Source organism: Meles meles, chromosome 8 (assembly GCF_922984935.1).
Source record: "Meles meles chromosome 8, mMelMel3.1 paternal haplotype, whole genome shotgun sequence".
Classification (NCBI taxonomy): Eukaryota; Metazoa; Chordata; class Mammalia; order Carnivora; family Mustelidae; genus Meles; species Meles meles.
The window spans coordinates 8,555,127-8,614,095 of record NC_060073.1 but is presented as its reverse complement, the minus strand read 5'-3'; the positions used below and the strand labels follow the sequence as shown (position 1 = coordinate 8,614,095).

The 58,969-nt window shown below is 50.3% G+C and overlaps 1 protein-coding gene across 6 annotated transcripts; it reads right to left on the bottom strand.

Annotated features, from left to right (window-relative positions):
- Positions 1-4,553: 4,553 nt before the first annotated feature.
- On the bottom strand, positions 4,554-17,187 carry CHRM1 (cholinergic receptor muscarinic 1). 6 transcript variants are annotated; one of them, XM_046017903.1, is made up of 5 exons: positions 16,617-17,161; positions 16,069-16,161; positions 13,984-14,047; positions 7,565-7,777; positions 4,554-7,144 (listed from the first exon to the last, which is right to left on the bottom strand). In XM_046017903.1, the coding sequence occupies exon 5, from the start codon at positions 7,065-7,067 to the stop codon at positions 5,685-5,687; it is 1,383 nt and encodes a 460-aa protein (XP_045873859.1). In that variant the 5' UTR covers positions 7,068-7,144; positions 7,565-7,777; positions 13,984-14,047; positions 16,069-16,161; positions 16,617-17,161; the 3' UTR covers positions 4,554-5,684. The 6 variants fall into 6 exon arrangements, 5 of the variants coding, with proteins under 5 accessions (XP_045873859.1, XP_045873858.1, XP_045873860.1 ...); XM_046017902.1 differs by lacking the exon at positions 7,565-7,777; XM_046017904.1 differs by lacking the exon at positions 13,984-14,047.
- Positions 17,188-58,969: the final 41,782 nt, after the last annotated feature.

The window sequence follows — 58,969 nt, the reverse complement described above, 5'->3', positions numbered from 1 at the left end:
AGGGTCCCTCCACCCCAATAGTTGCATCATGGCCATCAACTCTGATCCTGGTTCCTGACACAGAGATCCCAAATCCCTTGGAATTTCCTGGGTGATAGGAGTGCCTTTTTTTCTAACAGGATGGCTCTCGTTATGTTCCTGGATAGCTTCAGCTTCCAGGAAGGAGAGAGGGGCTAGAGGTTGAGTTAATAACCCATCACACTTACATGAAGGCTCCATAAAATCCTGGCAGTATGGGGTTCGAGGTCTCCCCAGTCAGTGAACACATTCTTGCGCTGGGAAGGGGGTGCACCCCACCTCCACGGAAACAGAAGCTCCTGACTCGAGACCCTCCAGACTTCACTGTTCCTCTGTCCATTCTCTTTTATCGTCTCTATCATATAACCCGTAAATGTGTTTATCGGAGTTCCCTGAGCAAAGTATTGAACCGGAGGAGGGGGTTGTGGGAATTCCCAACTTGTAGCCAAATCAGACAGAAGTACGGGTCCCCTCATGACCCACTACTTGAGATTGGCGGGAATGAGGGGGAAGTCTCATGGTCCTGAGCCCTTAGCCCGTGGGATCTGATGTTAACTACAGGTAGATAGTGTCAGAATCAGTTGTTGGACACCTGGCTGATGTTGGAGAATTAGCTGATGTGGAAAAAAAAAAAAACCAAAACAAACCGCTATTTGGTGTCAGAAATTTTGTGAGTAGAGTGTAAAGGAAACAGAATTTTTAGTGGGGCAAGAAAATTCCAGGCAGAGGAACTGGAAGGAGTGAAAAGCAAGAATGAGTGGGTTTGGGGCCTGTGTGAGGACCAGGGGAATTTCTGGGGCTGTCTAGGGTCCATGGGATGAGGGGTCACAGAAGAGCCTGGATGGAAGGCTGTTGGAGGCTGAGGACCTTGCATTTTTATCTCAAGCTATTGGCCAGTTGTTAGCAAAAGATTGGCAGCATCGGATCTATGTTTTGGCAAAATCCCCTTGGCTGAAGCATGGAGAATGAACGGGAATGGGATCAATTAAGTCAGGGGTTGGCAAACTACGGCTGGTTGGCCTGGTTTTGTACCCATTGCAAGTTAAGAATGAGTTTTGCATTTTTAAATGGCCAGAAAAAAAAAATCAAAGGAAGAATAAGGTTTTGTGACACATGAATATTATATGCAATTCAAAGCTCAGTGGAATTTAAATAGTTTTATTGGAACACGTCCATGTTCATTCACTTAGGTATTGTTTATGGCTGCTTTTTCCTACAATGGCACAACTGAATAGTTGTAACAGCAACCATAATACGTAAGTAACTGCATAATATCCTCAATTTTGCCTCTTGGTCCACAGAACCTAAAATATTTACTATCTGGCCCTTTACAGAAAAGGTTTGTTAACCCCTGAATTAAGGGGTAGTTTAAGCATTTCAGGCACTCTTGCGCTAGGGTGGCGATGGGCAGACAGGGAGCGCTGGACGAATTTAGGAGCTGTTCAGGAGGTGGACTGACCAACTGGTACAGGGAGTTGAGAAGGAAAAGGAGTCCAAGGTGACTCACAGATTTCTGAATTGAGCGCTGCGTGGATGGTGGTGCTAGCCAGGCCAGGAACACCGGGAGGGGGAGTAGATCTGGGGGGCGTACAGGGACCTGTACGACCTGCGGGGAGAGTGACCGTAGTTTTCAGTCTTGTTTTGTGTGGTAGTCTAATTCCTGGAGTTACGCCGTTTGTGTGTGTTAAAGATGCAAAGAACAAAGACATCACCTGGTGTGGGACACCTGCCGTTCCAAAGGCTTTTGTGCTGTAAAGGTAGGCGGTGCCTGTCTAAATGTCCTGTTGGATCAGTGTCTGTTCTGTACAATCGGAGCCGGGCTCCAAGAAATGAAACTGATGATTCCAAAAGCCTGGGGGAGGCACTGGGAGAACATGGGGGGGCTGTCCCTCCATACCAAGTCCCCCCCGCCCCGCCCCCATCCATCTCTTACTTGTCTGGTGAAGCTGGCATACAGGAGAGAGGCCAGGCTTGCCCCAGCAGGTTTAGCCTTGTAGCCAAGTGAACTGGTCCTTCCGGGGCCTCGGGTTCCTGCCGAGATGTGGGGGCAGTTGCTGAGGTGGCCAACGACCTACTCTATCTTTTGCCTTGGGGTCCTGCTCTCTGCGAAGAACCCCTGGCAGGTTTTAAGCGCCGATTCTCGGCAGGGCAATTCCCTCGGTTGCCCGCAGATGGCGCTCAAGTGATACGGTGAGAACGGCTGGGTGGCGGGGAGGGGGCAGCCCGGAGGACAAAGTCCTACCGGCTGCCCCTCCTCTAGGCCTGCTCCAACTTCGTAGGGGCATTCACAAAGCCACCTCATTCTTTCCTCCCTTCCTGTTCACGTTGGAAACAGCCCTTGTTCCTAGGGCCAAGGAGGACAGCTTCAGGGCAGGGTGGCGGGGGTGGGGGGTAGGGGGGTGGTTTGGGATGTTTGGGGTGGACTGATGCCATATCCTACCACCTTCTCCTGTCAGCCTCAAGCCACTTCCTCCATCTTCTGGCAGCTGGCTTTGAAGGACTCCTGCTTCAGAGGCTTGCAGGGCGCAGGCCCCATGTTTGGGATGCTGCCTTTGTGGACTGCAAGTCCTTCTCCACCCAGGCTTGTCCCTGACAGTCCTTTCTGCAAGACCCGCTTCTCCCCCCACAACACCCCCTCCCAGGCGGGGGTGGGAGATGGGCCTCTGGACTCCGTAAAGCCACGGCTGGAGGTGTAGGGAAAAGTGTGGGTCTGGAACAGCCTTGAACTCTGGTAACACTGGCCACAGCTCTCAGAGCCTGGGAGGGGCTTTCTTCCTAATCTCTCAGGCCCTCTTCCCTCTTCTGCCAGGAGCTCATTCCCCTTGAGGAGACCGAAAATAAGAGACTTGCCTAGGGTTGCCTGGTGGGGGCCACGGGCAAGGTAGGACTCGCGCTTGTGACAAGGGACAAGTGTGAACCGCTAGCCCCATTCCAGATGCGAACACCAGCTCTGACCTCCCTCTCCTGGCTTCCGGATTCCAGAGCTCCTCTCCTCCTAAGGCTGCTGCTCAGCTTCCTCGCTCTCTCTGCCACCAAGACTGCTGTTCCAGCGCCTTTTCCACAGGGCCGGGCATTGAACCCTAAAGGAGGCTCAGGGCTACGAGGTAGCAGTGGTGAGGAAGGGGCGCTCCCAGCGTCTAGAGATGACATTGTGTGGGAAGCTTCCCTTTTGAAGGCTTCTGGGGACCTGACTGCTGTGGGGGGGGTGTGACCTTCAGCCCACCCAGGACCTCATTCCTTTAGCCTGCATCAGCACACGCAGAGGGTTTGTTGGAGCACAGGGCTGGGCTTGCTGGACCCCTAGAGTTTCTGGGTCAGTACCTCTGGGGTGACCCTTAGAACTTAGAGATCTAACAGGTTCCTGAGTGATACTAATGCCTCTGGTCAGGATGGCGGTGTCTTCAAGGATCAATTAGGAGGTCTGGGTGGTCCAAACCCGGCACATTCTGGAGAAAGGTTTGGGAGACCATCCCACCTGATAAGAGCATCTTTGTTTACCTGGGGACCATGGGCCTCGTGGTATCAGATTAGCCTCTGGAGGGGCTGGACACTGAGTAACTAGGGCCAGCCAAGTGGGTCAGCCAGGCTTACATGAGCAATTTCCAGTAGAAACATTGGACACCAAGGCTCAGGTAAGCTTTGTGGTTGGTAATCTTTCATGCATGTGGTCACACATGGAAGGCTTAAATGTTGTCCCCATGACTCCTGCTGGGAGAGGACAACTGGAAGCTTGCACCTGGTCTCTTTTGGACTCTGCCCTAAGTGTTATTAGCTTTTGCTGATTTTTTTTTTTCCCCTAAAAAGGGGGAGTCAGAGTGTACGGAGGGAGCAGAGGAAGGACAGAGAATCCTAAGCAGGCTTCACGCGCCCAGTGTGGAGCCCAACGCAGGGCTCCATCCCACAACCCAGAGATCATGACCAGAGGACAACTCAGGAGTGGGGTGCTTAACTGACTGACCCACCCGGGCACCCCTCCTTTGCTGATTTTAATTTATATCCTTTTACTGTAATAGATTTTAACCATGAGTGTAACAGCTCTGCTGAGTTCTGCGTGCCTTTCTAGCAAATCATTGAACCTAAGTGTGCTCCTGAGGAACCCCAATGAGAACCACTACTCTATGCTGTGGGGCTGACCTCTTGAAGATTCTTTTGCTTTAAGCTTTAGGGCCCCCTCACCAATGAGATGCCTAGAACCTGGCCTGAGGGTCACCTTTATTGGAGTGCTTTGGCCTGGACCCCATCTGTAAATGGGGCCTTGGAGCAGTTCTACTCTCTCTGGTTCCAGTAGGCCCCCTGAGCAGCCACATATGACAAAGCTGATAGAGAATATGCTGGGCTACGGGCAAGGGCAATTTTTTTTACATGAGCGCCCTACTCACCTGAGCCGGGGAGCTTGGAGGGCTGGGGCCCACAGGTTTCAGGAGATCCAGACACTCAGTGCTGCCCCTCCCGGGACCGCCCGTTCCACAGTACTGGGACCCTCTCTGTCCCATTCTGTCCTGGCCTAAGCCCAGGTCCACAACCCAACACAGGGAAGAAGGCCCCAGAGCATCCTCTGGGTATGTGGCTTTATTCACAGACTCAGCACTTGCTGAGAATAGAAGGAAAGAACAGGGAGGGAGGAGGGCAGGCTGGGTCCGGAGATAAGGGCGGCTGGGAGGCCATGCATGGGTTGGACTGGGAGCTCACAGGAGAAGACCCGTTGGCTGGGCCAGGCCTGTGTGGGGCAGGCTGAATGCAGGCAGCATGCGGGAGACCTGGCTAGGCCTGCGTGGAGCAGATCCATCCAGGTGGCGGCTGTGAGCCAGAGAGGGAGGGAGGGACCGGCAGAGGGTATGGGTGTGGGGCTGGACAGCAGGCACCCCTGCCCCTCATTCCCAGGGAAACGACAGAGTGGGACAGTCAGAACACCTGGAGCCTGGTCCTGCTCCTGCCTCCCTCGGGACTTGGTGTGTGACGGCAGCCAAGCTGGTCTCTTCTGGTGACATCGTCCTGCTGATGCTTGGACGTTTGCTGTGGGGACACTCTGGGGACATCTGTAGGGAGGCTAGACAACCCTGGAGAGTGTGCCTAGGACCCAGCAGGGGTGGGGTGGGGTGGGGAGAGGTGGTAGGAGGGGTTGGGGGGCTGCTCCCCAGGGAGGGAGGGGATACCCAGTATCCAGCCAGGGGGTGCTGCCTTGGAGCCAAGCTTTCCTCTCAGTGGTTGGCATCAGCTCCCTGCTGTTGGCCCGGGGTGGGGGGGGCCACCATCTCCCACCGCCATCCCCATAGGGGCCAGCCCCTGGCCTGGCCTGCTGGCTCCCCACAGATTTCCTGCCTGAAGGCAAACAAGGGATCTAAAAAGCTTGGATCCTCCTCTCCCCAGCCTTCTTCCTGGTGACAGCCCATTCCCACCCAGCAGGGAACAGAAAAACCAGTTCCCCCGGTTCAGGTTCGTTCCCTGCCTCCTGGGAATAGCAGCAGTTTGGAAAGCTGGCAGGGTCTGTCTGGGCCATCCAGGAAGGTGACCTATGGCTCCCCCCCCCCCCCCCCCCCCCCCCCCGCCGGAAGCCTGGTGAGGACAGAGCAGGGCCCTGGGTCTGAGGTCGCAGCCCCGGCCCGCTTCCTTCCTGCCCGGCTGTCCCAGGGCCTGGGGTGGCGGGCCTGGACGCCGGCTAGGGGCCCTCAGCACTGGCGGGAGGGGGTGCGGTGCACAGAGCCCGGGCGCTTGGGGATCTTGCGCCAGCGACGCTTGTCCCAGCGGCACAGCAGCAGCAGGCGGAAGGTGTCCCGGAAGGCTTTGTTGCAGAGCGCGTAGCACATGGGGTTGATGGTGCTGTTGACGTAGCACAGCCAGTAGCCCAGCTCCCACAGGGTCTCGGGAACACAGTTCTTGCAGAAGGTGGACACCAGCACCATGATGTTGTACGGCGTCCAGGTGACGATGAAGGCCAGCAGAATGGCGCTCAGGGTCCGAGCCGCCTTCTTCTCCTTGACCAGCGAGAAGGTCTTCCGCTTGGCCAGCTGCTCCTTCCCCCGGGGCTTCTGGCCCTTGCCGGCCCGCTCACGCCCCTTCCGGGTTGGCCTCTTGACCGTGTTGGGGGAGCTCCGGGGGGGCTGCTTGGCGGGGGCCTGGGCCTCGGGGTCCACCATGGGCATCTTGATCACCACCTCGGAGCCGGGCTCCTCCCCCTCGGAGGATGTGAGGGACTCCATGGAGCCTTCGTCCTCTTCCTCCTCTTCCTTCCAGCTGTAGGCCTGCAGCAGCCTGGGCGCCCGGCAGCAGCGGCAGCAGCGGCCCGGAGGGGTGTCCGGGGAGCCCTCCGTGCCCCGCTGGGACCGCTCAGAGCTGCTGCTGCTGCCGCCCCCCTTCCCGGGCGTCTCGGAGCCCTGCAGGGCCGCCAGCTCCCGGGCCCGGTTCTCCGTCTCCCGGTAGACGCGCCAGTAAAGCGTGCACATGACCGTGACCGGGAGGTAGAAGGCGGCCATGGCTGTGCCGAAGGTGATGATGGGCTGCGAGAGGAACTGGATGTAGCACTGCCCGGCCAGGACCGTCCGCTCCCCTACCAGGTACTGCCAGAAGAGGATGGCCGGAGCCCACAGGATGAAGGACACCAGCCAGGCCAGGCCGATCATCAGGGCCGCCCGGCGGGGTGTGCGCTTGGCTCGATAGCTCAGGGGCCGGGTCACGGAGAAGTAGCGGTCGAAGCTGATGAGCAGCAGGTTCATGACGGAGGCGTTGCTGGCCACGTAGTCCAGGGCCAGCCAGAGGTCGCAGGCCAGCGTGCCCAGAGCCCAGTGGCCCATGAGCAGGTACGTGGTATAGAGGTTCATGGAGAAGGTACCGATGATGAGGTCAGCACAGGCCAGGCTGAGCAGGAAGTAGTTGTTGACTGTCTTGAGCTCAGTATTGACCTTGAAGGAGATGAGGACCAGCAGGTTGCCCGTCACTGTGGCCAGGGACAGGAGGCCTGTGGTGATCCCAATGAAGGCCACTTGCCAGGGTCCTTTTCCCGGTGCCAGGACGGTGATGTTGGGGCTGACAGCGGGTGGGGCCGAGGTATTCATGGTGGTGGGTTGGGGTGGGGGGGGGCAGCCCCTTCCTCTAGTCGCAGTATAGGGCTTCCTCAGGGGGAGGTCATCACCTGGAACGAGAGGACACGAGATTTGGTTGTCTCTGACAGCTTGGGGTGGAAGGCGCTGGGGACACGGCCTCTGCCTTCTTGGGCCCTTAGGAGAGACGTCACCCCTTCTCACCCGTGGCCACACGCAGTCATTCATAAGGCACATTCCCAGCCCTCTGCAGCCCTGGGGGGTGGGGGTTTGCAATCCACAGATGGAGTCCTCCTTCCGGCTTCACCATTCAGACTCCCAGCCTCAATTTTCTCCTTGGGAAATTGCTACTAATTCCTGTCTTGCTTCACTCCTGTGGCAGGAGTCGGGAGACTCGTTTTGTATACAATACTGCCAAATTTTCAAAGCACTTCACTCAATTTTATTAAAGCTCTCATTTACTAGGTAGTTACTACATGCCAGACACAGCACTAAGCACTTAACCGAATTACCTAATTTAACTGTCGTACATCTCTAGGAGGAAGGTCTCTTAGGCTCCCCATTTCCCTGAGGCAGCCGTGGCTCCAAGCGGCCTCTAGAGCAGGCCACAGCGACAGCGGAGGTGAGTATGGCTAGAACCCACGTCTCTCTTCTACTCTGAGCATGTGGAGCTCCAGCATGATCTTCCATCAAATAAGGCGAGATGGGAAGGCCGGGGCAAGGCTCTAGAGAAGATGAGGGGGAGGTTATGTTGCCGTGTCTGCATGTTTCCCTGGGTGTACGTGTGAGTGCGCGCGCATGCGTGTCTGTGTGTGACACAGGGAGAAATAGAAAGAGAGAGAGAATGAGAGAGGAGGGAGGCAGAGTTTGGAGCTGGATCAGCCCCTCTAGGCGGGCAGTAGGGTAAGTTGCTCTGGGCCTAAATGCTTGTCTGGTGGTAGAAAGTCTGGAGGGAGAGGCTTCTGGATGGCTCCGTCGGTTAAGCATCTGTCTTTGGCTCAGGTTATGATCCCAGGGTCCTGGGATCGAGTCCCAAGTCGGGCTCCCTGCTCAGTGGGAACGTGCTTCTCCCTCTGCCTCTGCTGCTCTGCCTGCTTATGCTCTCTCTGTCTCTGACAAATAAACAAAATCTTTAAAAAAAAAAAAAAGAGTCTGGAGTGAATGCAGGCAGTGGTAGTGGGGCGCTGTTGGCGGGGAAACTGAGGGCCTCAGCTCCCAGCAGGGGTCTGGCCCCTGATGAGGTGTGGGAGCCCCCTTCTGTCTCCCCACTTTCTTCCTGGGTCCAAGCTGAGTGAGGGGTAGCAAGGGGAAAGGGAAGATTCCCCCACATTTTTCTTGAAACCGGAGTCCAGCCCAGGCACTAAAGGGCTAGAGGTGGGGAAAGGGAAAAGCCGGGTCTCTTAGCAACCTTAGCAGGAGAACCCCACCGCTCAGCCACCATTTTGCTCTTCTTTGTTTTGGCAGGTCCCTTCCTGTCCTGGGCCTCAGGCATCCGTCTGTCCTTGGAAGACTGGGGTTTCCTCCCACATGCCGCTATGTTTTTAGGGGTTGTATCATTGGAAAAATTCCAAAGCAGAGACATCGGGCAAGGGCCCCCTGGGCTCTGGTGTTCCTCAGGAACTGGTCTGTGACAGAGAGATGAGCGTGCTGTGTGCCTGTGAGGAGGTCGAGGCATGACAGGCGGCTGTGACATCCTGTGACCGAGGATGTGTGGCTGAGGTCATCTCCACCGGTCACGGGGTCGGGGCGTGAGAGGGACTCTCAGGATGGCAGTCGGGAGTGTGACAGAAGGAGCGAGAAGGACCGTAGCTGTCAGCATGTGCTTGTGTGTCTTGGGCAGTTTGCACGTCAGGAGGACACGGCACGTCATGGTGGAAGGGCCTGGACAGCCTGAGCCAGACTGGCTTCTTTGGGACCCAGGTTGTACCATCTCCAGGGTATGGGATCGCTGCTGGCGGCGTCACTGCCGGTGCCTCAGTTTCCTCGGCTGGAAAACAGGAATGACACTAGTCCCTGGAGAATCAATCAAGGAATTGTTGTGAGGCCGAAATGGGTCTATAGATGAAGAGAGCCTGGGACAGGCCTGGTGCCACAGGCCTGAGCTTGGTTCCCGTTGATTCTTAGCATGTGTGGCAGTGAGGGCTTCCTCCTACGAGGGTCTGCTCCTTTTCCTTTTTTGAGAAAAGATTTATGTATTTGAGGGGTGCCTGGGTGGCTCAGTGGGTTAAAGCCTCTGCCTTCCACTCAGGTCATGATCCCGGGGTCCTGGGGTCCAGCCCCGCATCAGGCTCTCTGCTCAGCAGGGAGCCTGCTTCCCCCTCTCTCTCTGCCTGCCTCTCTGCCTAATTGTGATGTCTGTCTGTCAAATAAATAAATAAAATCTTAAAAAAAAAGATTTACGTATTTGAGACAGAGATAGAGAGAGGGAAGGAGGGGATGGGCAGCGGGAGAGGAAGAAGCAGACTCCGCCATGAGCAGGGAGCCCGACACAGGGCTCCATCCCAGGACTCTGGGATTGTGACCTGAGCTGAAATCAAGAGTCGGATGCTTCACTGACTGAGCCACCCAGGCACCCCAAGTGTCTGCTCCTTTGATTAAAATTTCTTGGGGTGCCTGTCTGGCTCAGTCAGTGTAGCATGTGACTCTTGATCTTGGGGTCATGAGTTCAAGCCCCACGTTGGGTGTAGAGATTACTTAAATGAACTTAAAAGAAATTTCGAATACTATGACAATAGCAACTGCCACGATAATGATCATTGTTACTATTCAGTGTTCCCTGAGTGGCAGTCGCTGCTGAAAGCACTTATGTGCATTACTGCAATCTTAACGGGGAAACACGTGACCTAGGGGTCGCTCTTCTCTCCATTTCCCAGGTTGGGAAAAGCAAGATCAGGCAGGTAAGGTAGGAAGGAACCAAGATCTGAACCCAAGCACTTCGTTCCACTGAAACTGTATTTATAAAAACCGATGGCTGGCTTGGAGGCTATCATAGTTTGCCAATTGGAATTTTATCTGTCTTTTCTTTTTTTTAAAAAAAGATGTTATTTATTTATTTGACACAGAGAGAGACAGCAAGAGAGGGGACACAAGCAGGGGGAGTGGGAGAGGGAGAAGCAGACTCCCCACAGAGCAGGGAGCCCGATGTAGGGCTGATCCCAGGACCCTGGGATCCCGACCTGAGCCAAAGGCAGACGCCTAATGACTGAGGCACCCAGGCGCCCCTGGAATTTTATCTCTTAAAATTGTATTTATTTATTTCTATTTATTTTTTTAGTAATCTCTACACCTAGTGTGGGGCTTGAACTCACGACCCTGAGATCAAGAGTTGTGTGCCCTTCTGACTCAGCCAGCCAGGTGCCCCGCCCATTTGAATTTTAAAAATATTATGCTGAAATATTGTTTGTCTTGCTTACTGAATTTTGTTGCATTCTCTTCCCGTAACCAAAGTCAGGTGCTGGGCCGGCGGCTGGCATGGGACTGTGCCCGCGGGGGTTTTCCCTGGGGAGGCACTGGTGGGTGCCAGCAGCCGCGACACGGTTGCCCTATACAACTCCTGTCCCTCTGATCTGAACTCAGGGCTGTTTAGTGCCCATAGCACGGATGGAGCAACTGAGGCCCAGAGAAAAGGGGGAAGAAGGCATGGTGTATTTCCCAAGTCTCCTGGCTCCTAACTCGGGTGCCGGCTCCCTTTCCCAACCCCTCAACCTCTGGTGTTTTGGGGCAGCTCTGGAGCCCCCCGTGGCTCCCCGGGTCTAGATGGGAAAAGAGTAAGTCAGAGTCAGACAAGATGAGCTTGCTGACCTCAGAGGCCGCACCCCCAGCAGTTGCTGGGGCGTCCTGTCTGCCCGGGCGTCCTGTCTGCCGGGGTGTGGTGTGGCCGTCAGTGCTGCGTCAAGGCCTCCCATCTGTCTGATCTGGTCCCACACCACCGCCAGGCTAGGCTTGGGGCTGGGGGGTGAGGGAGACAGTTTTCCCTCAGGTGTAAAATCAGAGGTGCCCCCAAACTCAGTGTTCAAGCAAGTGGATATTTTAATGCAATATTTAAAAAGTTGATGGGGTGCCTGGCTGGCTTGGTGACTCTGGATCTCGGGGTCGTGGGTTCGAGCCCCACGTTGTGTGTAGAGAGTACCTTAAAAAAAAAAGAGAGGAAACTGATGCACAACCATCCATCATGAATAAAATTTTAAAGAAAGGCAGGGTCCAACCTTGCACTTGCACAAACCATCCTATCACCCGTGACTCACCCTGATCTTGGCCCTGGTTCCAATGAAACTTTATTTATAAAAACAGACGGCCCGCCTGTGGGCTGTCTAGTTGCTGTCTGATTTTTTTTTTTTTTTTGGCTAGTTGATTTTTTAAAACGTAACATTACAATATTATTTATCTCGATCAGTGAGTTTTTGTGTGTCCTCCCTCAAAACTGTCTCTTCCTAGCGGTGTGATCCTCGGCAACCGTTTAACCTGTCCTTCCCCGGCCACCCTGTATCTGCCGGCTGCTGGGGTTCACGGCATCCAAAGCACGTCTCTGGACTCATTTCTGGCTCCTCAGTCCCACCCACAGCCCAGTCCCCTCTTGCTGTCTAGACCCCTGGCACAGCCCCGCTCCAGGTCCTCATTTATTTATTTTCTTTCTTTTCTTTTTAAAAATGTGTTTTTCTTTATTATTATTACATATATATATTTAAAGATTATTTACTCACTTATTTGAGAGAGAGAGAGAGAGAGAGACTAAGCAGGGGGAGGGGCAGAGGGAGAAGGAGGCGCAGATTCCCTGCTGAGCAGAGAGCCCGATGCGGGGCTCCATCCCAGGACCCCCGAGATCATGATCTGAGCCGAAAGCAGACACTTAACTGGCTGAGCCACCCAGGTGCTCCAGCTTTGATGAGTTTTAAAAAGGCTTTCGGAATGGAGGACCTGTGAGAAGTGTTCCTTGGAGGCAGTCCCCCTCCTTAATGGCTAGAAATCCCTCCCACTCACTCGTTTTTTGTTTTTTTTTTAAGATTTTATTTATTTGTCAGATAGAAAGAGAGCACACACAAGTAGGCAGAGAGGCAGGCAGAGGCAGAGAGAGAAGCAGGCTCCCTGCCGATCAAGGAGCCCAATGCGGGACTCGATCCCAGGACGCTGGGATCGTGACCTAAGCCGAAGGCAGCGGCTTAACCAACTGAGCCACCCAGGCGTTCCCCACTCACTCATTTTAATAGCCACACTGATATCATTCAGTGTGAATGATTCAGCCATACTGAATCACGTCCTGCATGCCAGACACTTGATGTACGCTATCATTTCCTGTAATGCATTGGGCACCCCAGCGGGGTTCTTATCTCTATTTCACAGATGAGGACACTGAAGTTCAACTTTCTGATGTGAGTTCAACTCACAGTGGTGAGAAGTGGCAGAGCTGGGATTCGGCCCCGGGGCTGCGGCTCGGAGGCCTGCGTTCTTCCCGCTTGGCAGACTCCTCTATATCCCACCTAGGAGCTGGACGGGCTCTAAGGCCTCCCAGGAGGACTGGGGCAAAGAGGAAGGTAGTGGTTCTGGGGAACTGGACCCCGATTCTTCCACTCCCTGGATCTTCTGAGCTCTTGGGCTACTGCCCAAGAACTGAGTCGTCAATAACTCTGCCTTTCCTCCCCAGTCAGGAGCAGAGGCCCCCAAACCTCTTTTGGACAGTGATTTGCTCAGGAGAACATTCCCAGGGGCCTGCTCTGGTCCCTGCCATGTGACCTTGGGAAAGTCACTGTCCCAACCTGGTAATCCTTCTGTAGGCCGATGGTGTGTGAGGGTGTGTGCATTGCTGAGTGAGAATAAGAAATGGTGGTGGGGCGGTGGTGGGGCGCCTGGGTGGCTCAGTCATTGAGTGGCTGCCTTCAGCTCAGGTCATGATCCCAGGGTCCTGGGATCCAGTCCCACATCGGGCTCCCTGCTCAGTGGAAAGCCTGCTCCTCCCTCTCCCACTCCCCCTGCTTGTGTTCCCTCTCTTGCTGTGTCTCTCTCTGTCAAAAAAATCAATAACATCTTAAAAAAAAAATGGTGGGGGTGAGTCTCTCCTCCGTGGGTGTCCCGTCTGGGGTACCAGAAGGAGGCGAGGAAGCAGGAGGTGCTTTTCTGCTCAGGACTGTGGCCTCCTGATGAAGGCTGTTGGAGCTTTTAATAATATTATTAATATTATCATAACAACTGGCATTCACTGATTGTTTACCATACATCAGACCCAGCTCTAAGCTTTCTAGTTATGATTTAATTGACCTGCTCCAACTCCTTGTGAAACAGGTTTTATTGTCCTCAATTTGCAAAAGGCGCGACCAAGGTTTTGAGGCCTTAAGGACCTTAACTCCTTAATGCAACCAGGATGTAGACCTCTTGGACCCCTGCTTACTTTGAACGGCTCTTGTGGGAATGGTGGGCTCCCCAGCCTCCTCACCCACCTTGGCTCCCCAGCCTCCTCACCCACCTCAAACCCAGAGTTTGAGGTTTGAGTCAATGAAGAACCAGTCCGTCCTTTAGAATCTGGCCTGGGTTTGTGTGTGTGTGTGCGTGTGTGTGTGTGTGTGTGTGTGTGTGTGTGTGTGTGTGACAGTGTCTGTTGTCGATCTGCATGATGTGTGATGACAGCGCCGAGGAAGGGGGAGGTCTAGCCGTAGCTCTCTGAGAAGCAGGGTAGGGGCTGCGTCTGCCTCATATCCCAGTGCTTGGCACACGTAGTTTCTCCATAAATATTTTGTGGAACAAATAAGTGAATATGTACGTGGGGTCCTCCTGTTTCACGTCAGGTTCCGGAGCGTGCCCCCTGCTCCTTCTGGCTGTTGCTTACCCTCACCTGCTGGGTCCCTGTCTCCTGGGTGAGGCCCTGTCTGGCTTGAGAGCACAGGAGAGAAATGGCCAAGAACATCCTCACCTGTTCAACGGACCAAGCAACCTCCTGACTCACCTGCCGCCGGGAAGCCGAGCGCGGTGATAGGACAGGTGCGGACGTGGGAGGGGGCCCGTCAGTGCTGGGGGAGGAAAAAGTCAGCCTGGGCTTAAAGGGTTAAGGGATGAGGTCAGAGCCTCTAGAACAGCAGGCCAGACTACTGACCGCCAGAGCCTTGGATGGATCCCCAGGGGCTGGGGATCTGGCTGGCAAGAGGAAGGGGGAGGTCAGGAGCAATTGCTGGGGAGAGGGATTCCTGAACACTGGGGTTCCTGAATCTTACCACTGGTCGAGTGGTGGAGAAGGGGAGAGGGAGAGTGAGGGGTTGCTGGGGAAGAGATTCAGGAGGGAGGAGCGAAGCCATCTTGTGATTCTGGGCCTGGAAGCTGGCCGAGCCCTGACTGGAGAGAATGAGCAGTACTGGGGAGAGGGAGATACGAGGTAGGGTCTGTGCGGCTGGGCTTCTGGGGTTTCACATGTGCAGGGAGGAGGGCATTCTTTTGGCTCCGTCTTCTGACGGGTCCCTTCTGCTGGGCCCTTCATCCAGAAGCCAGCCTGTCACAGCGGCTTTCTTCCCCTGGGTTAACTTTTCTCTAAAAGTAGCTCTTGACCTATTAAAGGTGCACAAAACTCCTACCTCCAATGCCTGGCCTTGGGAAGGAGGGGGTAAACACATGCAATTTACCCCATTTTCAGGCTCAACAGTCACCACTGGGAATGCCAACTAGCCCTGGGGAGAGCAGAAGCCATCAGTTAAATGCTCATCAGAGTGCTGCCGAGCCGGAAGAGGAGCGTCAGCCCTAGAACTACTGCCAAACACACTCACGGCTGATGGACTTTAACCAGTTCCCCGACTTCAGCCAAACCATGCCAGAGCCAGGCAGTCAGCAGGCTGGGCCCTAGACCTCACTCCGCCAGGTGGCATCATCCCGTGCTCCGCCCCTCATCTACCTCTCCACTTGCCCCCTGTTCTTCCATCCTTGAGTTCTCCTCCCCATTTCCTTTCTTCTCTCTTCCTCCCTCCCCCATCCTTCTAGGCATCACCATGGCATCAGAAGCAGAAACCCAGCGAGATAGTCACCCACCTCTCCCCGCCCGCCCTCCCCTCCAGAGCCCAAGCTCCTGCCTCCGAAGGCTTGCTGCTCCCCTCACCCTGTCATCTTGCTCGGGGAGGTGGGAGCGCAGCGTTGCCCTGAGGGTGAGGGGAATGGGGTCCCAGCCCAGGGGGAGCCCTCGATGTCCCTTCTGGGACCATAAGCATGTCCCTTCTCCTTCCTCAGCCTCAGTCTCTTCATCTGTTCGATGGAGAGGTTCCTTTTTAGGGCTGATGTGACCTCTGCCTAATCCCTTCTTGACACTCTGGACGCCTCTTTGCCCTTGGGGATCGAGTTCTCAGACCTCCAGGCCCCAGCCCAGGAGACAAGAGTCACATCTTCCGCAGCCCCGTTTCACCATCCCCTCCCCTCCCTGCATTCTGTATCACAGCAGCGATCATGGCTTGCCCAGTGGCTAAGGTCAGGGGGCAGAGAACTAACTCTTATCTGACAGCTCAGTGAGCAGCTGATTACCCAGGGATAGGAGACTGTCCGGCTACAGGAGACAATCTGACTCCTTCCGGCCAGTTGGGAGAGGGGGGTGGGTGGCTGGTGGTGGTTGGGTCAGCCTGGGTGGAGCTGTAGGTCTGTTTTGTGGCAAGATGTGAGCCCCTCTTGCTAGCACCGAGAACCCCTAAGCAGCACTTGTCTGAATGACCCAATGGGAGCTGACCACCCCCTTCCCAGCGGCCGGCCCGGGAGCTGGCGAATCTGCAGAATCAGAGCTGGTGGCCTCCAGCCCCTCCCTACCTGCATCGTGGGGTCTGGGGGCTCCTGGGATGGGTCCCTGCATGGGTGCTCATTAGTACCGATGCACTAACAGGCTACAGGACCGAGACCTGCTCTGGGGGAGCCCAAGCTACTGTGGACATAGGGAGCGCTCTCTGGGCCCTTGCACACGTCAGGGCCACGTACCCTGACTGGTGTGGCCTTCCATGTGCCCATTTGTTCCTGGAGAGCCCTGGGGCTCTTGGCCTGGTCCCCTGCTGGCTTCTGGCCTAACACCCACCTTTGCATCCAGCTTGTCCGTCTGGCCAGCAACCTGGTTCAGTCCATCTTGGGGGGGTTGAAGGTGGATGGGGGTGGTGGGAGTCAGGGTTCCCTGAGGGAAAAGAGGAGGAGGTTCTGGGACGGGCACCCCGATGCTGGGGGGGAGGGCAACCTCCCACAGGATGCTGGTGGTAAAGGCTGCCCTCTGGCCCCCTGCTCTTTCCACTCTGTTTCTGGGATTTTGGTTCCTCTGCCTGCTAGGGGGCGGCTTAGTCCCTCTGGGCTCCAGGTCCAGTTTCCTAAGGGGAGGGGTCTCCATCTTCTCTGCCAGCTGAACCCCAGAAAAACATCGGGTGTATCTGTTCAAAGCCACGAGACCGAGTGTTTGGAACAGCCACTGTCTAGTGCTGCAGAGCCCCCTTGGTCTCCAGACCCCCTCCTTGGCCCCCTCCTCTCTTCAGAGTTCATCCCCATTTCCTAGCCCTCGTCTCTGCTCTGCTCCCAGGACCTGCTCTTCCCGCCCCCACCTCGGTGAAGCCCCTCCCGAACCCTTCCAAATGTACTCACCATGGGACTGGAGAAGGGTCTGTAGGGTCCTCAGCACCACTGCCTCCCCCGGGGGCCGGCGGCGTCTCCAGGGACCCAAACACCTGGCTCCCGGGGGGAGCTGCGCCCTGTGCTGGCAGCCGGAGAGGCACAGCCAGTGATTGGCATGTCCCACCCCCTGGCACGCCAGCCTTGGGGGGGAGGGAGGAGAGGAAAGAGAGGGAGGGAGGAAAGAGAGAAAAGGAAGGGAGGGGGAGCTGGAGGGAAGCCTCAGGCAGCGTCTGGGGTTGGACTAGGTCCTGGAGCATGCCCCCCTCCTCCACTAGGGCACCTAATTCGAGCCCAGAGAGGGAGGAGGTAGGACATGGGGAAAATGAGCCCAGGAAGGCTAAAAGTCCGGAATGGGAGAGAAGGCGGATACAGGGAGGCAAACACCCACACCCACTGCACACAGACTCAGCGGCACACATATGCACACACACACACACACACACACACCCTCACAAAGGCACACTGTTTCCCTGGGCTCCTTCCCCCACCCACCCTTAGAGCCCCCAGCCGGTGCACACCATGCCCCGACACACACAGCCTAGCGTTCACATGCTTGTTTCCCTCATACACGCCCTGCGCCCTGCACGAGCCCACGCGCCCACCCACCCACCCAGCCCCACACCCTACCCTTCTTCCCTGCTGCGAAGGAGCTAGCTAGATTCCTTCTGTTTGGAAATGACACATTGGGCCTCACGTGAGAGGCTCCAACTTGGAACAGACCCAGAGGGCTGGCGCACCCGCCCCAGGGGCTGGGCAGACGTGTCCGCGTGCTAGGCTGCGTGCTCTTGTGTCCGTCCCCGCTGCAGAGCCCGGGTGTGAGGCTATACGGGGGTCTGGTTGGAAGGGAGGAGGGGGGGGCGTGTGCTCACTACACGTGCTGCTGAGTGTCCCCCCCCACACGAATGTCCCCGAATACCGTGCAACCTGTGTAAATGCAGGTGTCGCCCCGTTGGTCTGGAACCAGGACGTGTGTGTACACGTGTATCTGTATTCGGTGTGTGTCTGAGTGTTGCCCAACTGTGGAACTTGCTAATTCTCCCTCCCTGCCTCCACCTCCCTGCCTGCTCCACCCCCACCTTCCACTTGGAAGACAGACAGACAGGCAGACAGACAGCTCTCCTCCCCCCTTGTCAAATTCTGTCTCCCCTGACTCCCACCCAGGGCTCACAGGTGTGTTCCTGGAAAATGACAACCTTGCCCTTATTCCCCACCTGCCTTAGCCCCACTGCTTGGTCAGTATCCACCCCCCTTAACCTTTTGGATTTCTGTGCTGAGTTTCCTCAGAGATAGAATCCTGGGGGCCCTTTGCATAGAGCCCAGGGTTCTGTGTGGCCCTCACTTGGCCCTAGAGACCTCCCCTGGGGAACTGACCTGGGGAGGGAAGCTGGGGAGCCCTCTGCTGGGCTGCTGTGTCCTCTGCCCCACTGGGCCATGCCCAAGCTCTGGGGTGGAAGATAGGAAGGACAAGGATCATCTATTAGTCCCATTATGCAGATGAGAAAACTGAAGATCAGAGGTGTGATTAATACGTGAATGGACTCAGGTCCCTTGGCTCTAAGTCAGGGGGGTGGGACCTGCCCCACCACTTTCCCCCTGCCCATTTCCCCACCAAACACTCCCTCTCAATCCGGAGGCCTGTGGATAACTCAGGGCTTCCTCAGGCTGCAGCCCAGTTGCCAATGAAGCCAGGTGGAACAGGCGCGGGAGTCCCCGGGGCTTGGCCAGCAGCCATGGGATGCCAGCGGTGGGCACACGTGGCAGGTACATGCGGGGGATCTCTGCGTCTCAAAGCCAGCTGCGGGTAGAGCAAGCATCCAGGCCACCTCCCTCCCGAAGCTGAGGAGACATGGCAGCTAGGGGACGAGTCCCAACAACCGCCTCCCAATCCCAGGGCCGACCAGCGGGTCAGGGGTGGGGTCAGAACGCCACAGGTCCCCGTCCGTGGGCGCGGACTCGGGCTGCCCCCTGCTGGGCGGTCCTCGGGTTGCGGCTGCGGCTGGCGCGCGCGGTGGGGCTGCGTGTACTTGTGCGCGTACACGTGGCTGAGTGTGGGGGTGTCAGGCCTCCACGCTCAACATCCATTTCCGAGTCTGAATCAGGCTCTCTCCTTGCCCCCTCCCCCCAGTCTCCTTGGTCTCCCTTTTCTCTTCTCCCACCGCCTCTGCACACGTCCCTTTAGAAATAAAAACACTTATTTTGTAGGCGGGGGTGGGGGTGGGGGGGAGGGTGTCCAGCTTTCCCTTGACTCTTCTTGAGTGCCCCTCTCTGTCCCAGGCGGTTTCCTCCTTAAGTCCGTGAAGCTGCGGAGGCAGGGGGATAATGTCCCCCCAACCCCCCCCCCCCCCCCGCCTGTATGACTCTTCTCCGCCCAGACTTGGCTCGGTCCCCTTACCAGATGGGGAAACTGAGGCAGCAAGGGAGGGAGGGCCAGGAGAAGCTCTCCCACCCGGCTCTCTCACCGCCCCCGCACCCGCGCCGGATTTAGCCGCAGGGAGGCTGGGAACATTGTCTTTATTTTAAGCCGCCGAGTGAGGCACGAACGCTGCTGCTCGCGACAAAGGGCTTGGCTAAGCAGCGGCAGGCGGCGCACGTGGGGGTCCAGCCCCACCCCCGCTCGACGCCCCCCAGCAACCCCGGAGCGGCCCGGCCTGACCTCAGCGCTTCTCGCTTCTGTCTGGCCGGCTGGGTCGCCGCCTGGCGCAGGACACCCGGGTCTCGGCTCCTGCGGGTTGCTATTTTTGGTCCCTTGGCTGAGGAGTCACTCCTCCGGGCCACCGAGGGAGCGCGGGGCTGTCGGCGCGCGGGGCCCGGCCCCTCTCTCAGCCTCCTTCCGGGGAGGAGGAGACAAGCGGCGCTGGGTGCGAATCCGACTCTGCCTTCTTCCCCGCTGAACCGCCCGGAGCAAGTTAGGGCCCCTGTCTAGGTCTGTTTCTTTATCCCGGTCCCGGGAGTCAGGCGTTTGACCCTCAGTTGCCGGTTAAACGGGGGCACTGTCGCTCGCCACCGGCGAAGGCCATGATCGTCGTTATTTATAACCCGCATTGAGCACTTACTACGTGCCCGGCGCTGCTAAACGCTCTACATTCATTAGCGGGTTTGCTTCTCCCCACAGCTCCCTGAGGGAGTTTCTATTATTATTCCCATTTTACAGATGAGTAGGTTTACCAGCGGCGCTTAACCCCGGGGCTCCGTGGCGGGTGCGGTCAGCGTGTCTCGGCCACGCTGGGACTGGGGTCGCGGTGGGGGCGCGCCGGCTGCAGCTCCGGGAATGACAGACACCTGCTGGGCGACCGCGTGGTTGAAAGGCGGGGGCTCCTGGCTGAGGGCTGCGAGGGGTTGGACAGGAAGTGAGCGCGCTCGGGGAGTGTGCTGGTGCTCCGCGCCCGAAGACCCTCCGTTTAAACCCTCCCCTCGGCTTGGACCCCCCCAGAAGCTCAAACCCAGATACATTCGCCACGTGTCAGTGTCCCTTTCTCTGTCTTGGGAAGAGGCCGGAATGGGCGATTCTTTTTGTTCCCACCGGACCACCGGACCTATGAAGTCGAACCGGTTGGGTCTCAGTGCCCCGAGGAATGGGCGTGGGTTGGAGGTCTCACCGGCCGTGGGGGGTGACCTCGGTTCTGAGCCGGGTGGGGTGCGGGGTCAGGGAAGGCAGCTGGTCGTCCTGCCGGCCTCCCTCCTTGCCTACCCCCACCGCTGCTCTAGGCCCTCAGCCTCTTTACACCCCTTCCCTCACCTCCCCAATGGTGGGGACTCCGGGAGAGACTAATTCCCAGATAAAAGAAGAAACTAATATCCAGGGTGGGGCTGAAGATAAATCGCGGCTAGTAACGCCCTCCTACCTCCCGCCCCTCCCCTCCCGCCCCGCGCCAGTCCCTGACAATTGGGGCCCGGGAGAAAGTGGTTACAACAAAAAGCATCATCTTGGGACAGGAGATCGAGGTTTTCCGATCCCGTTCCGCAGTTAAGGCCTCTGTCCGAGAAACAATCTCCCTCTGCGCCCCGGGCGCTTCACCTCCACCGCGGAGCTATTTGCAGGTACCTACGGGGCAGGGGCAGGGCCCCGGGCAGCCCAGCTCTACCCGCCTCAAAGCCTCGAGGTCGGCTTCCGGAGAATGGATGGGTTCCGGGAGACCCAGACCCTGGTTCCTTGAGCTGCCTGGACCTGGACTGATCGCCGCCTGGTCCTTCTGGCGGCTGGAGCGACAGGGGTCGCGCTGGGATGTTGAATGCTGGGAACAGAGGTGACGCATCTTGGACAAGTCTGTGAACCTCGGTTGCACGGGGCTCCGGGGAGGAGCAGCGTTCCTGTTGGGCGCCCCTAAGCGCTCTCTGTCCCGCCTATGAGTACAGGACCTCGGAGTCCAGGTTCCTTGCTGCCGCCTAGGAGTCGGACGCATAGTGGACGAGCGGCGCAGATGGAGGGAAAGGGCGCTTTCCCAGCGCTATGGAGGCCGTGCTTCCCACTCAAATCTCTCCGGTCAAAAACGGCTTGGAAAATCTGATTAACGGTGTCGATTTTGCTCCGCCTGGTCAGTGGACACCAGGTCCCCAAGTTTGCAGCAACCTGGTATATGCGCCCGAGCCCTGGACTTGACCCGATGTGAGACTGCTGGAGACAAGTGGTGCAGAGCTTTGGGAGGGCGCGTCGGGCCGGATCACCAGAGCTTCTCCCCAGCCCCCCATAGCTGAGTCCACGTGTCCGGCGAGTGAGCCGGGTGAGGCTGGAATGATGTCAGGGTCCCCTGTCCCCCGGCCGGGCTAGGTTGGCTTCCCTGCCTCCTAGCACCACCCACTCCCCCGACCCCCGTGAGCTTGTACGCCTTGTCCTCGAGTCCCCACCAGGACAGAGACCGGAGCTCAAAGCCCACAGTGGCGAGGAGTGGGACGGAGCAGGGCGAGAGGAGCCTAAGACCGCTCTCTCTCCTGCTCACCTCCCCCGCGAGACCCTCGCCCCGGGCACGGGCGCAGCAAGTACGTCGGCCGGCAGGGCGCTGCCCACCCTCCGGGCCTGCGGAGTGGTGACCCTGGCGCGGCGGCTTTCCGCAGTCCTCCGCCTGGGTGCCAGCTGCTCCCGACCTTCCGGAGGTACCCACCGCCCCTCGCACCTCCGCCGCGCCCTCTAGCGGCCGGGGTCCTGGTCCCGGAGGGGCGGGGCGAGAGGCCGGGCGGGGGCGGGGTTGTGCCTTCGCAGGGAGAGGAATAGTAGTACAACGGCCTCTTTCCTGACCTACAGCGCAGGCCCTTCGTGTGCAGGGGTGGGTAGGGATGGTGCAGACCCAACTCTCAGAAGTACCTTCATTGCAGCACTTACCCTTGGCTAACGCATACATGAGCGCTTTAGGTGCACTTGTCTATGTAAACCTCGTGATATCCCCATGGTGTGGGTGCTGTGATTTCCATTTTACAGACAGAAAACTGAGGCCCAGAGCAGTTAGGCTAACTTAGTCGGCTCTCTGGACTCCCTCACAGTTTGTGGATCTTGGCCCCAGCTTCTTACTAGTTGAGAACTCTTCTGGGCCAGTTATGAGAAGGAGAGGTATCCCGGGAATTCGCTAAGCCAGTGTCTTTCCCAGTTCTTCGTCCTGCTGCCCCGATTTATTTAACAAATGCATAGCTTTGTTCTCAACGTTTTACATTAAAAATAATAAACATTTCATTTATTTATTTGGGAGAGAGAGCGGGCGCGGGAGAGTGCATGAAGTGGGGGGGGGGAGATGGGGAGAGGCAGAGGGAAAGGGAGAGGCAGGCTCCCCGCTGAGCAGGAAGCTTTATGTAGGACTCCAACCCAGGACCCTGAGATCATGACCTGAACCAAAGCCAGACGCTTAACCCCTTAACCCACTGCCCCTCCCAGGCGCCCCTCAATGCTTTACATGTTTTAACCAATTTAATTTTTTGTAGTAACCCAACACAGTAGATAGAATTATTATACCTATTTCACAGATAAGGGAACTGAGGTACTGAGAGGTTCAGTAATCTGTTTAAGGTCGCTCGGCTAGTGGGTACCAGAGCTAGGCCAGTAGACTCCGATCATCGCCTTTGCCTCTATCCTAAAGGTCCCCCAAATGTCAGTAACAAGGCATCCACACCGCCTTCCCCTTCTCCAACCTTCCCCCCACCCCGCTCCAATCCCTGACTGTAGGCAATCAGTCTTTCTGCCAGGGTCTAGGTCCCCCTCCTTCCTCGCCCCCTTGGCGCCTCCGGCCAGCCTCAGCCACTGAAGGCCTGACCAGGGCAGGGATTGATGGCTTTGGGCGACCTCGGAGGCCGCCTGTTTACTCCGCCCGTCGGCACACGCTGTGATTAACAGTGCACAATCGAGTTAGGGCCGGAGCTCCGCGGCTGCGGCTTGGGGAGGGTGAGGGGCCTCCCAGCTAGAGCCGCCTCTCCCCGGGCCGCGTTAGGGGTTTGCATGAAGCCGGAGCCCCCCGGAAGACCGAGAGGGTGATGTGCCCGACCAGCGGGGTTAGGGCGCTTGTGTCCCTCAGGGGCTGGGGACAAATCTTCACTGCCTTTCTTGTCCTTGCGCTTTCTTTCCTCCGAGGGCGGGAGGCTCAGAAGGGGAGGGGCTGGGTGCCTATTAGAAGAAGGAAAGCCTTCTAGCAAAATGGCGGCAGGCCTGAGGGAGGAGTGGGAGGGAGCCAGGCTGTCTCTTCGTTGTGGAAGGTGGAAAGCAGCTCTGTCTGGGTCTCTAGTGGCTTAGTTCTTTGGTGGCTATGTTTTCCTTCTAGGCCTGTGGTCCTCTTCCTTGAGCATACGTCTAGCCTGCTTTCGCTTTCCGGCCATCACCAGCCAGCGGGGTGAGTGTGCAAGCCACCTGGGGTGAAGGAAGACAGGGACAAAAACCCAGGTGGGCAGCCCTTTATATGGGGATCCTTTGCTCCCTTCCCCTACATTCCAGGGATAGGCTTCCAGAGTTTTGTTTTGTTTTTAAGATTTTATTTATTTGTCAGAAAGAGAGAGAGAGCGCGCGCACAAGCAGGGGGAGAGGCAGGTGGAGAGAGAAGCAGGCTCCCTGCTCGGGGAACCAGATCTCGGACTCCATCCCAGGACCCTGGGATCATGACCTGAGCCGAAGGCAGATGCTTAACCCACTGAACCACCCAGGTGTCCCTGGCTTCCAGAGTTTTAAACCAGTAGTCACTGTTGGAAAATGACACAGTGCAGCCTGTAGTATGTCCTACTTCCTGCAGGTTGATAATGCAACCCCATCCTAAGGCAACAGTCTGGAGTCTTTGCCCAGCAGTGTGCTAAACACAAGGAAGGGAACAGGTAAAATCAAAGCCCAGAAGCTGTGGGTTTGCTGAGCTAGCTGAGGAGATAAGATGATCTTGGGGAAGGTACCAGGGCAGATCAGAGCCCACGAACTTCCTGGGAATAGGAAGAAAGGTGAAGAAAAGTATAGGGATGCTCTGTGGGAACTGGCTCCACTGGGGACGGTATAGGGCCGCCTGGGAAGGATGGTCTGGTTCTGGATTTCTGTAGGATGTCAGGGCACCGAACTGTTTGAGTCAAGCTGGGGACCCAGTCTAGAATCTTGTGGGAGGGAAGGAGTCATGGCCTTTCTCCCAGCTTAAGTTTACCCATCTATAAATGGGATGGGGATAGAAGTGAAGATGGACTAGATGGTCCCCAAGGACTCTCCCAGCTCTGATGTTCTTTGCAGAGGGAATACCTGGGGTTTGACTCAGTTCCGCCTCTCCTGGCCCTGAGCCTTGGCACATCACTCCCCTTCTCTGAGCTTTGGTTTCTCAGAAGTAAAACAGGAGGTTAGGTTAGCCTAGTGTTCTTCAAAGTGTATTTTGCAAGACTTTAGTAGGTGTAAATGGTGAGAAAAAAGGCCTCCATGTGAAAATGGGAAATTTATTAGGCTTTCTTTGCTGCGGGAACCTATCAGAACCTTCAAATGGTGAATACGAACAAAGAATCTCGGGGAGGCAGAGAAAACATGCAGATTCCTAACCCTATCTCACTGCAGATTTTTAAAAAAGATTTTATTTATTGGGCCACCTGGGTGGCTCAGTGGGTTAAAGCCTCTGCCTTCAGCTCAGGTCATGATCCCAGAGTCCTGGGATTAACCCCGCGTGCTCAGCGGGGAGCCTGTTTTCTCCTCTCTCTCTGCCTGCCTCTCTGCCTACTTGTGATGTCTGTCAAATAAACAAATAAAATCTTTAAAAAATATTTTATTTATTTATTTGAAAGAGAGACAGAGTGAGTGTACGAGTGGAGAGGGGCAAAGAGAAAGAATCCGGAGTGGACTCCGCGGCCGAGTGCAGAGCCGAATGTGGGGCTCTATCCCATGACCGCAAGATTGTGACCAGAGCCGAAACCAAAAGTCAGACGCTTAACTGACGGTGCCACCCAGTTGCCTGGACAGAATTTTTTTTTTTTTTCTCTTAGGACTGGCATCAGAAGAACGTACTTGAGTCACAGAGCACCAGCCTACGTAGAAACCCTCCAGTTACCACGTGCGAAAATTCTAGGCCTTCTCGCCACCCTTCAGACCTGGACCCTGTCCCCATAAAGGGCTCCTTTCCCTGGTTCCAACCTTTCCTGGACGCTTCTCACCCCGGAGCTCCTTGCTCTACTTTCCTTAGTGTGTCCTTCTTTGTGTCTGGCTTCCTGTGAATTTCCCTGACTCAGCCCTAGAGGGCTCAAACTCCGTCCATTGCTTGCCCCTTCCCAGATTCTTTCTGGTTGCCAGGTGATCTGAAGGGTACCATCCAGCCTCTCCTGGTGGGGGTCAGCGTGATGGCTACCCATAGGCCTGCATGTGGTTTCCTGGTTCCCAAGCCCAGGTCCCAGCCCCAAGCTTCCCCCCACCCAGCCTCCAGCCTTCCAGGCCTCAGTCAACAGACCTCATTCGCTAGCTTACGAGGAGGAGTCTGGCCCCAAATATCCTGGGTTCCAGCTCCAGACTCTGCACTTTGAACCTCATCTCCAGGCCCTGGTCCCACTTCCCACCCAGGACTCTCAGCCTTCCTCTCCAAAGCTCTCTGTGAGATTTGGGGTTCTACCTGGTTAATAGGTCACCCCTTCCCTGTCCCCAGCTGCGTCTGCAACCCACTTGGTCTTTGGGCCCAACCAGAGCCAAAGGAGAGCCAGGGTGGTGGGAGAGTGATTGCACATACTGGCATCGTGAGGGATGCCCTGCACCGTGTTTACATTAAAACTCCCCTCCCCCAACACAAGCCTGGTCCAAGGTGAGGGAACCCTTTGGAGGCAAAAGTATAGATTATGAACTAGAACATTCTAGTCAGGTAAGTGGTGGGAGATGGGAAGTAGAGGCAAGGGCGGAGGTCAGGAAACCATGCAGTGGAGAGTGGTGGTGGGATGGGAGGTGGGTAGAGGCATACGCCCGACTCAGCAGGTGGTCCTGGGATGAGGCTAGGGACTAGGGCCAGTCACGAGGGTCATGGGGCGAAAGGAACCATTTTACAGATGTAGAAGCTGAGGCTCTGTGGCTTGCTCAGGGCCACACGGACACCCAGATTGTCTCTTTGTATTATAATCTCAGTTTATAGTTTCCAAAGTGCTTTCTCTTCTTTACTTTCTCCTTCTAGAAATTCTCCCTTCCTTCCTCCTTCCTTCCTCTCTTTCTTTCTATTTATTTATTTTGGGGCACCCAGGTGGCTCAGATGGCTAGGTGTCTGCCTTCGGTTCAGGTCATGATCTCCAGGTCCTGGCATCGAGCCCTGCATCTGGCTCCCAGCTCAGCAGAGAGTCTGTTTCTCCCTCTGCCTCTCCCCCGCTTGTGCTGTCTCTCTCTTTCTCCCAACTGAATAAATAAAATCTTAAGGAAAAAAGACCTATTTATTTTTTTGAGAGAGAGAGTGAGATGGGGGAAGGGAGGGGCAGAGGGAGAGGGAGAAGCAGGCTCCCAGCTGAGAGGGGAGCCCAATGCGGGGCACGATCCCAGGACCCTGGAATCATGACGTGAGCTGAAGGCAGATGCTTAACTGACTCGAGCCACTCAGGCATCCCTAGAAATACTTTCTGTACTTGTCTCTGGGGACACCCCCTCTTGGTTCTCCTCCTCCCTCCCTGGCTGTTGTTCCTCAGTTCCCTTTGCCAACGTTCCTCAGCTTCCCACCCTCTAAACTTTGAAGGTCTGGGCTCAGTCTTTGGACCTTCACACCTACTCTCAGGTGACCTGATGCCACCCACACACTGATGAGACCCAGGTTTAAGTCTCCACCCCGGCCTCTCTTCTGAACACCCAGTATTTTCTTAACTGTAAAATGGGAGTGACGCTAGCTCGATCTCGTCGGGCTCTCATGCAGATTAAATGAGTTCAGCTTCGTGAACTGTTGGGAGGGCGCCGGGCTCAGCTTGCACATGATGGCTGCAGCCACGATTATTGTTGTCCCTGTCATTACTGCTGCCTGCCAGCTCCACTTAGAAATCTAGAATCATCTCAGACGTGACTCATCTCAGCCCCCAAACCTGATCTCTCTGGAGCTTTGCCCATCTCAGTTGATGGCAACTGTCTTTCCAGTAGTTCAGGTCCCAGATCTTGTAGTAACCTTTGATTCCATTATTTCTCTCCCATCCCAGGCCACATTGATTAGACAAGCCTGTTGTTTCTTCCTTACCTATATCCAGGGTGCAACCACTGTGGTCTTGGCCGGTGCTGTCTCTTTGCTGGATTGGTTTTTCCTCTTCTACCTGGACTTCTCCGCCGTCTGTTCTCAGCACAGCATTCAGAAAGTCCCCTTTGATGTGTAAGTGACCTCATGTTCGTCCTCTGTTCAAAATGCTCTAACAGCTTCTCGTCTTTCTCAGAGTAAAGCTCTGGGCCTTATAATGACCTGCAGGGTCCCGCCTGGTTAGCCTGGGCTCCCTGCTCTGCCTTACTTTCTAGCACTCTTTCCTGCTGCTTGGTTCTAGCTGCACTGGGTCTTGCTGTTTCCGGAACACGCCAGACACTCTCCCGTCTCAGGGACTTGGTACCACTGTCACCTTTGCCTAGGTAGTAATAAACGCACCATCAGGTTTCTACAGGATAAAGAGGAGGATGGTACGGAGGTCTGGGGCTCGGGGCAGTGGGCAAAGAGGGAGGAGTCCTGTGCTCTCTCTCTCTCAAATAAATATAATCTAAAAAATATGTAAATTTTTTTTTTTATTTTAAAGATTTTATTTATTTATTTGAGAGAGAGAGAGAGACAGAGACAGAGATAGGGAGAGACAGCAAGAGCATGGAGGAAAGGGAGAAGCAGGCTCCTGGCTGAGCCGGAGCCTAATGCCGTGGGGCTCGATCCCAGGACCCTGGGATCAATGACCTGAGCCAAACGCAGATGCTTAACCGTCTAAGCCACCCAGGTGCCCCTATTTTTTATTTTCTTTCTTTCTTTCTTTCTTTTTTCAGGATTTTATTTATTTATTTCTTTGACAGAGAGAGCAAGAGAGGGAACACATGCAGGGGGAGTGGGAGAGGGAGAAGCAGGCCTTCCCAGCAGAGCAGGGAGCCTGAAGCCGGGCTGGATCCCAGGACCCTGAGCTCATGACCTGAGCCAGAGGCAGAGGCTTAACCCGCTGAGCCACCCAGGCGCCCCTGAGTGCAGTATTTAAAACAATACGAAATAACACAAAGACAAACAAAGTGATTCCACAATGAGCAAAATATCAAGTAAAGACAGGATCAGACAGGGCTGGGATTAGGGTGAGGGAAGAGAGGCAAGTCCTTCACCCTAGTCCCAGCCCCAGACGCAGGTGGGCGACTTGAAATCTTTCGGGAGGGTGGGAGGGGGGGCGGGACAGACAGCACTTGATGGTTCAGGGAGAGCAACAGGTGCAGAGGCCACCCGAGGGCAGTAGCAGTGGACATTGCTGGCCTGTAAAATGGAGGTTGTGGGTCTTGTCTTTGAGGAACTCAGGAAGATCAGTGAGAAAATGGACAGAAACCCTGTCTTTGGTGGTGGTGCGGGCTGGGCTGGCAGGCGGGAAAGCTGGGAGAGGAACGAGGCCTGGGGCACGAGGCTGGGGGGCAGTACTGCCTGGGGGAAGCGGCACTCACAGGGCTCCCTCAGGTGTGGATGGTCTGGAACCAGCCATCCGACCGACGGGGGAGGGTGAAGCAAGTGGAGAATCTGAAGGAGATGGATGGGTGGGTAGCGGTGATCCCAGCAGAGGTCGGACCAGGTGATGGGGCCTTAGGATCAAAGCTGGGGACGGGGTCTCAGGGGCAGCACCAAGGCCGAGAGGCGGAGCCAAGGGCCGAGAGGCAGAACCAGGGTCGGGGAAGCCCTGGGCTCGGAAGGCTAGGCCGAGAGGATGGGGGGAGGGGTCAGAAGTCGGAGCGTGGGGCCAAAGCTAAGGGGCAAGTCCAGGCAGGCCCAGAATAGGGCCAGGATCTAGAAGCAGACATTTGGATCAATGGGATTAGGACCGGAATCAGTGTAAGAGTCCTGCAAGGGCGTATCTGCCCTGTCCCTGCAGAGCCTGGAGGGGATCATGAGCTCCTTCGCCCTCCTTTCTGGGGGCTGGGACAATGTGTGCTTGTTTTGGGGCGCATCTGGAGCTAGGCTCCTTGGGCCTTGATAAAGTCCCATTAGCCCAGGAAGGGGCCAGAGCAGGCCTTGGATTGACAGATGTGCTTCTAACCCTAACCTGACCGGGCAGCCACAGCTCGAATCCGCCTGCTCCCACCTCTCTGCAACCACTAACAGAGCTCCTCCTCGCCCCCACGCCCCCAGGCTCAGAACTGGTACCAGGACGGGAATCCTCAGTGCTGGTCTGGAAGGCAGTTCGGACCATCATCTTCCATCCCTCTTTCTCTGGGTCTCCCCAGTACCACCGGTGCTGGGGTTCTGGCCAGCCCAGGAGAGGCAGGCAGGGTGAGAGATGGGCCGCAGGGTCCGACGACGGAGACCAGATCTCAGTGACTCCTGGGGCTGTGTTTTTGCCTCGCCAGGCCTCATCCCTGGGGTGGGGGTGGGGCGCAGATCACAGAAGAACAGAGTCTGGGTGGGAAGCTTAGGTTAGTTGGACGTCCTGAACAAGAGCCCAGGTAGGTATAAAGCGGCTCTTCGCTGCTCCTGCAGCCGGGGCCTGGCGGGGGTGGGGGTGGGGGTGGGAGCAGAGGCTTGCTGCCTCGGCGTTCATTTCCCCCTTCGTTTCCAGATGTTTGCTCCCGTCTCAGAGGGAAAGAGTTTCAGAGCCTCCTGATTGGCTCCCCTCCCTGTTGTCCATTCTTCGCTGCCAGGGTAGACTGTTGGAGGGGTGCAAGTGTGTGGGTGTGTTGGGGGGTTGTGGCCCAGATGCATATGGTTTTTCACTGTAACTCTAAAGACAGCCTTGCAGGGAGCAGAGAGAAATGGAGAGGAAGGTGGGCGCATGGTGTGTGTGTGTGTGTGTGTGTGTGTACTCATGCATGAATTCTACGGACAAGCCAACTTCCAGGTTCAAGTATAGGCTCCATTACTTCTTAGCTGTGTCTTACCTTCCTCAAGGATAATAATAACCCTTCCTGAGGATAATAATAGTACTTACCTTATGGATTACGGAGCATTTTGATATGTGTAATGACATTAAAGTGTCATACAGAATAGATTTCCTGTCCTGCACATCCCCTGTGTTCTACCTGTTCAACCCTCCTTGCTTCTCCAGACCTCTGGAGATCACAAGTGGGCAGAGAGGCAGGCAGAGAGAGAGGAGGAAGCAGGCTCCCTGCTGAGCAGAGAGCCCGATGTGGGGCTCCATCCCAGGACCCTGGGATCATGATCTGAGCCGAAGGCAGAGGCTTTGACCCATTGAGCCACCCAGGCGCCCCATTTTCATGTTTTTTTGATGCCACTGTAAATGACACTGTTTTTTAAATTTTAATTTCCAGTTGTTAATTGGTAGTGCATAGAAGTGCAATTCTTTTTTTTTAATATTTTATCTATTTATTTATTATTATTATTTTTTAAAGATTTTATTTATTTAACAGACAGATCACAAGTAAGCAGAGAGGCAGAGGGGGAGGCAGGTTTGCTGCTGAGCAGAGAGCCCAATGCGGGGCTTGATCCCAGAACCCTGGGATCATGACCCGAGCTGAAGGCAGAGGCTTTAACCCACTGAGCCACCCAGGTGCCCCTATTTATTTATTTTAAAAAAGATTTTATTTATTTATTTGACAGACAGAAATCACAAGTAGGCAGAGAGGCAGGCAGAGAGAGGAGGAGGCAGGCTCCCTGCGGAGCAGAGAGCCAGATACGGGGCTCAATCCCAGGACCCTGGGATCATGACCTGAGCTGAAGGCAGAGGCTTTAACACACTGAGCCAGCCACCCAGGCACCCCTATTTATTTATTTGACAGAGAGAGGGAACACAAGCAGGGGGAGTGGGAGAGGGAGAAGCAGGCTTCCTACAGAGCAGGGAGCCTGATATGAGGCTTGATCCCAGGACCCCGGGATGATGACCTGAACCAAAGGCAGACGCTTAATTGACTGAGCCACCCAGGCGCCCCCTAGAAGTGCAATTCTTTAAAAATATTGAACTATACTCCACAACCTTGCAAAGCTCATGTTTTAGTTTTGGTCACATTTGTGTAGATTCTATTGGATTTCCCGCATAGATGGTCACTGCATGATTGACAGTTGGCTGATGTGGAGTGGCCACCATGAGTGGGCTGGAGAGGAGCAATGGGAGAAGTTGGACATAGTTGCTTTAAAAAAAAAAAAGATAGGGGCGCCTGGGTGGCTCAGTGGGTTAAAGCCTCTGCCTTCAGCTCAAGTCATGATCCCAGGGTCCTGGGATCGAGCCCCGTATCGGGCTCTCTGCTCAGCAGGGAGCCTGCTTCCTCCTCTCTCTCTCTCTGCCTGCCTCTCTGCCTACTTATGATCTGTGAAATAAATAAATAAATAAATCTTAAAAAAAAAGATAAAAAAAAGATTTACCTATTTATTTAATTGAGAGAGACAGAGAGAGAGAGAGAGTGCGTGTGGGCTTGTGTGTCCATGAGAGATGGGGGAGAGGCAGAGAGAGAGGGAGAAGGAGAGAAGCAGACTTCTTGTTGAGCATGGAGCCCATCGCAGGGCGGGATCCCACGTCCCTGAGATCATGACCTGAGCTGAAACCAAGAGCCGGCTGCTTAATGGACGGAGCCACTCAGGTGCCCCTGGGCATAGTTACTTTTTTAATGTAATGAAATGGGCTTAGGTGGGTCCGGCTAGGAGCAGGGATCCAGGGAGGTGTTTCTCTGGAACCACAAGTCCAGAAGAGGTCCCTTCGGTCCTCCCCTGGCTGTCATTTCTCCAGCCCTCCTCTTGGGGTCCATATCCAGGAGATTCAAGGGCTCCTTCTTCTACTTGCTGCCCCTTCTCAGTCCTTGGGAGGCCTGGAGTGAGACCATCTGCTGCTCCTGTGGCTTCTGCCCCAATTTCCATTCTTACCTGGGGAACAGGAGAAGCAGGGTTCAGGGGTAGCACCGGGGGATTCTTTTTAGGTGTCTGTGCTCAGCTGTTCCCTTTTATGTCCAAACTGCCTACTGTTTCCAAGAGCCAAGAGTCCCAGGAAGGAATCTAGGGGACTTGTCCTGTGAGAGCAGAACCCAGGAGGTTCAGCAGGCAAGAGGCCTGGATTCTGACCTTGGCTCCACCAGAGTCCCCTTGAACGACCCCAGGTGACCTCTCCCCGGAGCCTGGATTTTTTTGGTGAAACAGGGCTGGATCAAGGAGCTACGAGCCCCTTGTGGGTCTGGAGGCAGGGGAGGCTAGGGGAGGGTGCCGCCACCTTCTTCCCCGGTCCTGTACCGTGTTGGGCAGTGGCTGGCCCAGAGTCTCTGGCAAGAGGACAGTGATGGGTCAGGCAGCCACAGGGACTGCTCCACAAACAGAGAGGCAAGGAGAGGCAAGGAGGGGTAGAACTCAGCAGTCAGGCTCCCCATCAGGCTCGGGATTTTGCCTGTGTCCTGCTGAGACCGCTCTGCCTATGGGGAGCAGGAACACCTTGGTGAGGCCACTGGGGCTTTCGGGTGCCCTAACTCTGCCTGCTAGCCTGCTCCCTCTTTTTGCATTCCCTGCAGGGCCAAATGCCTGCACTGACCTTGGCTGAAAAGAAAGTGGGAAACAAATGGTTTGGGAACCAGGGAGCCTGGGATCTGGTCCCAATTTGCATCTGCTGTGTGACTGTAAACAACTTCCCAACCCTTCTTTCCCCCGTGCACCAGACTACACGTCCAACTTCCTACTCAAAGTCTTCATTTCTGTCTAAAAGACCCTTCCAATGTTAGACGGTCAAGGGACTCTTCGTTTCCATCTCCAAGTCTGCCCCTCTCCCAGGTCTCTCCAGCCTGGCACGTGGTGCTTGGAACCAGCCAGTTGCTCAGGTGCAAGTGTCTTGATGCCTCCTGGTCCCTTATTTCCCTACATCCAGAATATGAATCGGGATGCTCTTCAAAACACATTCGGAGTCAGGCTCTCTCTATATCTCCACAACCACTCCAGGCTCTTTCCACATTTGCCCTCACCACTGCAGTCGCTTCTGGTCCGGTCTTCCCATTTCTGCTCTTGTTCCTGGACCTCTGTCCTCCGCCTGTTCTCCACGAGGCAGCCAAAGTGATCTTTAATTTTTTAATTATTCTTTTAAATTTTTAATTCCAGTCAGTTAGCATACAGTGTTCTGTTAGTTTCGGGTGTAGGATATAGCGACTGAACACTTCCATATATCGCCTGGTGCTCATCACGACAAGTGCCCTCCTTCATCCCTCCTGGCTCCCCCATCCCCTTGCCCTGAAGTGATCTTTTACTTATTTATTTATTAAAAAAAAAGATTTCTTTACTTATTTAAGAGAAAGAGCGAGCGCAAGCACCAGGAGAGGGAGAAGCAAGCTCCCCTCCGAGCAGGGAGCCTGATGCAGGGCTTGATCCCAGAACCCTGGGATCATGACCTGAGCTGAAGGCAGAGGCTTAACCCACTGAGCCACCCAGGCACTGCCTCCCCCATCAAAGTGATCTTTTAAAGCCATAACTCAGATCATTTCACATTTTGCTTAAAACCACGCAGTGACATCTCACCATGCTAGAATAAAATCTGACCTCCTTGCAAATCCCTACATGATTGGTCTCTGCTTTCCTGCATTCTTACTGTGTGCCCCGTCCCTCATTCTCATTAGGGCCTTCGGACTTACTGTTTACCTTTAATCTTTCCTGGGGAGATTTACCTTATCACCCTGATCTTACCTAAAGCAGCTACCCAGTCATTCTCTTTTTCTCTACATTTTTTTGGGTCTCAAGGGCAAAGAGACTTCCATTCACGACTCTCTATTATCATTTATACTCGCAGCGTTCCCTTATTTCCTGCCCTTAGTTGTTCATTATTCCTCTTTATCACCATGACCCACTCCGAATGCCGTCCCTGCCAAAGTCAACTACTCTACTGTGTTTGATGTATACGCTTTCGTTTACATATGTTCTTGTAAAACATGTATGTTTTGCCCGCACATAGTTTAATGGACCTCAGCAGTACAGGAAGCGGCTCTCGTTCCATTTCTCATCTCATGCATCGCTCTGTCTTGAAGAGATATCCATGCTCTTAGGTGTTTGCCCGCCGGTATCAGTCTATGGTTTACCTAAAACCTAGCTTGTCGCTACCACCCGTGACCTCCAAAGACACTGCACTAATGTCCTTACTCATGAAGCCTTAGGGGCCCTCATGAGAAGTGCTCAGAGATACAGCCCCAGGAAGGGAACTGCTGGGTCACCGTATGTGTGCGTATGTTGCTCTCCAGAATGGTGGCATAGCCTTCACTCCCACCAGTGGTATGTGTGGGCCACGTGGGGACATAGGAGTCCTGTATTCCTTTGTGGCCACAGCACTTGGCACTTTCCAGCTTTTTAATGTTGCTAGTTTAACTGTGCAAAGTGGTGATCCCATTCTGCATGTGGTTAACGTTTTAGGCTTCATTGTCTTTAAAATGCCTAGTAACTCTTTTTTTTTTTTTTTTTTGGCCTGTGTTTCTACTAGGGTTCTCCTTTTTTTCTTGTTGACTTGTAGGAGTTTCATGTATATTCCTTTTTTTTTTTTACAATTTTAAAAAGATCTTTAAAAGAGATTTTATTTATTTATTCGAGGGAGAGAAAGCATGAGTGAGAGAAAGCATGAGCTGTGGGGAGGGACAGAGGGAGAAGCAGACTCCCCACTGAGCAAGGAGCCTGACCTGGGGCTTGATCCCGGGACCCCAATCCTAGGTCCCTGGGACCATGATCTGAGCCAAAGGCAGATGCTCAACTGACTGAGCCACCCAGGCACCCCCTTAATATTCTTAATATTAGAACTTTGTCAATGTTAAATGTTGCAAATATCTTCTCCCAATTTGTTGTTTATCTTTTAAATTTGTCGTGTTCTTCAACAAGCAGAAGTCCATTTCAATGTAATCAGTTTTCTGTCTTTCTCCTTCTCTGTCTCTGTCTCTAAGCCCTCTCTTCAATTCTGTTTCTTGCACCGTGAAGGCTGCACACAGACTACGGCTTTGTTGTAGTGAGTCTCTCCTTGATTTTCTATTTCAAAATTCACTTAGCAATTCGGTCTTTTTTACTCCATATTCATTTTATTTTATTTTTTTTAAAGATTTTATTTATTTATTAGAGAGAGAGAGCACAGGCAGACAGAGTTGCAGGCAGAGGCAGAGGGCGAAGCAGGCTCCCTGCTGAGCAAGGAGCCCGATGTGGGACTCAATCCCAGGACGCTGGGATCATGACCCCAGCTGAAGGCAGCCACTTAACCAACTGAGCCACCCAGGCGTCCCTCCATATACATTTTAGAGTATGTTTTTGGAGTTCCTAAAAAGTAATTGAACTGAAATTCTGATTAGATTCCATTGAATTTCTAGGAATGAACTTGGGGAGGATGGATATATATATATATATATTTTTTAGATTTTGTTTATTTAACAGAGAGACACAGGGAGAAAGGGAACACAGCAGGGGGAGTGGGAGAGGGAGAAGCAGGCTCCAGCAGGGAGCCCAATGTGGACCTTGATCCTAGGACTCTGGGATCATAACCTGAGCCTTAGGCAGATGCTTAACGACTGAACTACCCAGGTACTGGAAGATGGGCATCTTTATCACGCTATGTCATTTATTTTTTATTTCTATTTTTAAAGATTTATTTATATGTGAGAGAGAGAGAGGGAACAGGGGAAGGGCGAAGGAGAGGGAGAGAAGCAGACTCCATGCTGAACCTGGAGCCTGACGTGGGGCTCGATTTTATGACCCAGAGATCCATATCTGAGCTGAAACTAAGATTGGATGCTCAACCAACTGAGCCACTCAGGTGCCCCTGCATTATGTCATTTATTTATTTACTTATTTATTTATTTAAAAGGTTTTTATTTATTTATTTGACAGACAGAGATCACAAGTAGGCAGAGAGACAGGCAGAGAGAGAGAGGGGAAACAGGCTCTCTGCCAAGCAGAGAGCCTGATATGGGGCTCGATCCCAGGACCCTGAGACCATGACCTGAGCTGAAGACAGAGGCTTAACCCACTGAGCCACCCAGGCGCCCCCGCATTATGTCATTTAAAGAAGAGTGTGGGATCTCTCTCCTTTTACTAAGATAATCTTCCTGATTTTTTTAAAAGATTTTTTAAAATTTATTTATTTGTCAGAGAGAGAGAGAGGGAGTGAGCACAGGCAGACAAGAGAGGCAGGCAGAGGGAGAAGCAGCCTCCCTCCCAAGGAAGGAGCCCAATGCGGGACTCGATCCCAGTACGCTGGGATCATGACCTGAGCCGAAGGCAGCTACTTAACCAACTGAGCCACCCAGGTGCCCCTAATCTTCCTGATCTTAAAAGAGTTTAAAAAATTCTTGCCATGGAAGTCTTGGGTGTCAATTGCCTAGTGATATGTCAATTGCCTAGTGATACTTAGCTTTTGGCATTATTCAGAGTGGTATCTTAATTTTCCAAGATTTTCTAGATTATTTCTCTAGGTTATTGCTATTGATTCTCTGGTAATTTGATTTTGTATCCTGCATCCTTGCTGAACTCTCTTCTCAGTTTTAATTGTTTGTTGATTTATATTGGCTTATTTGGGTACGTGATCATATTCTTTCTAAATAACAACATTTTAAACACTTCTCTTTTAAATTCCTTATTTCTCTTTCTTTCCTAGTAGATCAGTGTTGGCCAGGACCCCAAGTACTATGGTACACAGTTGATTCAGAGGTCCAAGAGAATGCACATAACTTTTCCCATCATGTATATGTATAGTATTTGCTTGATGCTTACCTCTCTGGGTCCCTGATTTCCCTTAGATGGTTGGCCTAGTTTTCTTTTAATCTTATTCCAGATCTTTGGTGCTTTTAAGGACATTTTAAAATACTTTAAACTTTTTTGGGGCTTATTTTCAGTGTTATTTTGTTATTTTAATGGAAATAGAAATCCTTTTTCTAATTGATTTCAGAAGTTCGTTATAAATGCTGGATACATATCCTTGCAAATACCTTCTTTTACTCTCTTCACATTATTTATAGTGAAACAGATGGCCAGAATTGAAAAAAAAAACCTCAAAGCAGAAAAATTTAATCAATGTTCCTGTTTTGGTTAGTCCTTTTTATGTCTTAAGAAATTCTTTACTCTTCAGAAGGAATTAATTTTTGTTTAAGATTGAAATATGAATTGCACTTTATTTATTTTGCATATGGGTGAGTGGATGTCCTGATACTATTTATTGATTGGTCCATGTTTTATCCAGTCATCTGCAATGCTTCTCTACAGCTTTCTCCTGTGTGGGGGTCTGTTTCTAAGCTTGGTCTTCTTTCCCACTGGACAATTTGTTTTTTTTTCCTGCTCCATCATCCACTGTCTTAATTACTACATTTTTATAATAAGAGTTTATGATATGCCTTGATTTCTGGTAGGGCAAATCCTTCTACTTCATTCTTTAAAAAAAAAAATTACTGTGCGGTGCCTGGGGGGCTCAGTCCGTTAAGTGTCCAACTCTTGATCTCAGCTCAGGTCTTGATCTCAGGGTCATGAGTTCAGGCCCTGGGGGTACAGCCTACTTAAAAAAAAAAAAAAAAAAAAAAAAAAAGAATTGGAGCACCTGGATGGCTAAGTTAGTTGAGTGTCTGACTTTGGCTCTGGTCATGATCTTGGGGTCCTGGGACAGAGCCCTGTGTTGGGCTCCTTGCTAAGAGAGGAGTCTGCTTGTCATTCTCCCTCTCCCTCTGCCTCTCCCCTGGCTTGTGCTCTCTCTCTCTCTCTCTCTGAAATAAAGTCTTAAAAAAAAAAGAACTATCTTAGTTATATGTGGCCCATTGAACTTTTATATACATTTTACAATTTACTTTTTACAGGTTTTGGAAAATACCCATTGGAATTTTTTAGGAGATTTTATTTATTTATTTATTTGAGAGAGAGAGAGAGAAAGATAGCACGAGTTGGGGGGATGGACAGAGGGAGAGAGAGAAGCAGACTCCCCACTGATCAGGGAACCCAACAGGGATGGGGTGGGGTGGGTGGGGCTCAATCCCAGGACCCCAAGATCATGACCTGAGCGGAAAGCAGATGCTTAACCAACTGAGCCACTCAGGGGTCCCTGGAATTTTTTTTTATTTCTTTTATTTTTTTTTTAAAAGACTTTATTTATTTATTTGACAGAGAGACAGAGAGAGAGCAGAAGTAGGCAGAACAACAGGCAGAGAGAGAGGGAGAAACAGACTCCCCACTGAGCAGGGTGTCCGATACGGGGCTTGATCCCAGGACCCTGGCATCATGACCTGAGCCAAAGGCAGATGCTTAACCGACTAGCCACCCAGGCACCCCTAAGATTTTATTTTCTTTAAGTAATCTCCACACCCAATGTGGGCTTGAACTCACAACCCTGAGATCAAGAGTCACATGCTATAGCAGCTGAGCCAGCCAGATTCCCCTCCATTGGGATTTTGATCAGAACGGCACTGAATTTATAAATCAGTATTGGAATGACTGACATTTTTGTATTATCTTATGTCAATTATGAGTTGACCTCAGATTTCTTACCCATGTACATAATATATTTATTTAAGTTTTTGAAATACCTTTCAGTATAATTTAAAAATTTTATCAATATAGGAATTAAAAAATTAAAATTTCTAACTACTTTTTACCAGAGCAGAGAATGCAATTGATTTTTTATTTATTGACCTTGTATCCAGCCACCTTGCCAAACTTTACTGTTTCTAATAATTTCAGATTTTTGTATAGACAATTATATTCTCTGTAAATAGTACCAGTATTGATTTTTCCTTTCCAGTCCTAGTTCTGTTATTTGTTATTCTTATCCTGAGCACTGACCACACTTTCCAAGATTATACTGATTAGAGGAAGAGAAGCAGGCACACTGGCCTTTTCCCAAGTTTAAAGGAGATGCTTCTAATGTTTCATGACTAAGTATAATGTTTGCTGTGGATTTTTGGCAGATGTTCCACATCAAGTTAAGTTTCTTTCTATTATCTGCTTTATTAAGAATTTTTAATAAATGTTAATTTTTATTAAAGATTTTTCTACTTTTATTAGGGTTATAATCTATTAATATGATGATATTAATATATTTTCTCAGGTTAAACTACCCTTGATTTCCTGAGATTGACTCTCCATGGTCATAATGTATTATTATTATTTTTAAAGATTTTATTTATTTACTTGACAGAGATCACAAGTAGGCAGAGAGGCAGGCGGGGGGGTGGGGGGGTGGGGGGGGTGGGGGGGGGGAAGCAGGCTCCCCGCTGAGCAGAGAGCCCGATGCAGGGCTCTATCTCAGGACCCTGAGATCATGACCTGAGCTGAAGGCAGAGGCTTTAAGCCACTGAGCCACCCAGGTGCTCCAGTTTTATTTAGGATTTTGTATCTGTTTATGAGTGATATTGGTCATAATCTTTATTTCACAACAATATTCCTTCGGATTCAGTATCAAACTGTTTTCAGAGAAAAGAATCTGAAATAATTTCATCTTTTTCTCTTTTTGGGGGAAGCGTTGGTTTAGTATTGGAAGAATGGTTTTTTAAAAGTGTGGTGGGGGAGGGCGCCTGGGTGGCTCAGTGGATTAAGTCGTTGCCTTCCGCTCAGGTCATGATCTCAGGGTCCTGGGATCGAGCCCCGCATCGGGATCTCTGCTCCGTGGTGAGCCTGCTTTCTCTCTCTCTCTGCCTGCCTCTCTGCCTGCTTGTGATCTCTCTCTCTATCAAACAAATAAATAAAATCTTTAAAAAAAAGTGTGGTGGGGGGTGCCTAGGTGGCTCAGTAGGTTGAGCCTCTGCCTTCAGCTCAGGTCATGATCTCAGGGTCCTGGGATCGAGCCCCACATCGGGTTCTCTGCTCAGCAGGGAGCCGCTTCCCCCCACCCCCACCCCCGCCTGCCTCTCTGCCTACTTGTGATCTCTGTCTGTCAAGTAAATAAATAAAATCTTTAAAAAAAATGTGTGGTGGAACTCACCTGTGTTATTATTTGGGCCTAGTGTCTTCTTTGAGGCAAGATCTTAAGGTTTCCTATTTAAACTTTTGTAATTTATTTTAGAATTAGTTTTCCTATATTATCTCTTTTAAATTCATCAGCATAGACTTGTTTATGAATATTTTGTGTCTTTGTAAGTACTCTAGAGCTGTAGTTCAGTTTCTTTGTTTAGTGTTAATATTTGTTCATGTCTTCAGTCTGTTTATTTTATTTTTTGATTATTGTTACCAAAGATTTGTTCATTTCATTGAGCTTTTCAAAGATGAATTTTTTTGTTTTGTTGACTCTCTTTTATATCTTTGTTTTCTGTTTAATTTATTTCTGGTACTATTATTATTATGTGTGTTTTTACAGGTAAGATAACCAAACATTGGACCAGTTACTTTATATGCTGGAGCTGTATTTTTCTTTTAAGGTTTGTTTATTCATTTAAGTGGGAGATGGGAAGAGGGAGAGAGCAAATCCTGAAGCAGACTCCCCATGAGTCGAGCCCAGTGCAGGGCTTAACTGGGGGACCCTGAGAGCATGGCCTGAGATGAAATTAAGAGTATGATGCTTGGGGCACCTGGATGGCTCAGTGGGTTAAAGCCTCTGCCTTCGGCTCGGGTCATGATCTCAGGGTCCTGGGATCGAGCCCCACATCAGACTCTCTGCTCAGTGGGGAGCCTGCTTTCTCCCTTTTCTCTCTGCCTGCTTTTGCCTACTTGTGATCTCTGTCTGTCAAATAAGTAAATAAAATCTTAAAAAAAAAAGAGTATGACGCTTAACTGACTGAGTCACCTAGGTGCCTACAGAGACATATTCTTAGCCATTGTACTTTCTTTGGTCTTAAAGTGTATTTTGACTCCTATCAGCATAGCTACCTAACTTCTTCTGGTCAATATTAGCTTGGTTTATATTTTTACATTTCTTTCTTTTTTTTTTTAAGGGTTTATTTATTTATTTGATAGAAGACACAGCAAGAGAGGGAACACAAGCGGGGGAGTGGGAGAGGGAGAAGCAGGCTTCCCGCTGAGTTGGGACCCCGATGCGGGTCACCCAGGTGCCCCTATTTTTCCATTTCTTTATATTTAACATTTTCATGTGCTAACATTTTTAGATTGGTCCCTAAACTGCATAGAGTGGTAAAAAAATTAACTTGCAATATCTCTGCCTCTTAACTGGTAGGTTTAACCTATTTGCGTTTATTTTGGTGACTGATATAGTAGGAGTCCGTGACACATCTTACTTGTCTTAATTTTTTAAAAAAGATTTTATTTTATTTATTTGACAGAGATCACAAGTAGGTGGAGAGGCAGGAAGAGAGAGAGAGCCCGATGTGGGGCTTGATCCCAGGACCTTGGGATCATGACCTGAGCCGAAGGCAGAGGCTTTAACCTACTGAGCCACCCAGGCTCAGTGTCCTTTTTCACTTGCTGTGGGGACTCCCTTGGCCTCTCACCTTCTCAGCCTGTCCTGTCTTCTCAGTCTGTATCCATCCACCAGTTTTTCTATCTCTTACCTGAAAAGGAATGGACCTACCACAGTGGCAGAAGCAGAGGTGGTGAACAGCAAGGGAACACAATAGCTGCAAGATTGAGGGCTGATCTAGGCCCTTGGTTAGGTCCTTCCACAGACTCATCTGGGAAAGCTGCTTGGATAGATGAGGCTCAGGTCCTGGGGTCCCCTAGGGACCTATATCCCCACTCCCTACCCTGGGAAGCACCAGATGTCCTGGGTTCTAGGGTGATGGTAAGGGCAGGCAGAGTCCTTGTGGGTTGTCACAGAAAGTCCCAGGTTCTCTCCTCCATACTCAGCTTGGCGTCCTCTTCCATTTTCCCATTGATCTGGGCCACTCTCTGCACGGGACCACTGGGGTGAGGTTCAGCCTTCCTGAGAAGTAGCAGAGGGTGCACTCAATGAAGAACCTGTGGGTGGGGGGTAGGAGGGAGCACCATTTCAGGCTGGGTTGATGAGCTGTGGTTTCCCAAGAAGGGCATAGGACAGAGTAGGAAGACAACTTGGAGAGGTGGAAAGAACTCTGACCTGGGAGTTTGGAGCCCTGGGTTCTACTCTAAGGATTGCTACTGTCTTCTTGGGAGACATGACACAAGTCTTGCTCCGCTCTGGGCTGTGATCTTCCCCATATATCAAACTGGGCATTGATTATTTTTGCTTTCACCTACTTCGGTACTGGGGGGAAGAGAAGGAGTTCTAGGAAATGCTCTGCCCATCTTATTCACTTATTGTGAACCCTCTACCTTACCCTCAGGCCCCATGCACATGGAGTAGATGAACAAAAAAGGGCAGAGAAACCAACAGCTGCAGGTGACGCCAGTGGGGCACAGCTTAAGCCATGCCAGCCAAGAAGAACTGGCCAAGGCTGGGTATAAATCCAATTAGGAGGTTCAGACCTGGCCAGGCATGGATAGGGAGCCACTCCAGGCCTGGGGAGAAGAGCAGAACTCAGATCAAAGTCAGGGTTTGTGCAGGTGTGTGTACATCTGTGGTGTTGTAGTCACTTTCAGGTGGATATAAGGATCCTTACATTGGAGCAGAAGGACTACTTTTTTGAGCTCAGTCCTGCTTTGCACCTCCAGACCCCTCAGGGGATAAGGCAAGGGTGGTTTGATCAATGGTAAGCTTCTGCGTATGCATGGAGCAAGGGATGAGCTGGAAGGGTTTGAATTCCCAGGCGTACTCCAATTCAGCTTTTTCAACCCAAACATTCATGTTTTCAGGCTTCCCCCAAACATTGTTTTTGCGCACAGCCACTCTTTCTGTACTTGGTTCAACTCAGTTTAATTCAACAAACATTTAGGGTTGCCACACTATGCCATGCTCTTTGCTTGCCCTTGGAAATTGAGATGAATGAACCCTGCCCTCAGGGTATCCTACACTACTTTTATTTCCTCCAACTGGTCATACTTTCTGGCCTCATATATTCTGTTCTTTATGTCTAAAACTCTGTTCCAGAAACTTATTCCCTTTCATTTTCTGCCTCAATTTTTGGTCAATTCTGAGCTTAGATGTCACTTCTTTGGGAGAGATTTTTCCCAATTCTGAGCTCCCACATCACCCAAGATGGCTCGCATCACAGCTTTAAGCACACTAATTTGTAACTGCTTGGCAGTCTTCCCCAAGAGACTGTTAACTCTTTGAGGTCATTGATAGTGCCCTCTGGTTCATTTTGTATCCCCAGTACAGGGTCTGACACAAACCGCCATTTGAAATTGTGTTCAGTTGGGCACCTGGGTGGCTCAGTTAGTTAAGCATCTGCTTTCAGCTTAGGTCATGATCCCAGGTCCTGGGATCGAGTCTCACATCAGGCTCCCTGCTCAGTGGGGAGCCTGCTTCTCACTCTGCCTACTGCTCCCCCTGCTTGTGCTCTCTCTCTCTCTGTCAAATAAATAAATAAAATCTTAAAGAAAAAGAAATTATGTTCAGTAAATGAGTGTTGAATTAAAGGCTCACAGTTTGATTGGCCTCTTTAAGGAACACCACTTAATCTCTGTCAAGTCTTTAATCAGTTCATCCTTCAGGGATCCCTAAGTATCTGGGATAGATTCCAGCCGTAAATGATCAGAACCACCAAAGAGGCTGTAATCTTAGTTTCTTTCTGCCCTGGGTGTTGCCTACTCCAAGAGAGGCCCTGATAGACGGGGATGCTGGGAGAGGTGGGCTCTGTTTTCACTCAAGGAAGGAGCTAAGGTCTGAATTTGTCAGGTCTGTTGGTCCACTGAATCCCTGTGACTCAGGAGTCCATCCCCATGAGACTGGCCCTTCCCAGGCCCTTCTCACTCAACATCAGAGAGTTGCTCCTGATGCCAGTCATACCCATGCCCGAGAGAAAGAGGCAAGCACAATAGGCTGGGAAGTTGGGTGTAAAGGCAGAAGACACTGGTAACTGCAGATGGGTTCAGATCAATCCTTGAGGCAGCCCAGCCTGTGGCTGGGAGAGGAAACATGTACGGAGAGCACATTACTTCCTCCTCTGGCCCATTTCCCTGTCTGTCTTGCCCTTGGTGCCTTGGACAATCTAGCAGATGCATGTGAGGCTGCCCAGATGTGACATGAGGTGGATGCAGAGATGGAAAGTGGAATATGATAAGGTGAGGGCTGGCATCTTACGGCCCTGAGTACGGGGAAGCTTGGTGTGTTGCTGCTGTCCAGGGTCCTGACACATCCCCGCGCACCTTCGTGCAGGGGCCCACACCCTCTTATCAGAATCATAGCGGTGTGTTTATTTAAAAATTAAAAAAAAAAGATTTTATTTATTTATTTGACAGAGAGAGACACAGAGAGACAGGGAACACAAGCAGGGGAAGTGGAAGAGGGAGAAGAAGCCTTCCCGCTGAGCAGGAGCCGGATGCAAGCTTCTACCCAGGACCCTGGGATCATGACCTGAGCATGAGGCTTAATGACTGAGTCCCCAGGCACCCCAGCAGTGTGTTTAAAACAACTCGAATGATGAGTCCTGGTGTAGTCCTGTACGGTAAGCTAGAAACCTAATTTTTTAAAAAAGATTTTATTTATTTATTTTAGAGAGAGAGCATGAGAGGGGAGAAGGTCAGAGGGAGAAGCAAACTTCCCATGGAGCTGGGAACCTGATGTGGGACTCGATCCCCGGACTCCAGGATCATGACCTGAGCCAAAGGCTGTCGCTTAACCAACTGAGCCATTCAGGGGCCCCTAGAAACCAAAGTTTTAACAAGTTTCCAAGGCTTGGAAACTGATGCTCTGAGGTGTGCTTGGTACTGTGGCTATTGGTCTATAGTGACTCCTATTAGACCACTCCCAAAAGATAGTGATCTTTAATTTAAAAAAATTTGCAATGTTTATGATTTGGAAAATGGATATGGCTATGACTTATATTTTGTGAAGAATAAAGCTCATTTTGAGTACCTTTGATCTGCTATGACATTTCTAATATTTGAAAATTTTATTTTTTAGGCCAACACCTCCATTTTATAGAAGGAAGAACCAAGTCTAAGAGAGGTTGTGTAACTTCCTCATGGACTCACAGTTAGTTGTAGATCTGAGTCAGGAAACCTAGATTCCTGTCCTTCTTTGTCACTTTCTAGCTATGTGACTGTACCTTTTTCTTTTAAAAGAACAAACATTAAATATTTACTTGTTACAGTCATAAAATAACAAATTGTCACAAAAGATAAAAAACACATTAATGAAAATTGAAAACTTCTCTTCTTTCTGATTCCACTCCTTGGAATACAACTGACAGCTTTCTTGGGTTCCTTCTAGACAGTTTGGATATGTTATTTAATATCCTCGAACCTCAGTTTTCTCATTGGCAAAATGCAGATAATAGTACCACTTGTATTGGCTTCACAAAGGTATTGTGAGAGGTAAATGAAATGAAGTTACACATGGGAAATGCTGATGGAATGTTGTGTGATTCCTACAGACATTCCAGACATGGTTAGACTTGGATGGATCTGTCATGTGTCCCTCCCTAGATCCTCAGGGATGCCAGTCTCCCTTCCATGCTCCAGATCCAGCAAAAGCCTGTCTGCCAAGGTCGCAAACATCAAGCTTGCAATCAGCATTCCTGCCATGAAAATGGATTGGCTCAATGGAGGCAAGTTCATGTGTGTGTACACAAGGTCCCACTGTGAGGAAGGAAGAGCTGGGCAAGGAGAGCTGGAGTGGCCTCAGGGAAGCCCCACTCTTCATCTCCTCGTGGGGCTGAGGGTTCTGAATGGGGACCAGCACTTACAGAGTGCTTCCCTCTCCCTGCCACACAATCTTTCCCATCACCTTCTCCTGGCGAGACTGATTCAAATTATTTCAAAATATGTAAAAGTTGCCTTTTGGGATGCCAGCTCAGACTGCTCCCCCTTTCCTGGGCTCTAACCCTTTACCCTCCTTTAGGGCTACTGAACCTGACCTTCTCTGGGCATAGCTGAAGAAACCTGACCCAGGAGCTGGATTAAGCTAATCAGCATATGTTTATTACAGATTTGGAAATGTGACTCAGAGAAGCAAGATTTATAAAGATACCTAAAATAGGGTAGGAGGGACAAGTTTGGCACAATGTAGAAGTGGAGTTGAAATATGAGAGAGTGGGAGAGAGAGCAGGGAGAGGGGAGAATGAAGTACTCTAGTCAGAGAGAAGTGAGAGCTCAGTCAGTGCTGGAGAAATGGGGATGGAGAGCTCCCTTCAGCCACCTGATCCCAGTCTCTCACAAGGCTGGGCTCAAGTTCTTGACCTTGGGTTCTGTGAAATACTTTTTCATCTTTCTATTAACTTCCCATAAACAAATTTGAGAGGGCTGTGGTTATTTGCATTCCTGAAATAACAGCAATTGGATACTGTAACTGATAGTTTAAATTTTGTTGCTTTTTTAAATGAATATGAAGAAAAAAATTGTCATATTGAAAGTAGTTCCATTCTAGGTGGAGTAAAACAGCTCTGGAGCCTGCAGAAAAATCATATTGCTAACAGATGTGCCATTAAAATTAAGTCAAAATAATAAATAGATGTGTATTTCTTTTACAAGTAAGCCCTAATTTTTATACACTTTTGAGTGTATTTTAAATCTGTCATTTCTTTTGTTAACAGAAAAAAGAAAAGGGGGCTGGAATGACCAGGACAATTAGGGAATTCCCTCTAGATGTGTTAATATATATCCAAATGAATTCATCTTTCAAGTGTAATTACTTGATGATTTTGATTTGGTTGGAGAGAAATCCTTATTTGTGAATATAATTATTACTGTGGGCCTTTTACCATAGATACACACATTCACATGTTGTAGAATTCGGGATGTCAACATTTGAATTCTTTCTCCAAAGAGCAATGGACTTCATTGCTGTTTTATTAAAATAACTGTTATTTCATAGTTCTATGTGTTGTCTGATATATCTTTAATTTGAAAAAGATTATGGGGCTGTGCCAGGCTGGGAATTAATTTTAACAATACTTTAATGGAAATACGTGAATGGAATATGACCGTGGAGAGGCACGTGGGACACACCGTGGTGAGTAGGTTAAGCATATTATAGATAGGATGGAAGGATAAGAAGCAAGAAGATGTAGGAAAGAGGTAAGGAGTCAGAGGAGCGCAAAAAGAATAAGATCTGTATGCAGTTTAGTGATGAAATCTATATGTAGTCCAGATTAGAAACTGATCCATGAATACAGAATACCCAGAAAGAATTTCTCTGCCTCTGGTCCACTCTAAGATGATTGTCACCTACAGAAACAACAGTTATATGGGGCTTCTACCATCCTAGGGTTAGTACTGGCTTTTGCCGTCTGTGTTCTCTTCATGTGCACCTGAAACCCCAGATATCAGACATGGCTGTGTGCTCCTGGGCTTCGTGTATACTTTATCACTAACAGGAAACAATCTCTTGGAATAAATGATGTTGGGTTTAAGGGTGACTAAGAGAATTGCTGCCTCGGACAGCTCTGGACTGCTAACTTCAGAGAGATTATGATAAATGACAGCTGCTATGAGACTGATTCAGGAAAAAGAAAAGGAGAAAAAGAGAAAACAAAAAGGCAGTGGAACCAGGAAATAGAAAGGTAAAGTGGTGGCTGTTCACATCTGCAGAATAAGATTGAACAAGGAGGCTCAGGCTGGGTCATTCATAATAACTCATGCCCTCCCTGCCCTACAGTCCTTGGACCAAGGGTAGGCGCATGACTCAAGACAGCCAATAAATCTTTCCTAGAAGGTTTTAAAAGCTGGAGCTGAGAAACAGAAGCCCTTTTTCTCCCTGGTGAGGAAGTCATTAAGATTGAGCTCAGATGGGGCGCCTGGGTGGCTAAGTGGGTTAAAACCTCTGCCTTCAGCTCAGGTTATGATCTCAGGGTCCTGGGATAGAGCGCCACATCGGGCTCTCTGCTCAGCAGGGAGCCTGCTTTCCCCTCTCTCTCTGCCTGCCTCTCTGCCTACTTGTGATCTCTGTCAAATAAATGAATGAAATCTTAAAAAAAAAAAAAGATTGAGCCCAGAATCACCAGTGGCCACCTCGTGAAGGTTTCTGCGCACAGTGGACGTGCACAGCATGCAAAGAGAAGCACAGATGAGAGCTAGCAAGGGTCCTGATGACATCCGTGGTCTTGGTTACTATTGTCCCTAGAACAAGCTCCTCCTCCGCATAACTTGTGGTTTGGTTGTGGGAGACTTCATATGGTCTTTTACTGCTCAGATTAGCTTGGCTTAAATTATAGCCATTAGTAAAAAAGGATTCTGACCAATATAGTTCAGTTATATATATATATATATTATATATATACACATATATATAAATATTCTGACCAATATAGTTCAGTTAAGTTAATATAGTGCTAGTTATTGCTCGGGACATTTTAATTGAGAAGAAAACAAAGAAAAGAGCTCAGGCAGGATTTTATTATAACCCATACACCTATACCCAGGATCTTTTTCTTGTTATATTTATTTATCTTCTGCTTTGCATTCAGAGTGCTGAAGCATCCCTTTGGGTTATCGGGTCATTCCAAGGGGCAGCCTGGGTCTTGTTTCTCTCAGGTGACCTGTGCTGTTATGCCTACCAGATATAGCCATGTAGCCTGGGTAGGGTGTCCTCACTGAAATCAGGCTTCTTGCTTAAGCCTTGTTAATTTGTGAGCCATTTCATTTGCTTCACAACTCAGAAGGTCCAGCTTCACACTGGGTTATATATGTCAGCTTCCTATTGTCCTAATGAAATGTTCTCTGGTGCAGGCACAGGTTTTGACATTATTGGCTCAAGGAAGAGGTATCCTGGCTGTGCTAATGAAATAGGACTCATGCTTATGTGTGGTGGTGGATGATGATTCCATCCACCGGGACTGTTGGAAGAAGATTTGATTATCCTTGGCATCTCTATACATCTCAGGGAATGGGAGAACTATGTGCATCTGACTTTGTTGGTCATCGACACTGAACATGATGCATTACTACCAAGTCTCCATTTTGAAGGAGATCCAAGGTGCTTACCCAGATTCTTTGTCCTAGACAAAGAAATGGCAAGAAATAGGAAGATTGGATCAAACTGCCTGTTTTTGGGGCACCTGCATGGCTTAGTCCGTTAAGCGTCTACCTTCAGCTCAGGTCATGATCCCAGAGTCCTGGGATCTAGCCCTGTGTTGGGCTCCCTGCATAGCAGGAGAGTCTGCTTCTCCCCATCCCTCTGCCTCTTACCCCACTTGTGCTCTCTCTCTCACTCACTTTCTCTCACAAATAAATAAATAAAATCTTAAAAAAACCCCAAACAACTGCCTGTTCTTTTGAACAGGGAAGCAAGAGCTAGGTTGATAGATCCCGTTATATTGCCAACCTTGGAAAGCAGAATGTAGAGTTTTTTTTTTAATATTTTATTTATTTATTTGACAGACAGAGATCACAAGGAGGCAGAGAGGCAGGCAGAGAGAGAGAGAGAGAGAGAGAGAGAGGAGGCAGGCTCCCTGCCGAGGAGAGCGCCGGATGTGGGGCTTGATCCCAGGACCCTGAGATCATGACCTGAGCCGAAAGCAGAGGCTTTAACTCACTGAGCCACCCAGGTGCCCCCAGAACATAGAGTTTTAAGAAGGGAAATGGGGAAGCAGAATTGGAAGGATCGATGACATACAAATTAAGAAGGGTGGACAGGGATGTCTTAGAACTTGGGTTGAGGCTGGTAAGTAATGAAGAAAATCCCCCCAACTATGCATGGAGGGAGATGGCATATGATGTCTGCTTCCTTCAGAGAGGGGAGGACTAGCCATGCTTAGTTACCTTCTGCTTCTTTGTGTTGGGTCTTCTAGTGGGAGTATGGCTTAACTTTGATCCGTGCAGGCAGATGCTGTATTAGCAAGTTTGGGGACTAAGCTCTACCATAGCCTTTTCTTAGGACATCTCTGCAAATTCCTGACCAGTAAGCAGTGGGCTACATAATTCCACTACATTGTGCCTTGGCATGATGAGTAGATGAAGGGTGGACACCTGAGTCAGTTGCAGGGTAAGGGGAGGCGCATCAGTGTGCTTGCACCGAGCCAATCAGAGCCTTTTCTAAGAATTTGAATTAAGATACACAGAAACATTCTGATTGGTAGTGGGCCCTAAATCTGAGAGAATATGAAGCAGATTTGGGACTGGTGATCATCTTAGAAGGTGAACATGCAGACAAAACGGGCTGAGGAGGGACTTAACTGTATAGAGATGCCTCCGGGGCTCCAGTTCCCGGTTCCAGTTTCCACAAGGCCTGGACATAGTTTGTTTCCCATCACTGGATTCCCTAAAATCTCTGAATCCTTACAAGGATTCCCTCATTTCCCATAAGCTGATTCAAGAGATCTTCTCTTCCTTGCGACCAAAAGACCATTGACTAAAACAGTTGTTAAGAGCATGATCATTGTGACAGCTATGAAGTGTGGAAGTGTAGAATTCAGCTGGATGAACCACTTTGCCAGGTTGACTCTACAGGTGTGTGTGTGTGTGTGTGTGTGTGTGTGTGTGTGTGTGTGCATGCATGATGTGTTTGAGGGGCATTAGATCACTAGAGATGAAAGGACACTCTATAACTATTCTCTTTCTCATCTTAGTTCCTTGGCTGCACTCCATGTCCTGGTCTCAGCTGCTGAAAACTCTTTTTAGATGAAGTCAGAAAACTGTTTTTGTCTCTAGGACTCTGAGCCCCCATATTCCCTGCTCAGGAATATTCTCTTTGCCCTCTACCACCCGCGCACCTCCTTTCCTGTGAGGGCTTCCATAATCTATACCAGAAAGTTTGCAACTCCAACCACAGTTCTCTTACCACCCATTTTGGGCAAAGGTCTTCATATCTCCAGCACTTTCCCACATTTAGGCAAACTCGGATTAGGGTCACACAGTCTGTGTCTGTGTGTGGGGGTGGTAAGATGGAGACGCAGGGGTTGGAAGGGGGTCAGGGGGCCCAGATACCCTCACCTCAGTCAAAATGGTGGAAGGGAAGGTGCTGTTTTTGTAGATCTAGTCACTGATGCAGAGCTCTGTGGCCTTCATGCTGTTGGCCTCTGGGCTATTGGGAAAGGGTGGACCCTATTGGGGAATGGTGAAGGGGAGGCAGGACCTGGGCTGCCCCTGCCTGTCTTGCCTTGTTGAGGTTGGCATTGGCAGGAGGGCAACAGTGGTGGGTGGGGATGGTGGCAGTGAAATTCTGTATAAAATTGGGCAAATATGTTAAGAGCAGGGGGAGGACCACCATTGTGATCTGAATCTTCTGGAGGCAGCTGACACCCTCCATCTGTTGCAGGAGGTCGCTGAAGGCCATGGGCAGGACCTAGCAGAAGCAGCTGGGCTGAGGTCTCCTGCTCCTTCAATCTGTTTTCTGTCTCTCCATGCAGAGGGAGGAGGGGGATTGCACTTTGTCTCTTCAGCTCATCAGTTCCTGGGTCTGCTGTAGCCCCAGGCTTCCTGATGACCAGCAGTAGCTTTTATCACTTCTTTTAAGACTCCAGAGAAAGAGAGAGAGAGAGGGAGACAGAGCAGGGGGAGGAGCAGAGGGAGAGGGACAAGCAGACTGTACACTGAGTGTGGAGCCTGACACAGGGCTTGATCTCATGACCCTGAGCCAAAGTCAAAAGTCAGATACTTAACCAACTGAGCCACCCACGTGCCTCTATAACATTATCAAATTTAATCCAACAATATATAAAAAGGATAATGCATCTTGACAAAGTGGGGTTTATCCCAGGAATGCAAAATTGATTTAACTTTATTATTTAAATATTAAACATTAAATAAAAATTAAATTAATATTAAACATTAATATTTAATATTAAATAAATATTATTCATTATTTTTTATTTCAAGTTTCTATTTAAATTCCAGTTAGTTAGCTAACATATAGTGTAATATTAGTTTCAGGTGTAGAATTTAATGATTTATCACCTACATACAACACCTAGTGCTCATCACAGTGTCTTCCTTAATACCCATCACCCATTTAGCCCATACCCCAGCCTATCTCCCCTCCAGCAGCCCTCAGTTTGCTCTCTATAGTTAAGAGTGTGTTTTACGGTTTGCCTCTTTTCCCCCTTTTTGTTTCTTAAATTCCACATACGAGTGAAATCATATGGTATTTGTCTTTCTCTGACTGACTTATTTCACTTAGCATGATACACTCTAGCTCTATTCAGGTCATTGAAAATGGCAAGATTTCACTTTTTTGATGGCTGAGTAATATTCCATTGATGCTATCATATATATATATATGTATGTATACCACAACTTCTTTATCCATTCATTAGTCAACGGCCATTTGGGCTCTTTCCATAATTCGGCTATTGTTGATAATGCTGCTATAAACATGGGGGTGCACGTGCCCCTTCAAATCAGTATTTTTGTATTCTTTGGGTAAATTCCTGGTAGCGCAATTGCTGGATCATAGGATTTAACTTTAAATAATCAATGTAATTCATCATGTTAGTAGATAAAAAACACTGTATGATAATTTTGATAGATTCAGGAAGAGCATTTAACAAAATTCAATAGCCACAGCACCTATTAAAAATGTCTCAGCAAACCAGGTATAACAAGGGACTTCTTCAAACTGATAAGGGACATCCATGGAGAGACATCATACTTAATGGTAAAAGACAAAATGCTTTCCTTCCAAGTTCACTCTCACCACTTTGTTCAACATTGTATTGGAATGTAATAATGTAAGTAAAATAAACGAAAGAATTCCAGAAAGGAAAGAAGATGGAAATCTGCCTTTATTTGCAGACAGTATGATTGTTTGAACAGAAAATCCTAAGGAATCAGCAAAAGAAGTTACCAGAATTAATGAGTGATTTTAGCAAATTTTCAGGATGCAAGGTCAGTATACTAAAATCAAGTGTATTTCTATATAATAGCAATATACAATTGGCACTTGAAATAAAAATATCATTAATATTTGCATAAAAATATGAAATGTTTAGGGATAAATTTGATAGAATATCTGCAAGACATATAAATTGAAAATTATAAAACATTGCTGAGAAATATTAAAGAATATCTAAATAAATGGGGAAATGTATCATGGATTGGAGCACTTAATATTATTAAGATGTCAGTTATTTCCAATATGCTCTATAGATTTTTTTGTAATACAAACTTAAACTGTTCCAGTTTTTGGGGGTCAAGATTTACAAGTTCTTTTAAAATGATTTATTTATTTATTTGTGTATGTATTTATGCATGTATTTATTTTTTAGAGAGAGAGCAAGCGTGAAGGGGGGAGGTAGCAGAGGGAGAGGGATAGGTAGAATCTTAAGCAGGCTCCACACCCAGTGGGGAGCCTGATGCAGGGCTTATTCTCACCACCCCAAGATCATGACCTGAGCTGAAATCAAGATTTGGCTTTCTAACCAACTAAGCCACCCAACCGGCCCTGATTTTAAAATTTACACGGAAATGCAAAGGTTCTAGACTGGCCAAGACAACTTTGGAAAAGCTAAACAGTGTTAAAGGATCTACACTATCTGTGTTCAAGACTAATTATGAAGTTACAGTAATCAAGACAATGTGGTGTTCATGCAAAGATAAATAGATCAGTGCTATAGGATGGAAAGTCCAAAAATAGAGCCACACACAGGGACATTTGATCTTTGACCAAGCTGTCTAGACAATTAATTGATGAAAAAAAGTCCTTGAGCAAATAGTATTGGTACAGTTGGATATCCATTATTTACAAAGATAACCTCTAAATAGAACACAGACCTAAATATAAGAGTTAAAACTGTAACATTTATATAAGAAAGCTTAAGAGAAAATTTTTGTGTCCTTTGGTTTGGCAAAGATTTTAAAAATAAGACACACAGTGCCTGGGTGGCTCAGCTGGCTGAACATCAGACCCTTAGTTTCTGCTCAGGTTGCAATCTCATGGGTCTTGGGGTGGAGCCCTGTGTCTGGCTCTCCATTCAGCAAGGAGTCTGTTTGAAATTGTTTCTCTCTCCCTCTGCCTCTCCCCACTCGTGTGTGCACACATGCTCTATCTTTAAGAAAAAATAAAATAAGACATAAAAAGCATGAACTATAAAAGAAAAACCCAGCCAGTTGGTCTTCATCAAAATTTTTAAACTTTCCTATTCAATGGCTTTTTAAAAAAGATTTTATTTATTTATTTGAGAGACAGATCACAAGTAGGCAGAGAGGCAGGTAGAGAGAGAGATGGAGAAGCAGGCTCCCTGCTGAGCAGAGAGCTTGATGCGGGCCTTGATCCCAGGACCCTGAGATCATGACCTGAGCCAAAGGCAGAGGCTTAACCCACTGAGCCACCCAGGCACCCCTATTTAATGACTTCTTAAAAAGATTATTTATTTTTATTTTTTATTTGAGGGAGAGAGAGAATGCACAAGCAGGGGGAGGGACAGAGGGAGAAGAAGGAGAAGCAGACTCCATGTTGAGTGGGGAGCCCAATGCAGGCTCCATCCCAGGACTTCAGGATCATGACCTGAGCTGAAGGCAGTCTCTTAACTGCCTGAGTCATCCACGTGCCCCTAAACTTTTGCTATTCAAAAGTCACTGTTATAAAAACGCAAAAGCAAGCTACAAACTTGGAGAAAATATTTGCAAAACACATACCTGGCAAAGCATTTGTCTCTAGAATACATTGAAAAAATTTCAACTCAACCATAAGAAATCAAACAATTAAATTAGAAATGTGCAAAATTTTTGACCAGATACTTTACCAAAGAAGAGATCTAAATGGAAATAAGCACATGAAAAATTGTTTAACATCATTAGTCATTAGGGACATGCAAATTAAAACTATAATAATGTGCTGCTACACATTCACTACATTGGCTAAAATTTAAAGTATAGATGATACCAAGTGTTGACAAAGGTGCAGAGCAACTGGAACTCTCCTATATACTGCTGGTGGGAATGTGAAATGTTATAACCACTTTGGAAAATTGGCTGTTCTTAAAAACTTAAACAAATACCTTACCAAATATACTACCTAACCATTCCACTTCTTGGTATGGAAGCCTATGTCCACAAAGAAGGGGCATGAGGAAACTTTTGGTGGTGATGGATAAGATCATTTTCTTGATTGTGCTGGTAGTTTCATGGATGCACGCATTTGTTAAAACTCATTAAATTATGCACTGTAAGTATGAGCAAATAATTGTCTTTCACATTTCAATAAAGCTGTAAAAATATAGTAGTTAAGACGTCTTTAACTGCTGATCACAGAAAAATCAACTCACAATGGCTTAAAGGGGAAGGAGAATTTAAGTTTAAATTCCCATGCTTAACAATTAGAGTAGAGGTCGGTGCCTTCAGGATTGGTTAAATCAGAGGCTCAATGATATCATCAAACCTCAGGTTAGTTCCATCTTTCTACTATGTCACTTTCAGTTGTCGTAATCCTTGCTCTGGTTTCCCTGTTGGGTCGCAAGATGGCTGCCACAGTTCCGGACATCCCTCCAGACTCAACATTGTTTACCACCTAAATCTAAACCCTGACCAATTCAAGTACTAACAGGCTGTTTGTGTTCTTCTGTGGGTGTGGCTCACGGAACTTGCTTCTGGGTGTAGGCTTCTCTCAGAGGAAAAGTTTAGAAGAAGCTGGAACAGACCTCACTAGAGCTGGTCAGGGAGATTGAGGCTCAATTTCATCTGGCTTATGACTCCAGCTTTTTGCAATAAAGCCAGCCACTGTTCTATGACTACAACATGAGCCACATGGAGACAGTCACATCTCAGAGAACATCATTAGTTTTCTTGAGAGAGGAGGAACAATGGGGGAAGTGGGGTCCATCCAGAGCTTTTCTTTTCCTTCTTATTACACCATTTTTTAATACATATGAAGGTAAGTTGGGGGTTTAACAGAGAGTAGTTTAGGAGTTCCAAACCTTATGGCTGTAAGCACCATAAGATAACATAGATGTGTGAATCTGAGCAGGTATAAGACAATATGGAGTGGGGAGGTCTATGGCGATCCAGACAGTAAAACCCTAAGCCCACCAAAAAATAGAGCATGGAGAAACAAAACCCGTATGGGCCAGCTTCACACCCCTGTAGGAGTTTGAGAATAAGGGATGTACATGAGTTCCCGACTGCTGTTGCATCAAATTGTGGCAAATTTAGTGGCTTAACACAGAACAAATCAATTTTCTTATAGTTCTAGAGGTCAGAAGTCTAAAATCAATGTGTTGGTGGGAATTTGTTTCTTCTGGAGGCATCAGAGGTGAAACCATTTCCTTGCCTTTTTCAGCTTGTGTTTCTTGGCTTTTTGTCGCTTCTTGTACCACTCCAAACTCTGTTTCTGTTGTCACATCTCTGCTTACCTACTCCGGTCTCCTGCTTCTCTCCTATATTTACAAGAGACCAACCTAGAATATCCAGGATAATCTTCCCACTTCAAGATCCCTAGCTTAATCTCATTTGCAAAGTCCGTTTTACCACGTAAGGTAATAGATTCACAGGTTCCAGGTATTAGACTGTGGACTTCTTTGGAGGTACCCATTATTCAGCCTCCACGTGATATGAAAGCTGAACTGATTGGACATCCATTCTCCAAGGGGCATTGAAAACTCTTGGGAATGGAGGGAAGAGCCTAGTGAAGGGGCTTGGTGTGGACTAAAACCTGCCTTGTGGAGGGGGGTCCTGGGATACAACAGCAGAGCCCAGGAAGGAAGGTGACTTCTGGTGAGCACTCTACCAGGGCAGGGCAGTTGAGAAACCTCCTGAGTGTGCCATCCTGGCCAGGATGTGCTCAGAGCCACAGGTAGAGAAACTGAGGGTGGCCACAAATGCCACCTACCAATCCTGGCTGAGGATAGGACTTTGTGGTTAAAACTGGGTAGAACATCTGAAACCACTGGAGCAAAGCACAATGGTATCAAAACTCAGGCTCAGGGCACCCAGGTGGCTCAGTGGGTTAAGCCTCTCCCTTCGGCTCAGGTCATGATCTTAGGGTCCTGGGATTGAGCCCCACATTAAGCTCTCTTCTCAGCAGGGAGCCTGCTTCCCCTGCCCCCTGCCAGCCTCTCTGTCTACTTGTGATCTCTCTCTCTCTCTCTGTCAAATAAATAAATAAAATCTTTAAAAAAAATCCCCAAAAACCTCAGGCTCAGGGCCAATGTGAGAGGATGGGATGCGAGCCAGTGTTCTGCAGATGGCTCCTTGGGGGAGATAGTCAGAAGTCACTTGCTGGTGACTTCAAAATGGGAGGAAGGTAAGGTTCCCTTTGGTCAAGGGCATGGGGTGAGCAAAGGAAGTCCCTGGCCAAGAGCTGGGGAAATGGGTTCTGTGCAGATGGTGTGAGCTATCTGAGTCAACACCAGTAGTTGGGCCAGTTGGGGGTGTGCACAGCAGGGGCAGGCCAGGGACTGTCTCTGGTGGAGGCAGGAGCTGATACCAGGTGATCTAAGCACAGAGATGAGAGAGCCCCAGGAATCACAGCATGCCTATGTTGCTGGCAGGGTTTTGAGGCAGGGGTAGGGCAAATCACTGATCCCCAGGCCTCCAGACCTACAGAAGCAGGGCTAGAAGCAGGTGGCCTTCCTCCCAGTCCTGGTCCTGTCTCCCTACTCAGGCTGGTGAGGATGACATCCTAGGTGCCCTTTGTCAGACATGAGGTCAGTGCTGCCAGAGAAACAGCAGCAGGGGGAGGGCTGGTGGCTCTTGAGCATCTATTGGATCCTACAATGGTCCCAAAATTCTTGGGGAACATGGGGAGTATCTGCACAAGGGAAACACCAAGTCCCCAGATGTTTTAGGAGGTGGAGTGGGTCATCATAATTTCAGCTCTGTCCACTTTGCCCTGGAAATCCTGCTGTCTGAGCTCCTGTGAGCTGTCCCAGGGCTTTGTGGCTTTTTCAGGGGAGCCCTGGTCTCCCGATCCTCTCCAGGTTGTCCTGCTTCAGCTAGAGCCCTAGGGTCCCACCTGGAAGACAATGTGTATGCCTCTGAGGTGTGGACTTTCCCCGAAGGATGAGGGGCTGGGGGCTGAGTCAGCTGCAGGAGAAAGAGTAATGGGCAGTGTATCAGGAGACAAGTGTGACCAAGCAAGCACCGCTACAACGGGGCATGGCCGGTGCCCTGACTCCTGCCACCTGTGGATGCTAATAGGGCTGTCTTTTTCATCCCCCCAGCTTCCTTGCAATGCTCTCCCTTCCTGACCCGGTGATCTGAAGGATATCCTTGTCTCTTCCTGACTGTGACCCCTAAGCTGCCTTCCACCCCTCCTCTCACATGGTTCCTACCAGGATTCTTTTTCTTCTCCCCCTTCACCTTCTCTCTCTCTTTTCAGGCCAGGAGGGAGGAGAAGTCAGGCCTTGGGGGTGCCAGAGGCCGAACGAAGTCTCAGAGCCTTACAACTCGGGGCAGAGGGGTCAGGTCCGTGCATTCCGGAGCCAGATTGTCGGCATTCAAACCCTGACTCCACAATTTACTAAACTTGGTGAATTTGGGCAAGTGATTTAACAACTCCGTGCCGTGATTTTCTGGGCTGCAAGATGGGGATGACAATAGGACTTATCTCTAGAAAGTTACTGGGAAGATTAAATGAATCAGTGTAAGTAAAGTGCTTAGGACACTGCCTGGCACCAAAGTAGCCCTCGGTGCTGGCGCTCTCTGGTTGGGTTCTACCTCCCCTTGCCCTCCTCCCTTGTCTCCACTAGCCCGGGGCCCAGGAGGAGGCAGAACAGCAAAGAATATCCACGGAGGATGGTGGGGGGAAGGATTCGGGTAGCGAGTGGAAGGAACATCCAGCAGCAGAGCTGGAAGTAGCAAACTGGTTTTGAGTTTGGACCCTGCTGGAATCTAGGGTAGCAGGGGCCAGCCTCCTGACGTCACAGCCTCCGCGGTGCTCGTTCTCAACCGCCCCCCCCCCGTTTGCTGCTGGAGTTTCTCATTGGCCCTCTGGAGGGGGGAGGAGCCTGAAACAAAGCCTCTGATTGGCTGCTTTCATTCAGACACTTCTCAGTTTTCAGTCTG

What these genes read in the sequence shown, in the direction of transcription:
- CHRM1 (XM_046017903.1), bottom strand. Translation starts at nt 7,067, where the DNA reads ATGAATACCTCGGCCCCACCCGCTGTCAGCCCCAACATCACCGTCCTG.